General features: G+C 37.1%; 2 protein-coding genes across 2 annotated transcripts; one reads left to right on the plus strand and one right to left on the minus strand.

The window, feature by feature from the left end:
• Positions 1-694: 694 nt before the first annotated feature.
• On the minus strand, positions 695-6,103 carry LOC139710603 (dual specificity protein phosphatase 3-like). The gene is made up of 5 exons (XM_071622529.1): positions 6,054-6,103; positions 4,118-4,404; positions 2,815-2,929; positions 2,204-2,318; positions 695-1,508 (listed from the first exon to the last, which is right to left on the minus strand). Exons 2-5 carry the CDS (start codon positions 4,255-4,257, stop codon positions 1,318-1,320), a joined length of 561 nt encoding a protein of 186 aa, XP_071478630.1. The 5' UTR covers positions 4,258-4,404; positions 6,054-6,103; the 3' UTR covers positions 695-1,317.
• Positions 6,104-23,282: 17,179 nt separating this feature from the next.
• Positions 23,283-24,386, plus strand: LOC139710810 (heparan sulfate glucosamine 3-O-sulfotransferase 1-like). Its single transcript, XM_071622721.1, has one exon. It carries the CDS (start codon positions 23,283-23,285, stop codon positions 24,384-24,386), a length of 1,104 nt encoding a protein of 367 aa, XP_071478822.1.
• Positions 24,387-72,089: the final 47,703 nt, after the last annotated feature.

Below are 72,089 nucleotides of genomic sequence, written 5' to 3' on the forward strand. Positions count from 1 at the left end.
GGCAAAATAATGACTGCAATCCCATCAAAAGTTATCAATTATAATAAAAATGTTTCCTTCTTCGCTTGGTTGTTTGTTTGTTAGCAATAACCTCTTTCTTTGCATTTACGTGTAAAGATCTAAACATGACAAAGACAAACAAACAAAAGTACTGTATTAGTTGGTTGTTGAAAAAATAAGACACATTACAGATAATTCGCTATCAGTGAAAGATATGTAGATCTTACTTGCACATATTATAGTGGCTTTAAAGTAGCTGGGAGAGTAGTTACTAGCTACCTTTTCTCTTTCTTTTTTTGAAACTTTTTCACCATCACAGTATAATTGAGATGAGACAGACAAACTACTGGCAACCTACATTGTCAATGATGATGCAGGAGGTACATGTAATATCTTTTTTTCCTTTCTGCCATGTTTGGGTTTGAAAGAAAAAAATTTGTTCTGTTTTTCTGCATATTACGCACCACATAGAGGAAAACTGGCGTCACAAAAAATAATATGTGACCCGCCACATCGAAAGGATCTGAAAGTCGCTCATAGTTCAGCCCAGTCAGATCATCAAAATCGGGCAAAACCCTCATCTTTCTGTTTTTTACATAATTTCACAGTGTAATGTTTTGTCTATCATCTTCCAAAATTAAGAAGGCAAGTAACAAAGGATAGGGAAGAAAGTAACATTTTTCTGGGCCATGATTTTCCGGGTTTAAACAGAGCAGAAATGTGTCCTAAGATTTGGATATAGAGCGCAGATAGACTCTGCCTCTAGCAACGAGAGAGTGATCTTATTGATGAGTTCATGGCATCCTGGTTACTTATTGGTCGTGCGTAGACCACTGGTGCTAAGGTTGAATGAACATCACAGAGGTTGCTAGGGGCATTCCTTTTATTGTCAAGAGGTGAAAACTGTCTAATACCTCCCCTCGATCACAATTGCTTCGGAAGGAAAACTTTAAAGGTGTTTTTCTCAACCTCCCATCCTCGACCTTGATTTCCTACACCAGATGACATGCTCTCTTAAATCGTTGATATATGTGTTGTGTTATCTATGCAATTAAAGCAGAAGAGTAACAGAATAATGTCACGTCATTTTCAGAAATTCAACCTCCCCCGACTTTCGGATCATTTTGTTGTAGCGGGTCACATAATATGTTTATATACAAGTATAAATATCATTTTGAATCCATGATTATATCTGATATCAGTTAGTAACAAACACCAGTGAAAACATGAAAGGCAATCTGATCACATGACGGACGTGTGAAGTGGAAGTGTCCCTTCACGTATATCACAGAAGAATTACAGGTCGGGAGGAGAGAGCTACTTTCGGTGGAGCTTACGGTGCAGTGTGCAGAGCTGTTGGAGGAAGCCGCTGTTGGGCGAGATGTCGCGCCGCTCTCGCACCGTCCGCGTGGCATCCTGCGCAGTCATCCCGTGCCGCAACATGAGGTATGCGATGACGATGGTTGCCGACCGACTGATGCCCTGGTAACAGTGCACCAACACCCTTCCTGTCAATCAGCGAGGTTGTAGCACATAACTCATCTTAGATATATATGGGCCATTTTTATTTCATTTCTATCCTTTATGAAAATTCTGTATGAGGGCAATTACCCCCCCCCCCCCCCCCCCCTTACTGGCTAGATGTGATTAGATAGTGATAAGGGTAGAATATTAGAATAAAGATTATGGTTAGTGTTAAGTTTAGGATTAGATTTCCGGTTAGGGTTAGGACTAGGTTCAGGATTAGGATTAAGGTTAGGGTATTAAAAGGGAAGGGGGTAATTGCTCTAGACCGAAAAATTCCATTCAATATTATCAGAATCATATTTGTGTTGACCAAAACATATGTTATCATAAAAGACATATCACATACTCATTTCTGCTTGCTGTGATTGCATATCGGTTGCATGCCCCAAGAAACTATGCATCTAATAGCCCGAAACAACTTCATGATTGAACTTGAAACAATGAATTAAGTCAGTATTTTTGAATAAACTACTTTCTGCCTTAGGCTATATAAAATACCACACAAGAACAGTACAAAAACACAGACACTCACGCAGAGGTCAAAGGTCAGAAATGGGAAAAAAGGTCAGCAGGGGGTCCAATCTTCACGATGTCTCCACAAATATATATTACTGAATATCAACCCATCACAGTATTCTATTTTTGGTCAGAAATGATGAAAATGATTGTCCCCTACCCTCGCCTTTCTGGAGAGCGTCGTCCATGAACCTTGCAGCCGTCTCGAAGTGCTGCTTGATGTTGGCCATGTGGGTGTCGCAAACAGGGAGGCCCAGAAACTTAATGTTCACATCCTGTGCCATAAGGATACAAAAAATAAAATAAATAAACTGAACTGTATATATCGTGTGTGCCACTACTTGTGTGTCGGGGGCTCTCCTGATTCTGCCATGAACAAACTTGAAACTACAGTCATTAATGTACTAACTCATAATATTAACTGAGCTCTATCACTTCTGGTTCTACAGAAGAAGCCTTTTAAAGATTTCTTGATTTTGGAGGGTTCGGGCCCCCCTGGGGGCCCCCAGGAGAGGCATGGTGCCCAAATGAACAAACTGTGATTCTATCCCCCTGGGGAAGCTACCTGCCAAGTTAGTGAAAATTCGTCATGGGGTTCTCAAGAAGAAGACGAAAATGTAAAAAATTTACGCACGCCGGACGGACGCCGGACGCCGGATGGAGAGTGATCACAATAGCTCACCTGAGCCTTTAACAACCTTGATTCATATTGTCAATGGCAACCTTTCCTTTTTCTTTCATTGTTTCTTTTAATGTCCAGTATGGACGTACCTCATAATACTCCTGGTCAGTGTCAACTAGAAAGGCGTGTCCTGTACCCTGGGCACAATTAATGATGTGCGTAATTCCCAGCTGCTTCAGTCTTGCTTTGTCCTTGGCTATGAACCTGCAAGATAAAATGATGTGTTGTTTGACAGTTTGCAAAGTGATGTAATTGAAAAGGAGAAGTGTTCACTGATATAATGTGTAGATGTGACCCTGCATCACAAAAGCAACAAAAAGTCACCAAACATGGATTCTTAGTTAAGGGCAGATTCTGAAAGAGCAGACTCTAAGCTTTAAAATGATGCATAACTTAGTTCAGATGGACTCCCCAAGCCTACCTAAATACTGGAAAGAAAGCACACACTCTGGAAAAGTGTGAACTGAGGAAAAAAGGCTCTGAAGTACAGGGTGTGCGATGAAAGGGACAAAACACAGGATGTAAACCACCAGTGCACCAACAATGAAGGAATTACGGTATCAGATTAAGCTGAAATTGAGCATGTTCTATTAACACATTTTGTCCATGATTAAAGCCAACTTTCAAAGAAGTAGCCTTATCCTTTCAAAAGTTATTAGACTTGAAAGTGAAGAGTGTGCAAAGGATTACAAGAAATGAAAAGGGGACTCTCAGACATACCTGATCATTCTACTCTCCCCTCAAAAAGGGTTGTAGAAAAACTGGTGAAAACACACTTTCCCATTCATGTTATGATCCCAAACTAAAGAATACTGTAGAAGAAGGATACATGTAGCTCTTTCAGAAAATACAAAAAATTCCGGACTGACTTGGTTTGATGCATTTCACCTTTTTTATTAGTCCTTCTAAACGTAAAATCAAGAGGTGCAATTTTTTTTGGTGGTTTTGTGATGCATGGTCTCATGCATAATAGTATTAGACTCTTTATGTGCCACATTCGCATGCCTGACTAAGTCAACGGTGTGCAAAGTTGCATATTCTACTCAAACCCACAAACCCATCCAAACCGTTTGATAAATCGCCAAATGCTACCGTGCAATGAAAGTAGTTCTAGTGACACCATTCCTGTCACATTTCAGCTTGCTTTTTCTGAGGAGATAGACTATCAAGCGGCGTTCATCTGAAAGAAGACAAAACCCTAGATTTGCTATACAATGCATAATTAATTAAAGATTATATTTTTGTCTCTATCTGATGATGGCCTCACTTTAAAAACTTTGAAAATATCATTCATCTATTCTGGAATTCAAATTCTTCAAACACCTTAGTACATACTTCCTTTTGCCAAGGAAAGGTAGAATTTGACATAAGCTGAGCTACAGGGGGACTTACTCTCCACCTATGAAGATATCTTTGTAGACCATGTCCACACTGTTCAGTCTCCGGGAATACGACATTCCATTTGCCCACAAGATCTCCTCCAGCTCATGCACGGTACAGACGGGTGTGGATGATGTCATCCTATTTCCCATGGATGTCCGTTGTCGTGGTAACCACCCTCCCGGCACGAAGACACCAGAAAGAGAAGTACCTAGTCGTGGGGTCGTAATGCGCTTGAGTTTATGTTCACCTATGAGTAGTAGTAGAGCCCTCTGTTTCCTGTGAATATCAGGCAATATCTGGAATGCACAAAATTACAAAACAAACAAGGAAACAAAAAAAGAATAAATGTTAAGATGAATGATCAATGTTATTTGTTGTAGTCATCATGGATCATTCTACTCATAGCTAGTAATATGAAAATTAAACTTTAATTTTGACTCTTCATGTGCCACGTTCACACGTCCGGCGGCGTGACAACTTCACATAATTCTACTCAAACCTACAACCCCCTCAAACCGATCAATAAATCGCCAAATGCAGCAGTACATTGAAAGCTTTGGCACGCCCCCATTTGTCTCACATACGATATTAAAGTTTAATTTTCATATTACTAGCTATGATTAGAATGATAGCTACAACAAATAACATCACCTGCTAGAAATCATTCATGTAAACTTTAAATTTTAGTGCAAAAGCATAAAATTGATCCAAAGATCTGTATCAAATTCATTTTTCTTTTAGCTTTCCATCTAAGAGTTTATTTTCCACACATGCTCCTTATCATTTCCTCTCACACTTAGCCTCCCCAGAGACTCCAACCCCAAGCACCTTCTGATCTGGAGATTCTCCTGCCCGAAACCCCTAGCAAATGGGAGACTCCAATTTGAAGTGTGCGAAGTTCCTAGGATTCTAGATGTTCTCTGGTGCTATCTAAGGCTTATTTTTTCAACATACGATAGAAATAAGTAAGAAATCCTTTCCACCGGGAGACACAGAGCCAGGGCCGGAGAAATCAAATCTCAAACGGGAGAACGGGAGATTGTGCAAAAATGGGCTTTCGGCGGGAGATCTCCCGTCGAAAACAGGAGAGTTGGAGTCTCTGCCTCCCATACATCCAAATTCCTTTCCCCTTCCTTGTGCCTATCAATTATACACTTTCCACTACCTTCACATCTCACCAATCTCCATACTTCACGACTCTTTTGTTCGGTTCCCATTCACGTTTAAGTTCAGTTCATGATCACCTCATCTTTACTTTCCATTGATTGGTTCTTTCTTTGATTTTGACCACAGGTCACACTCTTTTCCTTATAGCATTTTGATTGGTTTGTGTATTCTATGATATAAATTTATATGCAAATGGAATTGGAAGACCCCAGTGGGTGGGTTCTTAACCCGTTGAGGATGAGTCCCGAGTAGAAAACTCAGGTATGTGTCTATAGGAAATGCGTGTTGTAGCAAAATCAGTCCGACCTCAACGGTTTAATAAAATAAAGGAATCAGTCTACCACTGCACTGGCACTGCCCTGGAACTCATTGAGGAACTCCTTCTTCTGCCATGCCTCTCCCTTGCTTGGCCCTTTTTGCCCTGAATGATTGTTGGACTTGGAGGTTGACTAAATGTTGCTCAGCTCTCGATTCCCTCTCTTTCTGATACTGAAACAGATAGGCCGACAAGGTCTAGTTCTAGATTATCTAGGCCGATTGCATTGCAATGCATGAAGACAGTGCAGCAGCCATGAAAACAAACATCAAATGCAAGCTATGGGACTATCGTACAGAAACCCAGTCTATTCAGTCGTTATCCTGATTTCAGGCTGAACTCAGCATTAAAAGCCGCATAAAATTTTGGTTCAATACTTTCAACAAAACGGTTTTCAAGGTAGGTGCTCTCAGATATGTTAATAGAATACAAAACATTGTCATTACGAAGCAATTCACTCACAAACTTTTGAATTCGTCCGATATATGCAACACAGTAGGATAGGTCTGACGCTGTGTAGCTGCGCTTGTTATTATGGCAAACTTATAAGAGCCCCGCCAGTTTTTGCAGTGTGCCGCATGCATGCCGTGCTTTAATATGCAGTGGCGGATTGGTGGGCGGGGTCATACTAAGTAATCGTATTGACGGAGTACTGAGTACGTAATACAAATTTGTATGAGGGATTCCATAGAGTGCGGTGGCGGTGGGAATAGGGAGGGTTTGTTTGTGGGTTTTTTTTTTTTTTTTTTTTCAAAACTGAGAGACGGAAAAAAGGAAAATAACAACCCAAAGCAAAACAAACACAACCAAAACAAACAAGAACCCAAACAAAGAGAAATGAACAAAAAACAAACAAGCAAGTTTATTCCCAAACACCTCCATAGGCCTAAATCAATGCACGTCTTCGGCCGAGTATTCGCGTCAGTCAGTATCCTCAACACTCATTGTTGTGTTTTTATATAATTATATTAACAATGTGCCATGAATAATATAACTAGTGAATGTTTAAATACCCCTCCTTTTGTCATGTTAAAGGGGTCGTATGAGTTTTGGTTGAGACCTAATTTCAGGTTTCTAACATTTTTGGTGGGATAACGAGAAACCTCTTATAATATGAAAGAGCATGACTATTGTAATTCTTTGAGGAATTCAACGTTTATTTGATGAAAATTGGTTTTGAAATGGTTGATTCTGAGTGTGTGACCCACACTTTATTACGATCTCTTAGTTTTACTTTGTTTTTGGATGTTTCGGTCATTCCAAACCCTATTTTCATCAAATAAACTTTAAATTCCTCTTAAAATGGTATGCTCTGTACCATATCATAAGTGTTTTCTTGGCATCTCGCAAAAAGTCAAAAGCGAAATTCTCATCTCCACCAATACTGTACCTTCCCTTTAAGTGTGTACTTTTGATTCGTTTATCTCTAAACCATTCACTTAATTTACTCAAAATATAACCTAAGAGATAGTCCACAGTATAAACATTTACTTGTTTTTTTTTTTGTATAATGGGGAAAGAAAATTGTTGTAAAAGGAAATAGATAGGGCCTACAAATTCTGCATAGCCAATTTGAAATAATTATCACTAAAACAATACTCAAACATTAATCCTATATAAAGCTCATGCTATTTTGACTCTTTCAAGGCCGAAGGGGGGGGGGGGGAGGGCAATATTGTACCCCCATATAACTTCGTTATTATGCAATGTTTCACAGTCATATTTGGCACATGGGTAGAGCAACTCAAACTCTAAATGAGCCTGCATCTGAACTTTTTCAAGGTCACCCATACCCATGAAGGCGCTGTTTACCAAGATATTATAAAGAAATATATAGAAATATGGTCAAAACATGACTTTTCTGTATAATTTCTGTATCCCCAATCTATATGTCTTGTTATAGACCAATCATTCTTTATATTTGCGACAAATTAATGATAAGCAAGACAAACTTCATTATTTATTATAGATGAAATTTCTCAAGGTCACCGCATGGGGTGTTATTCATTACAGTAATGAATAATACATCATGAGACCTGTGATGCATTGTTTGTGATAGTTGACATGCGATAGTTATCACATTTCACATTTCCATGATATTGGAATTTTGAATTTGCAGATTAATGATACAGGTGATAAACAAATGATACTACACCCCAGGCATAACTTGTGTGAATAATTCAAAATGACACAAAATAAAGGGGTAATCTTGGGATTATCTCTGATATATTGTTTGATGTCTATGTCACATAAAACAAAGGAAATAATAGAGAACCATTTCAGGGCCATTCACAGCCATAATTACTTCACATTTTTCTTCTTCAACAAATTACATAAGAAACCACCCATTTCATCCACTGTTATAATTATTTTAATTATATTTGAAACAGGTTGAAAAGAAAGGACGCAAAATCAGACTGACATGGCGATGGCTGTCAGTTTACTGTTTCCTAATTATGGCAACCTGCAATAGCGAAACATTGCTAAATTATATACTAAAATGTTAATTTGCAATAGGAAAAGTCACCAAATTTGGTTGAAATTTAATAATGGGCGAAGGAGTGGCTTCATAGGGTTCATAAACAGAAACAAAATGGAATGTGAAGGTCACTGGCAGCGGTGTAGTAACAAAAGACAGCAACAACAGCAATCGCAAATCTGGATAACTTAAAATTCTGTTACTGAATCATCACGTACCTAAAGGACCTGATGCTAAAGAAGAAGAAGAAGAAGAAGAAGAAGAAGAAGAAGGAGAAGAAGAAGAAGAAATGTATGCTTGAATGATTAAATTGTCAAAGACATTATAGAAGAGGAAAACTTAACTCACATATTGTGCTTTGGTCTATAGGGCCTATAATGATGATGATGATACTAACACTAAGTTAGATACATTTAAGTGTAAACTTAAAAAAAATATTTGAAGAGTTTGTTCGCAAAAACCGATAAGTCCATATTTGCCAAATGGAGATATTTGCGATTAAAGGTCAAGAAAAATAAAGAGATTAATAAGAAATTGTTTGCTTCTTTTGACAATAACTTCAAAAATGTACCTTTATAATGTAGTTACCAATATATCATTTAAAAGGTATTTTTGTTGTTGTTGTCGTTATGTTTTGTGTGGCCGCGTGTATATCTTCCTTTTCGGTCAATAATTTTCTGATGGCATACCTGGCCTTATAGTGTCTGTGCCATAAGTGTGATATATCATACAGTTTATATGTTTGCATTCTAAAATCATAATAAGTATTGTTGATAGTATCAGCATCATAGAGAAGAATTTAATATGAATATATTTTATTGGTATAATAAATTGGTGCTGTCGGGTTTTGTGTTTGTGTGTGTATGTGTGTGTGTGTGTGTGTGTGTGTGTGTTCCAGTGTTCCACGTCTTACAAGCTTGGCTTTTTAGTGGAACACTGTTTTCCATCGTTATAATCTATTATTTACTATTTTGTTGTCATGACAAAGTGCACTGTTTCTTTTTTATGACATTATTCGTGCATATATATTTTATATTGTATTTGAAAAAAAAAAGCCCTTATCAGACGAATGAAAGACAAATCGACAGCTTGTACCGCTTTGAATCAAGTTCTTTTTCTTTTCTTTTTGATGGTGGAAATAAACTATTGAATTGAATTGAATGATAATAGTAATAATAATGATACACTGTAATAATAACAATGACAATTAATAGTAATTATAATAATAATGATGATGATGATCATAATGATGATAATAATAACAATAATAATAATAATGATAATAATAATAATGATAAGAAGGTCTTATTTACCCAGGGAAGCCTCTTCAGTGTTACCACTGCTCTACCAGAGGGCCCTGCCATTATTATTACCCTAGTGTTGTCAGGTTATTTTATACACCTGCACACTAAGAAATCAGGGTTCAATTTGGGGTTGAATTTGACCCAATGCACCCTTGCGTGGACTAGGGTTGAATATTTAACTTCTATGGGTGCTATTTACTCCGAATGGGGTTCACCTTTGAGAAAGTTTAATTTTTGAACGTCTCCAAATAGAAGAGTTAGTCTGCTACAAAAACCTAGATCATAGTGTTGCGTTCAAACATGTTATGATTTGTAATGCAGTATCAGTAGTGATTTGAATTGTGGATGATGTTCATCTTTAAGATTGCAAATCAATCAATATAAAGATGTTTGTTGGTGTTTGATAAAATGAAATAGCATTTTTTGTTCGTGCCAGTTTCATAAACAGTACGTGAGCAAAGACTAACACGCCAATCCCGGAAATTAACCAATCACTCACATCAGAGAAGACGATCGAGGCATACAGCAAGCTAGCTACTGTACAGTATGTGTATACGTGTCACAAAGCAAAGCGTCGCGACAGTTCACTTCCATTTCGTTCTAGAACTCCCGTGCAATTGCATTGAAGCGGGGCTTTTCCGTTGCAAGACTTGCTGATTTATACAAGACTAAGGTGAGTAAATGATCACTTTGTAAATCATGACATATTTGGGTTGCTTCTGTACGGCTAGATCCTTCAATTCTTCGGTAATAGGCCTAATTTCAATCGTTTGTCGTGCCGTTCTTTGTTACCACGTTCACGCGTGTATTAATACACTGTACATGCAAATTGATTATGACCTATAAATGGGAAGTAATACGGGCCTCTTTACGGTTACTACTGCTTGCTACTGTACTGCCATTTAGCAGAGTTACCAAGTCTCACGCATTCTGAGTGAGACTATCGACAAGAAATAAGGCAAAACAGTTTGCATTGTTTAATGTAATGGTAGTTTAATGTATAGTGATTTGTGATACTGTTTCGTCTTCTATTGCATGTGCTTATATGAGACAGTCTACAGAGTCAGTAGGCTATTAACTGCTGCGACCTGCCCGAACTCGAAGCATTCGGGCTCCCACAGTGTACAACTGTGTATGGGACTAAGACTCGATCGCGCATTGTCACTAGTCATATCTGCATGCCCCTGATACAGTCTGCATGATAAGCTGTGTGAGAGTCGCGGTCGGCGGTGACACACATGATACGGATACCGGTGATTGAAACACTGAATGAGAGAGTGTGCATCAAACTGTACTAAGGCAGAGGAGGTACAGCTAGTAATCATCAGTGTGAAAGAAATTCCTTCTTAATTGGGTTTGGTTGCACAGTGCCGCAGTCAGTACCAAGTACCACAGTAGTGCAGACTGAGTACAGTAAAATCCTATACTGGTATAATAAAGTTTCTTGTACGGTATATAGTGGCCGACTAGCTAGACTAAAAGGTTTAGCTGTGTCAGTGTGGCAAGGGTGTGAAGCTGATGATACCGGTACTGATTATCAAAAAAAAAAATTAAAAGAGAGAGAGAAAAAAAGAAAAGATATTTCAAGTAGATCTACAGTACATGTATAAACTTTATGGCACAAACTTTATATCTATGGACATGGTGAACAACAGTCGATCATAATTATACTGATTTCGAAGTGAAAATACAAGTTGCCAGCAGCGTTGTACGTCATGTAGCAGACTAGTACATTGTATTAAGTGTGAGCAATCTATATTACTTTATAGCCTATTGACATCACCATGCGCTGTGCAGACATCATTCATCTACATATTAAAGTGGTGGGTGGTGGTAAATTTGAGGTTACAATTGGTACCCGTACCGGTACAACAAATGTACGTTACAGGGGTGTATCCAGGATTTTTTCTGGGGGGGTTGTAATAAAAATTTTTGGACCTTTGCCTTTGCGAGGGAGCGGAGCGACCGAGCGGGGGGAGGGTGTGGGAGGGGGGTGTCCCCCCTCCCACGGTAGGGAGTTTTTGAATTTTGTATCTTAAAATGGGGCCATTTGGTGCATACAAAAGTGACTTTTTCGGCATGGCAGTGCGGCTTAGAAATAAGGTAAATTATGGCATATTAAAACTAAGTTACGAAATTTACGAGGTTTTTGACAATTTGCTGGAACACCGGTCACTTTTTTCCCTGTTGTAGGCCTATATAGAGTAAAAAGCCCTCAAAAAACAAAAATGTCTTTTACAAAAAGTGGACATTTTGAAAATTTGGGGGGGTCGTACGACCCTCCCGACCCCCCCTTGCATACACCCATGCGTTACTCAGACCCTTATGCTTTGTATCGCATTGACGGCACTGTTACCTGCAGATTTGTTATAGGGCCTATTGCACATGAACAGTTCAATATAAATTCAAATTTCTGTGTTACCATTGCAAGTTTCTTTCTTTTTCCCCTTTCTTTCTTTCTTTCTTCAGGTCAAAGGTGTTTGAAGCATCCTTGTCCTTACAGCAAATGAAGGATGTTGTTTGTTTCATTATGGACTATGCTGCGCTGAACTGCATCCTACTCTCTGGGAGTATTCTCGGTATGAAACCTGATGTCAAAGCTTCTTCTCTACTTGTGACACCAAGGCAAAGGTGATTTTTCTCTGCAGGCCAGGAAAATGCACTTTTGCTCCCTTTGATATAAAAACTGTTTTCTTATGAATGTTGCAAATGCAGCATTAATTATCTGTAAGAGTTGCAAAGATCGAATGGTTAATCTTGTAAGATTAATTGCAGTATGCCATGCAGAGTCTTTGTATCACTGTTGGCGGAAGGTTTTCAAAAGTGGGGGGGGGGGGGGGGTACTTCCTAGTTTCATGAGCTAACAAGCAAAAAAAAAAAAGGCCTTGAATGCAACTTCTGGTGACACTTCCAGGTTTCAGCTTACAAGCAAAAAACAAAACAAAACAAAACAAAAAAGTATTCAGCGCAAAAACAGATCCTTATGGTGCTCACACTTCCAGGTTTTTATCTACATGTATTTCTTTCTAGTGCCACTTACACACTTTCGGGTAAAGAAAGTTGAGGGGGGGGGGATGGGGACCTGAAGTGGGGACAATTATAATGTTTTCCTTTGTATTGTGCCGAAAAATTAGGGGCCCGAGTCCCCCTGGTTCCTGTGGCCATGTATATAGCATCCAATTCTTTCTTGCACAGCTCTACATTACTGTTGTTTTTTAGTTGGATTATCAAAGATGACATACCATGTATTCGGTTTACTTTTGTACATGTGCTTAATAGATTTAACGCAGGAATCGCAACACTATAACGCCAAGGAAGAAAGAAACCTTGCCAACATTTCGCAAAGTCCGGAAAAGTCTGCTGCCATATGTCGCTGCCACCTATTCAAACCTGCAACTGACCTGTACTGGATCTGCCAAAGAACAATACTGTGAGTTGATCACGAGACTGCTGTGTCTCATTTTTTTTTTTTGCATTGTATGTTCAGATGCATTATTTATGGAACTCTTTAATGCATCAGTCTTTATACATACACACAGTGCACTCCTGTTCTGATAAATAATGTTACAACAAAATTGAAATTGACGCCATAATGTTATTGGCTCTACATTTGTTGCTTTATTGTTTACTTGTTTGGTTGCAACAAAACTTTGATAAAACGAAAGAAAACTGTAGGCCCTGAGGACCTCATTATAACAGGAGTCCAGTGTATACTGGGCCAAATACGCTGTACCGAATTGCTGATGCAGTCACTGCATCAACATAAAAGGAGGATGATCCTGGACAAGACGTTTGTCCCAGTACTAGTATACGACTGGACTGGTCATCTCTCTTCTCTCAATCAACAGTTGTTCCCAGTTCAAGGTTAATCTGCATTTTTGCATTGAATGTGAAAACTCGGTACATGATCAGTATGACCTTTTTCATGGAGAGGGTTGATGGCCCTCACAAGTAATTTTGACTTCACCTGTTCTTCATTGGCATATATTTCATCCAGATGGCAGAGCATTTTCAAATTTTCAGTGTAGAGTGTATGGTCTATTAAAGTTCTAGAATTACATTGTACATGTAGTATAACATTGTTTTGAGATTGTTACCCTACAATCAAATTTAAGCTTAAGAGGGTGTGTAGAGTGTGTTGTACTTGTGATTTGTCAGGAAAGTGCAACCCATAGAAATGTTCAATTTTGTGTTTTCCTTCCTCCCAGAAATTAATCTTCTCAATAAATGTATGATATATTGTACATTTTTGCATCACTATACAGAGGAGAGTGTAACACTTTTGTTGTTGTTGTTGTTTTCCCCCAGGTATTCTGCATGACTGAGGCACCTTCTTCAGCTGTCTTCGTGGAATGAATCGCTACAACTTCACTCAGTTCTACAGATGCATCCATGATGAAACCTTTGTCCAGGGCAATCAACTACAGTCTGAAACAGTCTTTATAAAATCAGTGTAGTATACTGGCAGGTAATATTGTATTGTGAAGAACACTTCATCGAATGATTTTAAAGAAATCACTGTAGAGTTACAACCCTGTGGCTACTTGTATCGTGATGAGTTAATACTTGTATCTGCTTTGCATTGTGTATCATCCTCTGCCTAAATGACTAAAACACTAAAAAAAAAAATGTATTGTTTTGTATGCTGACACTTTGTACAGTACTATCATCCTCGAGGTTGTTATAGAAATTCTTGCAGCTAGAGTAGTTTGGTTTTCTTGTCTTTCTTGCTTATGAATATAAGCTGCATTTTGATGTTTTGGGTGGAAGATGAATTTTAGCCTTGAGCCAGCACTGAGAATTACACTGTAGTACAGTGGTATCATTCAAACTTTCTGTATAAAGCTGGACAATTCCTGTACCTTCCTGTTTTATGCCTCTCCTATCCTGCCTATGCTATCCTACTATTATCTCTGAGTGTTCCTCTCTCTTCTATCATATCTCGTACAATGTGATTCTAGTTACAAATGCCATCCCTATATCGATGGAATAGACATATCCCCATACTTTGGGTTAATTGGATGCTGTTAGAGGAAGGGGGGGGGGGGGTCCTTTTTCCTTTTTTGCTTGTCACAATTTGCATGTGTGTGTGTATTAGTGGTGTTGATTATTTATTTTATTGCAGTTTCAGCAAACTTGGTATCCTTCTTTTCCTTCTGTTATGTAACAGGTGAGGATACTAACCTTTACAATTATAGTATGTAAACATTAGCCATGTAAAGATGTGTTCACGGAAATCCTACCAATATTTGTGTACTGTGCTTTGATAACTTGTTAATGATCCTTCTTTTTTGAAGGTCTCTAGATATTAATCTTTAATTTATGAAATATTTTCATTCATTTGCATATACATGTAGCTGGAAAGTATCGTGGCCATTTTGTTTCCTTCTATGCATGTGGAAACTAACCATGAAGGTTTTGTAATGTACATGTATACCTTTTATTCAACTGTTTTATTTTTTTACCTGAATTCACTGTGTTGTAACTGCTTGCAAATGCAACATCTGGAATTAACAGCTCTGCTTTCTTTAGATGATAAAAGTGTACTTTTTGCACAACGCACATGGATTGCAAATGTTTCATTTTTTTCTGCTGGGAGAGATTTTTATGTTTATTTTTTGTCATAAAGAAATTCTTATAGGGAATTGAAATGATGTAATGATAATATAATGACAGATGTTTGATACATTTTTTTTTTTCATCAGGGAATATTGTTTTCCCTTATTTACAAAATTTAGATATACATTGTATTCCATTACTATATGAGTATATGTTATGTACATGTATTGTATTTAACTTTCTTAATTGTACATGTATTACATTATAATGCAAAAACTTGATTTGACTTAATTCTTTGTTTTGAATGATGAAAACCTAGCCTATGAAATTAATACATGTGCATTTTAGTGTGAATGGAGAAATGCATCCATCTTGACAAATGAAAGTGACAAGTTTGTATGTACCAAATGATGAACTGTACTTAGATAATGTACGAAAATTGGGAATTTCTCTTTATTCAATTTTCCTCGTTTTTTATCATCCCAAGACTTTATTAAACAAACATGAAATGTAATCATCTGTGATGCAGATATGTTTTAATTTCTCTGTGCAAAGTGTGTGCCAAACATGAAGTATGAGCAGCATGTACAATGAATTGGTGGTGGCATTGTTAAGGAGTATGTGTTTGATTGAACAACTCTGAACACTGTGCTGTACTTTAAGCTTGAACATCTCCATTATTTCAGCAGGATATTATAATATATATACATATTGTATGTAATATTGTATATAATATATATATATATATATATATATATATATATATGGGTCAGAATTTTGAACGATGTACAATTGAGCCAAAACAAGGCAAATTTTAAAAAGTAGGAAATTCTCCAAATCATTTTCCTTACCTGAAAGAGTATAACTCAAGCTTTAATATGAACCCAATTATACTGGGATTTTCCCAGAGGAACAAGTTTTTATTCACCGAGGAAGTTAACCATGTCCAGAGCAGCGAACGTCCGTGGGGAATAGTACTGCACTTACATTTGAATACCATTTAACATAGTTTGCAACGATCTGATTCAGTTCAAAATCGTAACGAAATATCTTAAGGGACAGGTGAACGTGTTGGGAGAATATCAAGCTTGTACTCTTAACCAGTACGTAATGGTAGACAACTGATGATTCAACCAAATTCGTCATTTCTGTTGAAATATTGCTCTTCCGCTAAACACTTTCTTCACTTTACGCGCATTTTACGGAAACTCAATATTTCGACCTCTTATTTCACTATCCCATACTTTAATCCTCACTCCCAAATAATAACATACCCTTCTATCATGTATCTGATCTAGGCAGTCTCGATAACCCAACAAACATAGCATAGTTTTCATCACGGAGGTTCGCATATAGCTCACGGACGTTCGGAACAAACAAGATATTGAACAATGCAGCTCTCTTGAGTTGGAAACGCATTCTACTCACAACCAACCGCAATTTCATGTCAAGAACAAACTCCTCCGCAATATCCAGAATAGATATTACCAATTCTCAATTATAAAAGCTTGTTTATCTTCTCATACTGAGAAATCAAAGAAAACATTTTTTCCATCTCTCGTAAATGAAAGTAGAAACGTACGTGTAATCTCAGTGACGTAGTCCATCCTTGAGAACGAATATATTTATCAAAATTTCGTTATCACGAAGTAAAGATTCAGGTCCTAAATTTGTTATCTTAAGTCTACAATGCAAAATTTGCTTTTAACGAACATGGTCACAGGTAATTATGACATAAGATTAACATAGAAAAAAAAAAGAAATGTGCTCCGTTATAGAAATACGAAGTTTAGCTGGAGAGGGCAAACGAATACGTCAGGAAGAAATCCCTCTGCGTTTGCTCCTTGTGTTACACACTGTTACCGAGGAGAATTTGTGTTATTATATTAGTCAGCAATTATATTAGGTTCGATACTGCGAAGTTTCGTCATACCAAGACACAATAAGTCCATATAACTTGGATGGATGTTTGTGATTTCGATATTATACAATATGGTTTGTTATATTAAACATTTTGTTGCGCGTCATTTCGGAGGCTCGTTATTCATGCAGTTTGTCAATCCGAAAATTGATAGAGTTCGTATAATCATGAAGCTTTTTTATTCGGTAAATGATAGGAATCTCGGAAGATTAATCGAAAGGTTTATTAATTGGAACATGAACGATCAGGTTCACTTATCCCAATGTGGAGAAACAAGTTAACGAACAATTCTTCCAAATTTCCAAACCCCATGATAACCGTTTTGTACCTAAATGAATGTCAGGCCAATTCCACTTTTAGAAGAACGGACCTAAAAGTAATGAACCTTAATTCTTAATTTTCGGACTAACAAACTTTCGGAATAAGAACATTTTTAATAAGAAACCTTCTGAATTAACTACGGTTTTTTTTTTCGGAATAACAAACCTTTGGACATTCGGATTAACGGATCTTTGGAAGAGCAAACGTATCAAAGTGCAAACTTTAAACTATTCTTAATCACTGTTTTTTTAGCATGTGTTTTCAAAGTAAGCACAAAAGCACAAACAAATTTACAATCTCTCTGTTTCTTAAATGTAAAATGAAAAAAACAATCGTAGAAAGAATTAAAAATTAAGATTGATTTTCATTGATGGGTATAAAATAACACTATGTCATGATAAGCGGAGGATTTGCGTGTTTTCATCAGACAATAATTGTATACTGCATTATTTTTGTTCGCTTGTGACGGCATTTCGATGAATAAAAAAATAAACAAACGAACAAACAAAAAAACTTCTTCAGAGGAATTTGGTAAAATGGGAGTGCACTGGCAATTCTTTTCTCTGTTTGTTGTGCTCGATCCCTTCTCTGTTACTCAGTCATTTTCATTCAAATGCTTCCACGTCCTTTTGAAACTTTTCCGTTTCTTATTCAACATATGCCCATTACAGACTTCTTCCGTCATTTCATGTGATTACGTAGCACTTTTCGGATTTGTTTTGGTTTGTTTTGTTTCGTTTTTGTTTTCTGTTTGGTCGCAGCATGTTCAGGCTATTGAGGGAATGAGAGAAAAATCGTCATGAAGAGAAAAATAAGAATGAATTAAGGCATTGAATATCATGACAATTACAGCGAACGTCCGTTATGGAGACCAAAACTGGATGTGTTCTGTTTGAGACGGCAGCTACCATACTCAAAAGATAAACACTTGGAGCACCTGTCACTAAAAAGTTGCACTGATCCTCTTTCTCCTACTATGTAATCCATTGACTTATTCTACAAACGAACATCCGTGACCAAAATGTTTTCCGTTTGATATTACAGGTAAATTGAGAGCTGAACGTTATTCACTTTTAGGTATGAGAGACTCGGTGATTTGGTGATATTTTCAAGTAACATTAACTTAATGAGCAGTGATATATTTGTAATTATCAGAAATTTCCTTTCTCGGACAGAACGTCCGTGAAAGAAACTTTCAGAACTTGTAACAGTACAAATTGTCTCCAGAACCTCATTAGAAAGAAATTTAAATGCACCGAAATTACAGATTACACAAAATTCCATTTTCCTATAACTTTGTTTTCAGCGTTAAGCTGTTTTTTGTATAAACAGAGGGACAATAATCGTAAAACTGTAGGTAAATTTTCAACTGTTTGTTCATCATGATCACATAACGCCTTAAAAATTCTGAGACTACTGCTCTAAACTCATTGTTTATTTTGTAAAACTTTCCGTGTCGCTATTGGAGCCAAAAGTTTTATAGAATACAGGACATTTTCGGGACAAATTATACCTTATCGGTGGGGTTGCATACGTCACGGACGTTCGCTGAAATTGTCACGGACGTTCGTTCTACAACTAGGGTCATGTTCCAGGACGAATAACTAATCGGCAGAGAATACCTAGCATTCCTAACTTTTTCAAAATTTTGAAAAGGTATTGTCGATCCAAATTATAAGAATTTTGACATCCTTACAACATATGTATTGCTCAGAGGGGGAACAGGAGGTGAATTTTCAGAGAAAAAAAAAATAATTATTTGCTTGGTTCTCGGTGAATTGCATGGTTCAAAAACTGCGGACAAACCTCAGTCCGCTCCAAAAATGACATGCAGCTCCTCTGCAAGAGAGCCAAAGGCAAAATGTACCTCCGCCATCAAAGCAAGATGGTGTCCCACTCGAAAACGTTTTAATCATCACGGACGTTCTTTTTTTCTCGGAGGTTCGTCTAAAAATATAATTTCGGTTCCTATTGGACAAAGGATGGACAGAAACTCAAAACAAACATATTATCTTGTGGCTAGATCTTAGTTCATTACGACTCAGAACGATATCGCTAATAACGTTTAATGGGCTGCGATCTTTACCAGAAAATAGCGGAAGCACGTCCGTGACGAAAACTGAGTATAATTTTGTATAAAAGAATGTAACGGCCCATGTACAGCCAGCAGACGTACAATTTTTGCAGGATATGTTTATTAGGTGGAACACCAAATTTTTGTATACATTACAATTGGGACAACAAAGTAGAATTTGGAGCAGCGATAGAAAGAAGAGCATCACGGACGTTCGTCTGTTTAGTGCTTTGATATTTCAATTGTTCTCTGTAATTTTATACGTGCTCATAAATTTCTTATAATTTTGTGATACATACTCATGATATGTCAGATCCAGAACATGGTCAGATATTAGATGCCACGTACCATAAAACGGGCACATCATTAGTTTGAAAAACAAAAATTATTGTGAAAATAGCGTTTTTACCGTATTTTTACGCTTTAAGTCCTTGTCAAATGAAAAATATCAGGCAAAAGTCAACCAGACCATACATTTCCTGAAAGGAAATTTACCAATCTTTGAGATGACATGAAAAAATCTGGTTTCTTAGGTCATCCTGGCGTGTTCTAAGGGAAATAATGTCATAAGGTGCGAAAATTGGCAATTGTACATCGTTCAAAATTCTCACCCATATATGTCTATTTAATACATGCATGTATTCAAAATTGAACCCTTTGCGGTGCATCTTCGCTCCCTGGTTTTTATTTTTCCTCAATGGGTTACATATATACTTTATATATATATATATATATATATATATATATATATAACCCATTAAGGAGGAAAAATAAAAACCAGGGAGCGTAGATGCACCGCAAAGGGTTCAATTTTGATATCTGAAAAGTTCAAGAATTAACCCTTTTGGGTGGAAGAATGAACCTTTTTACAACCTTGAGGTTGAACAATGTATCCTTCAGAGGTTCAATTTTTAACCTGCCTGGGTGCAAAAAATAAACCTTGAGGTTCAGTTTTAAACTCAGAGGGTTCATTTTTATGATTTTCAATTTTCAATTTTCAATTTTTCAATTTTGAACCCCATAAAAAATAAACCTTGAGGTTCAGTTTTGAATTCAGAGGGTTCATTTTTATGGGGTTCAAAATTGAACCCTAGACAGGGGTTCAAATTTTGAGGGAAAAGGGGTGCTGCTATTGCATCACGCCTAGAGGTTCAATTTTGAACCCTGATTTCTTAGTGTGTGGGAGAGGGACATGGTGGGTAAAAAAACGTCTTGTTGAAGGACGTAAGCCCTGGGCGGTAATCGAACTCAGGTCCTCCGATCGGGAGTCGGGAGTCTTATCCACTATACCACAGCGTTCCCTATCTTCAGAATCAAGCAGGATATGGAACTTTACAAAATAGTCCTTTGCCTCGGGCATGCCTTTCCACATGTCAGATAAAACTTTTTGAAGTTTTCCAATTATTGAAATAATATATCAAGGGTGCAACAAACATAAAAGCATCATGTAAGTATAAAGTGAAGGGTTTGTTTGCAAAAAACCGATATGTCCATTTTTGAAGATTTTGAAGTACGATCTCTGTCATAAAATACAAAATAATACCTTTTACTAGAGTAAATGATATATTGGTCACTACATATAAAGGTACATTTTTGAAGTTATGGTCAAAAGAAGCAAACATTTTCTTATTATTCTCTTTATTTTTCTTGACCTTTAATCGCATATATCTCCATTTGGCAAATGTGGACTTATCGGTTTTTGCAAACAAACTCTTCAAGTATAGGCCAATAATTTGTGATCATGCCAACCTTTATAACCATTGTTATCAATAATGCATTATATATAATACAGTATACGACACAAATTTATGTATTCGGGGTAGCAAAAATTATGACACAGAACTATACATCAAACGATATAACGTTACATGGAAGGGAAGAGACCAGGGTTGCAACAGGAATCAAAGTGTTTCTGATAACAAACAGGGAATCTCCACCCCCTTAAACAAATAAACTTCAAGCAATGACTCTATTTCCATCAATAAATCGAAATTTTGAGAACCGCAACTGGTACACGCAATCTGAATTTACTAAAATCAAGTCTGTCTGAAATCCCGTCATGCAAATGACTTCTTTTCCTTAAGTAATGGTTGGCTGAAATAGTACATCAGATACACTAGTATAATAGAGAATTATAAAGAATGCAAGAAACAGTTACTTTTCACTATTGTAAATGGCTGAAGAGACAGAACATGATAGTGACACAATTATGCATGCCACAACAAACGTGTTGAAGCTTGACAAAAGGAACAAAAAACTGAGGCCAAGCTATAAAAAACTTCATGGTCTCAAACGAGGAAAGTGTGTAAACAGCAAGAAAGTCAAACACCTTTGTGCCAGAAGCCTGTAGTCCATTGTTCCCTGAGGTAGGAGAACAGCTCACTGCTACCTCTTGTTCTTTTTGTTTCTTTATCATTCTTCTTCTGTTTGTTTTGTATCCGTTGTCTCGTCAGTAGCAACTATGTACAAACCAGAGCAGTGTCCTATAAAGTGCGTCTCTCGCTTGCGTACAAGACACTTACCGTTGGCGATCAACGCTGAGCTATATACTACTGTAAAAGTGGTTTCTTTCGCGCTGGTTTTATTTTCGCGCTTTTCGCGCTTTGAGGTTGAACCGCGAATTTAACATCACGCGTAGCATTGTGGCTTTGCTGTGGCGTGATAAATGCTCATGCCAACAAGAAGGTTACATGGAAGGAGAGACCGATCCGGTAAACGTTGACAGTCCAGCCGTGCATTCCATGTCTTCATATTTTTATCTCGCTATTCAAGGGTCGCCATCTTGTATACGATGTGTACAGAGGTAGACTGACCAGCCTGGGTGGTGTATTGGAAGAAGTGACATTATCCTGCAACTATTAGCATCAGACTACTAGTATTGATACAGTATAGGTTCGTATTGACAATGATATGAGTTCTATTATACACAATAGTCACAAATGAGTGTGTGCGCGCGCATATAGTTTTATGTAGGCCTATACTAATATGGAAATGAGTGATATTGATATCTCTATCTTGTCTGAACATTAAATTGGTTCTGTAAGGCTTAACGGAAAACACAAATACTAGGTAGGATTTACCCATTACATGACGTTGTATCGCAATGTTTTTTTTTTCATTTTTTTATTGTTCGTTGCACCATTTACAATGTGTACTGAGTGAACCTGCCACCTAGGCTAATTTGTTGGTACACTGCAACTTTATCTAATACTTATTAAAAATCCTATGTAGATTTCTAAGACAGTGATGCATACAATGGACATGGCGTGGTAGTATTTACCTGTCCAAGGTATTATAGCATTATACTGTACTCTGGGTTTTATGTCTTTATCTAAAAATATTATTCGTTTGGAGCAGAAATATGAAAGTTATAAGGACATTTCTCACTAAATCATTACGTGCTGCCACTGGTAAATTAAACTATCCCTCGTTTAATACTTCGACTATATACTAGTAACACATGATAATAGAGTCAACTCTCTATTGCAACCTTGGAAGTTTTACGATGTTTAGGATGGCTCCATTTAATGTTTCAGAATCCTCGGGCAATGAGGATTCCAGACTTGAACTATCCAGATTCGGATTCAGCATCCTCGAAACATGAGAACAGTTTTATTTTTCTTTGCTATTTTTCTCCATTTTATTTCTAAGGAAATGTGCATGCATAGGGTAAGCAACTTGAATATCATCTTGAATATCTCAAAACCTTCAGAGATGGAAGAAATTCATCATCCAGATTCGGATCCATCACAAACGAAATGGGGTGAAATCATCAAAAATCATTTGACAGACGGTAAAACAATGTTCATTGTCTGGCATTCAGACTATAATGATTATACTCTCTTCCTTGTTTATGTTCACTAGTACCTCCTTGCTATATTCCGATGATTATATCCGATGCACTTTTATTCTATTCCTACAACCACGACAACCACTGTATGTTACCAGTACAATGTACTTCTTTTATTGCGTTTCATTTGTCATCATACTCTGCATTACAGGTTGATTTGAACGGCTCCCTTCCGACGTCACGATGTTGGTGAAGAATGAATGGTTGAGGGCGTTTGTCATCGGAGCTCTCATCGGTGGGTACGTGGTTCTTAACATCGCACGATTCCTCTTCCATTGCTCCTCCGCCGAATTCATAAGTCAATATGAGTACGCACCTTACAGCCCAGCATCGAGAGGGGAGGCCACTGCCATAATAGGTGCAAATAAAAACGAAGAAAATCAAACCTCAAAATCTGCAAATGATGTCAGAAATTTATCCAGAAATTTTCCCATTGACGTGAGGTGTCCCATAGACTGGAAAACAAATTCATCGGCAGCAGAGAAACTGGAATGTCGAAACCGATTACCAGATGTGATCGGAATCGGTGTATCGAAATGCGGGACGGGGGCGCTCTCCTTCTTTCTCGACATGCACCCGTATCTTGTACACTCGCATAAACCAAAGGAAGTCTACTTTTGGAACGACAACTTTAATCGTGGCATGGATTGGTATCGCGATATTATGCCAGTTTCGTCGAAGTATCAGCTTACAATGGAAAAGACACCGACTTACATCCGTGACAAGAGGGTTCCACTGCTTATAAAGTCCATGCTGCCCTCTACGACTAAATTCATCGTAGTAGTTCGTGATCCCGTGTTACGGTTGGTATCGAGCTATGTTCACAATATTGTCACTGGAGGCAAGCCTCTAAAAAGGGCGCTAAACCCCGCTGGCTTCAAAAAGACCTTCCTCTCTAATAAAGGTGATGTTAAAGAGACTAATACGGCTCTCCGCCACGGGCTTTACGACGAACTTTTGCGGGCATGGCTGGAGGTCTTTCCCCGTGATCGTTTCCTGGTGGTCGATGGTCACCAACTCGAAACAAACCCTCTGCCCGTCCTTCAAGAGGTCGAATACTTTCTCGCACTGCCGAAGTATTTTGACGAGTCGAAAATATACTTTGATAAAACCAAGGGGTTTTATTGCAAGCATCAATTAGATGGTGAAGATGTCTGCATGCGCGAAGGTAAAGGGCGCCCTCATCCCTTCGTAGCTGAAGATGTTGAGCGAAAATTGAAGGACTTCTATCACCCACACAATCTCATCTTTGAACGAATGGTTGGGAAAAGTTTTACTTGGGCATAGAAAACAAAATGAAGCCAACACTTAGACCCTTCTTAATCTATAAAACTATAACACTTGTAGCGAAAGTATAAAAAGATCAGGCTCCAAACTCATCGCCTTTGTAAATGGGACAACATTTTTCTTCATTACGCAATCTTTTCAGAGCGCCATTGACAAAGAAAACCAAAAGAAAATGCTCCGTTAGGACAAAATTTAAAGGATAAGTCCACCTTCATGTATACATGTGGACTGAGTGAATGCAACAACATAAGTAGAACACATCAGTGAAAGTTTGAGGAAAATCCGACAATCCATTCAAAAGTTATGAATTTTTAAAGTATCTGCGCAGTCACTGCTGGATGAGAAGACTACTACAGTGTATGATGTCATATGCGTACAACGATTTAGAGAAAATAAAAAGAGACTTTCACAAAACTTCACTTTTTGAATAAAGTGTACATTTCTTCGACTTGTTATACTGACACATGTTAAGGGTAATTTTATTCCCCCTGCCTTCTGAAGGAGAGAAATCAAGTGTTCTTTTGTTATGCAAGAATCGTGAAAATATGTTGAATTTTCTTTATTCTTTCTTTATATCGTTGTGCTCATGTGACATCACAAGCTATAGTAGTCTTTTCATCCAGCCTTGAGTGAGCAGAAACTTCAAAAATCCATAAGTTTTGAAAGGATTGTCTGATTTTCCTCAAACTCTCACTGATGTGTTCTACGAATATTGCTGCATTCACTCAACCCACACGTCTATGAAGGTGGACTTGTCCTTTAATACGGATCGCTTACGGAAAAAAAAAAGTAGCGGAAGAAACGTTTACAGAGAGTCTGCATGGATGGGCAGACGCTTCAAATCACTCTGCATTCGCTCCGTGTGTCACGCAATGTTTCTGAGAGAATTTTGGATATACGTTAATCCGAAATGAAAGAAGGTTCGTCATTAGGCCCCTACGAAACACAAAAATTCTTATTGCTTAATGTTCGTTAATTCGGCAATGAGGGCTCGTAATATTGCGAACATTGTTTCGTTATTTCCACAATGAAATAAGGTTTTAATTCCGAAGGCCTTTTCATCCGAAAATGATAGAAATCTTCATTATTCCATAATTATGTTTGTAAAAGGGAAGATGAAATAAGGTTCGTTTATCTAAGAGAGAGAGAGAGAGAGAGAGAGAGGGAGGGAGAGAGGGAGAGAGGGAGTGAGAGAGAGAAAAGGTGAGCACACTAACAAAACTTCGGAAGTACAGATTGAATAATCTTATTCGGACAAGCGAACCTTCGAAAAAAAAAAACCCGAATCATTCCCATTATTGGATTATCAAACCTGACTAGGAATCCTTTTTTATTTTCTTTGGGGTAGATTGAAAACCTTCAAATCGAGGGATCTTATCTCACTTTCGAAATTTATTACGATCTTCAAAATAACTATTGAAGAACGAAACTTCAGGATAAGAAACTTTATTTCATTTTCAGAGTAACTATCTTCGGAATACTTATAGTAACGAATCCTAGAAGGGTGAACCTTTCAAATAGGGAGCCTTCGTAATAAGGATTCTTAGGGATAACGACCTTTAGTAATAACGAACTTTGAAATTACGAACTGTAACCGAATCCTATAACCATCTCGGTAATGATGTTTCGAAACTAGGCATGAACGTGCAATCAACTTTATGCTCTGTGTTTAATGTAACATTAAATGATTTAAACCATTTTGGCAAAGCTTTCCAGTGAATGAGTGTATTATTCATTGAGTAATATACGCATGGATTGCGTTATAATTCCTTGCTTTGTTAAAACGAAATTTCCTTATAACGAAAGAGAAATGCCGGTCCCGAGGATTTCGCTATAACGGGGTGCTCTGTACCTTCATTATAGAGTAATTTACAGAAGTAACCACTGTTACATTGGACTTTGTGGTGACTGAAGCAGAGCCGAATAAACTTAATTGTCTTTGCGACAGCCAATCACACTCCGGTATTTCAAGTCATTGTTGTTTTTATGTCTGCATTGTGTGTGTTGTATTTTTTATCCGTTCCATAAAACAGCTCGTCGATACTAAAGTGTTTAAAGCATCAAGAGGTTAACCCATTGTAATCAATGACAGCAACGATACACAAATATTGCGTAAAAGCCGCCTACTCAAACGTAGCCCATAATGGCTAATACCAGAGCTATGGTAGATAAGGTGGTACTAGTACCCGCATGCAATGTTGCATGTTATTTCACATAGGTCAGTGTAAAAAAGATGGATTAAAAGGGTCGTATAGTAATTTGGTTGAGACCTAACGTCAGGTTTGTGTGTGTGTGTGTGTGTGTGTGTGTATGTTTGTGTGTGTGAGAAAAAATCAGAAACCTTTTTATGAAAGAGCATGCAATTCCAGAAGGATTCAACGTTCATTTGATGAATATTTGTTCTGGATTGGCTGAGATATCCAAAGCAGAGCAATTCTAATAAAAGGTGGGGCCCTCCTTTTATTATGCTCGCTTTGTTTTACTTCTTTTTGATGTCTCAACCATTCAAGAACCAATTTTCATGTAATAAGCTTTGAGTTCGTCGAAGAATGGTATATGCTCTACCTATAAAGCGGTTTTCTTGGTAGCTTGCAATAAGTTTAAAACACAATCCTCACCTCCACCAACACTTTACCATCCTTTTAACTGAATCAATTTTGATGGATAATGTTGGTCCACCCAATAAATTGATCTATAGTGGCACATCTAACTGTATTTTGACCCGTCATCGCTAAACTCGCTAATATTCCGTCGTTGGGCATATCGCATTTCAAAACTTGAAGCTTTTTAATGTACAAGTATATAACCTATTCCGTACTTGATATATAAATGTATGATACACCCCCCCCCCAAAAAAAAAAGTACCAATTCAAGGTTGGTTTGATAGCTGGGCCCTAGATTAAATTTGTTTTCGGAAAATCGGCTAGGACGTTACAGCCCATGGTTTATAAATTCGTAAATTTAGAATATTAATACACCATCTGCTTTTGATTTTAAACACACTGGCTGAAGCATAGATATTCTTGTCTGGGCATATAAGTCAAGTATTCAACGGGAATGTAATGACAATGGTTAATGGTTAACGCATAATGTATAATAATGCAAACAAAGACAGAAGAAATTGGTTTCTTGAGTGGTGAGGTTTTGATTTCAGACAAGAGGTAGTAAGAGAAAAGAATTCAAAGAGTCCTCCATAGAGCAATGTGGAGAAGATGGAAATTCTTCGTATAAGGTAAGGGTCATCCATTTCACGTAGATCTTTGTGAGCACAAACTTCTCTACGGAAGACTATCCGCGCAATATCTAACCCATGTTTTATCATAATATAAAGCACGTGTAAAAAGTAAATGATTATGACAAGTTCTTAATCCGTTTGTCAATACGTCTTGGATACGTGAATGAATGTTTGCATTCGTCTTCACACTCTCATAAAAATGTATGCATCAATGATACATACATAGCTACGCACACTGATTATTGATGATACATTTTTTATACGTACACTCTAACATGAATTTCATTGGCAAGGATATACAATCATATACAAGCATACATCCATACATAGATATACGCGAACTGGCAGATGGTACAATCACCGTACATACGTCATGTACGTACAGACTATACATGAATTTCATTGGTAAAGATATACAATACACACATACACCAATCCTTACATAGCTACGCACACTTATAGATGATACATACACACGTAAAGTCTTACATGAATTTCATGGGTAAGGATATACAATCATACATCCATCCATACAAAGCTACGCACAATGATACAGGTAGATCAGGGAAGTGGGAAGAGACCACCTCCCTTGACAGACGGTACATACCTACGTACAGTCTTACATGAATTCATGAGAAAGGAGTTACAATCGTTGTTATCCATCTATCCATACATCTAGTTTGATCCCTATATATTTCTCTCTCAAACTATTAATTCATTCTCAGTCGTCAAATTAAACAAAGTCCAGGGTACCGTTTCATGAAAGTTGTCAGCACTGAAACTTTCAGCACTGATATCCTACCCGTCACGCAACAGATTATCATTTGGGAAATCCTAAACTCATTATAGCTTAAAATTCAATAAGACATCATGGTCCAGATGTATGGAACTCATTGAATGATGACCTTAAATGCAGTTCTTCTTTACAACGTTTTAAATCATCCTATAAATACGTTCTTCTCGCAATATACTACTCGCTTTTGTTAGCTCCCAACTCCTGAACACTGTATTTCATCATTTTCCTTCTCTTCTCCTCTCTTCTCTCTACTCTTCCTATTCGGTCCCTTATTCTCGCTTTTTTTTTTCGTCTTTATACATTCTACCTTGTGGTGTCCTTTTTGGTCAAATGACATTTAAAATACTTTAAAGATTTACGTTATTTGTTCTACGAGTGTGTATTATCCTTTCCTTTTTTTAGTTTAAAAAAAGTTACAAGGCATATAATGTTCATAGGCCGTTGTCCAAGGCAAGCGATTTGCTTATTGATAACGTCTCCTCCACCTGTACACTTAAAGATCTGTAATGAAATTCATGTATTATTTCACGTGATTATATACTTGTAATGTGAACTCTTGTTTATAATAATATTATTTTCATGACTTGTGAATAATATGATTGATATTGTTATACTTATTTTCTGTTATGCACAAGTGGAGAAATAAAACTTACTCAAACTGGAAAACTGAAACAAGTTGTCAGTCTCTGACAATAACCATAGTAACAGTCAGTGATCAGAGCATCTCAGCCAATCAAAACCAAGGATTTTACTGAAATTGTCAGAGACTGACAACTTGTCACCGCTGACTAAATTGATGAAACACCCCCACACCATATCTACACTCAAATCCTAAAATCTGCAGCAGTTTGCGTAATACATGAATAGTATTAGCATTCGTCACTTACTTCATAATTATATACACGAAATTAGACGGCTTTTATCTACACATGTGCACACAATCATACATACGTACAAAAATACACGCATACATACAGACACACAGGCGTCTCGATGTCACGTCCGTCACTCGTCCACCTTCGTTTTTCTCCTTCAAACCATTGCTCTTACTATTCTTTTAGTTTAAAAGTCAACTTACTGGCGCCTTTATCAATATCCTTTCCTATACACTTTAAAAAACTGTTCATAAATATCATTGTTTAAAGTTCGTCACCGTGATTTCTATTCTACACTTTTCTTCTTTTTGCTGGACAAAATGAAAATTTGAACAACTCTAATTCACACTTTAAATCATGAAACGAGACAAGTGTTATAGAAATGCGATTGTTCAATCTTCAAAAGGAGTCTTTACTGCGTAAAATGCGTTTACATCGACAATCCTGTATACTACTGCATTAAGACTTAATTGTAATCATGCAATCCTTTCATCACTCAAGTGTAAACTGATCATGCCTTGATTCAATCCTTTGGATACAGAAGCAAAGTAATGTCCTGTTTTTAAAACCAGTAAACCATAATACTCGTGAGGGTTTCAAGCAAATGTTTTCGTGTCGGGGACTAAACGTCTCTTCATTCAACTGTCTTTCAGCTTTGAGAACAAGGTCTGACAATCAAATATAGGAAGATGCAAGATCCTCACTCAAAAACATAACTTTTTTTTTCTTACCTATATCAGTCCATATACAGTCGACATTACTTACGTAATTACAAATATTAGAGATATTTTGGTTTTCTGTTCATCATCTGTCCATCACCATCAACCTTACTGCTTTTAAATCTCGCATGTTTAGGTGAAAGTGTTTTTTTTTTTTTCCATGCGGTAACCCGAACTTGAGTTGCTATTAATTTGAAGAAAAAAAAAGACCAGTAAATTTATTTTGATTACAGATCACGTCAATTTCAAGCAAAGTATACCACTATGTAATTGTAGGACACAATAGTCTAATGCGTTGCATGAGTTCCATCTCTTTGTATTATCATTATGGCTATACGTATTCGGTACGTTTTAATCTTTAGATAGTTGAGGATCTCGATTAAATAAGAATCTAAGACTCTATGAACTACACTCCTCTACTCTCATATCCGTCAATAGGGGGATTTTCTTCGTCGAACGAAATGGCAAACATGTAATTATGAAACCACGATTCCAGTTTATGCTCTCCATCTATAAGAAAAATACACAAGATAATGACAGAAACAATTTGAAGGTTAGGACATTAGACAGACACATCTGAATATAGGAAAATGCCTCTATTATTTAAAGTGTTTAGATATACAAGTATAAAGCCTCAAGAGGTTAAAAATTAGGTCTATATGTTTGCATGTGATCATTACTACATCAGCAAACCGCACAAAACGCTTTGAAAAATCGCATTGAAATAGAAAGCTCAGTTATTCTTGGTTATTGTTATGAGGGAATCATTTCACCGTTGTCTCAAAATAGTGTTGCTACTCTACACTTTGATAGAAACCGGTCACGGAGGATGAGTTCAAGACGGAGAAGTATTTCTCTCATTCACGGGTAGAGTCGGTATTAAATAAAGCTTTCAAATTGTAAAACCTGCCACCCTTAACTCTCCTTTGCAATTACTTCCATGCATCTTATGACTGGCAATAAGGGAACTTTAAAAACAAAGCTAAATACCAAAGATCTTAAGGAGAAGAAGAGGCAGATACCAACGATGAATACAAATGAATTGAATAGTCAAGAAAAGAGCGGGACCAGAAGAATATTGAGGCAAAGAGGTAAAAGAGTTAAAAGATTTTCGAACAAGTCCAGGGGGTGAAGGAGGCAGGGTAGAAAAAGAGAAAGAAAAAGTACCGGTAAGGAAAAAAAAATGAGAGGAAGAAAATGTAGTAGAAAAGGAAAAAAAGGAAGTCTATAGTACCTCTTCAGAGGATGATAATTTTTCTTCTTTTCATCACCACGATTACATAGGTCACCATCGACAAGAACAACGCTGTGAAGAGCAAGGCGTACGTGGTAGACGACTTCTGAAGAGCTCCGCGATGTAGACAAGCAATGGTCCCTGCATGGCCAAACCAAAATAATGACCACTGATGTTTTGACAAAGCAGAATCAACGGGATAATCGAAGGTAAATGGACAAGGCCCAGACCATTTTGTACACACGTCTTTTCATATGCTTTATCTACGTCGTACATTGTCATTTCAACAACATATCATAACCATATTCAAAACAAGAGTGAAAAATGACATAAAGTCTCAAAAGTATATTGAATTAGTTTGATTAAATTCTTTAGGTATGAATTTGAATATGATAGGAATATTGAAGAAATGTATCATCTAGCGTGTAGGGATGAAGGTGAGAGTCAAACACTAGACAAAATTGGAGCTATCATCCACAATAATTATGTAGTATTTCACATTACACAATTTTACGCTTGCTCTATCAAATTCCAGAGGCGAATGAAATCATTCCATCAAAAGTAGATTAACCTCTCTTCAAGCAGTACTCGAGACTGGTGTAGGTCCAACCAATCCCGTTCGTCCCCGAGCACGTGACATTTATGCACCTGATGTGTGGGCGTGGTCTGAAGAGAGCCGAGGCGATGCTGGACGAGGAGAGCGTGGTGTTGTCGACTGCGATGGTGTAATAGTGAAGGTTTGGGGCGGGCTGGTCCTCGGGACTAATGTGACACGTGATAACGAGAATGACCTGGTTTTCTTCCCCATTGATCTCCTGGGTCTCGATGGAGAGGATGTTACTCGCTGGAGGCGCGTGACCTAAGAATTACAAAAACACATACACATAATCTGTTTGTTTCGTTATTGATGGTGGTTTTTGTTGTTGTTTGTTTTTTGTTTTTTTAACTGTGTCTGTATTTGTCAGGTACTTCGCATTCTCCCCAAATCATGAACATCCTTGATGCACAAAATCAAGGGGTCAAAGGTTAACAAAGTCCATTGAACGGTTGAAAGAGAATCCTCATTGTATTCCATTAACGGGTCAGACACTGACGAGTTTGATTGACGATGCTCATAGAATTATTATGTTTACAAAATTTGCATTGCTTATCCAAAAACATGTAATTAACACCTTAACACTCCCGGGAAACATTTGAATCTTAAAATTTAAACCTTCCTTGTATAAAAATCAAGTACAACAACCTACTCTACAACCATGGCCCTTGTGTTCACGTGAACAAATTTGCTACTGTCAATTGAAAACAGACTAGTTCGGGGTATGAAGAAAGATATTAATATAAAAATCTTATAGTGATAAGACCCATAAGCCTACTTGCCTGGATTTCTTTAATCATAGTCATTAGCACTTGCATGAATGGACACAAGTAATGTACAGACTACTAGTATATAATACTAGAGGATCAATGTGCAATTACCAGCAATAAAGCTAGTACTAACGAGTTTGGTATATTGTCAATCCTTACATTAAAAAAAAAATGGCTTCATGTCAATTGCATTTGGAGAGAAAAACGTATAATAATGAAGTGAAATTGAATTTTCCTTGTACTAATCACAAAAGCTTTGGGATTTAAAAATTACGATATCATGGAACGTTTTATTGTCTTACGGTTGCGTCTTGGACAGTAAATCTTTGTAGCGTTCGTCCTTCCGATGTCGTTGATACCGGTGCAGGAGATTTCAACGCATTCACTCGGAATGGACTCAAGGATCAAGGAAGGGGAGCTTGAAGCTGACTCGATGACGTCATTCACTGCAATCTCGTATATTCCCACTGGTGGAAATGGTTGGTCACGTGGGTCGACGTCACATGTGATCCTGAGGCCATTAATTTCTTGTCCGTCCTCGTTGTCAACGATCTTGATCAAGATGATATTGTCTGCTGGACGGTCTGTCGAGACGACGAGAGTTAGAGGTAGACGGATGATAAAATTCATCCTCATATTTCATTCAACGATGTTGATAGAATTCAGTACATTGAATAATCAAAAAGTATGATCCAATGTTATCTGCTTTTTAAAGTTAATCCTGAAATTATCCATTAAATTGTCATCGGCAAGTATTGATATAGCTTTTAAAGCATGTACGTAAAATCTGCTCATCATAGGGTGCGTTTATCAACTCCTTTTCTCGGCAGAAACAGGTTTTCCAAACAGCTTTCAAGGAATTTTTACGGGCTGATAAACGCAAAGCTGTTTTGAAAGCCCTTTCGGAAAGCTTTTTCGAAAGGGTGCGTTTATCAACTCTCTTTTTCTCGGCAGAAACAGGTTTTCCAAACAGCTTTCAAGGATTTTTTACGAGCTGATAAACGCAAAGCTGTTTTGAAAGCCCTTTCGGAAATCCTTTTCGAAAGGGTGCGTTTATCAACTCTCCTTTTCTCGGCAGAAACAGGTTTTCCAAACAGCTTTCAAGGAATTTTTACGAGTTGATAAACGCAAAGCTGTTTTGAAAGCCCTTTCGGAAAGCCTTTTCGAAAGCCGCAAATTTGTGGCTTTCCAAACAGGTTTCCTAAACAGGTTTTCAGAAACCTGTTTGTAAAAGCCTTTTGAAGTTGATAAACGCAAAGGTGTTTTGAAACGGCTTTGTAGTATTGTACTGCAGTTACGAACGATGCGCGCCTTATGTGACCTCTTCTCCTCGGGTCGAATTGCGCAATGCAGCTGTGCAGTGACATTCCAGTTATCGTGTTCGCGAAGAGAGTTGATAAACGAAACTATTTTGGAAGCCGTTTCTAAAGGGCTTTGGAAAGGGCTTTGGAAAGGGCTTTGGAAAGAGCTTTTGAAAGCCGTTTAAACAGGGGAAAGTTCATAAACGCAGCCATAGACACGAACAATCATTTCCCAAAAATCGACAAAGCTTCCATGCATGTTGCCTAACGAACAGGTAATATAATTTTGGCGCCTCGTGTGTCCTGCACTAAATTGCAGCAAGTTCGTTCTGAACACCAACAATCTTTAATTTTACATCATAAAAATAACCATAGGTATTTTTTTTTTTTTTGGGGGGGGGGGGGGAGAGGGCTTGCTACTTAACATTTCTGGGATCAAGGACATTCTTAATAATTGCATCATATGCATATTATTATCTTCTCAGGAAAGTTATGTAATGTCATAATCATCGCATGCCTGGCAAACCTGCATAGCTTTCAACAATACTCCGAGAGAACCGAACAAACATGATATCATTTGGACTTCCGCGCAGATCCTAGTAGATCAGATATTGAATTAAATTAAATTACTTACGCTGAACTTCCAAGGTTCGGGACCGTTCACTGCCGATGAGATGACACTGAAGTATGCCCCCATTGTCAGCTGCGGTTGGAGCGAACGTCAGTTCGCTACGAACGTTGTAATATGTAACACGATTGATACGGTAGGCGAGACCAGAACTAGCAGACTCGTTGACAGCATTATCGCTTCCTTTAATACATGAGGAACAGAGTGGGAAAGAAACCAACAAACCGAAAAGAATTTTAATAACATTGGAAGATTTACTTTGTATTTGTACATAGATAATCGTCAGAAGGTTTGTCAATGCCTATTATCGAGCTTTCGATTAAGGACGAAAGAGAAAGAGGAAGGGAAGCATGGCGTGAAATCATTTTCCGCATTTGCAAAACCAAACATTTCTCAATCCTGTTGATTTTTAGGACGGTTTTCGGTGGAAATAGCTTCCGGTCGGAATAATAGAACAGCGCAGCTACCCGCCACACGTTTAGGTTTACAGCAAGTGCACGTGTATGACAGCTACGCATTCAATATGTTCGCATTAATTCTCGCCGGATAGTTTAGTTGGTTGTTTTATTGTTCTTTTAGTGATGAACAAATTTTACAATGACACATGCTTCAAGCAAAACAGGTCGAATTTCTGAGGTTCATGCCGTTGAGAAAGCATCACCACGTACGTCGTGAAAGAACAAGTTGTCTTAACACACTCGTATGAGCCAGGGTAGCTTGGTTTCAAAATGTTATGTACTGGTAGTCGTATTCTGAAAACATTCTTGGTAAGATTTTCTCCCTATTCTAAAATCAGGAATTTTTCCAAAAAAAAGTACACCGTATTCTGAAAATATGTCTTACTTTATTCCTAACCTTTTTCATAACTTTTATTTCCTATCAAATTTGCCTACAGATAGGAAGAAATGGGAAAATATTCTAATGAGTATGATATCTAGGAAGAAAATAATTTCTGACCTTGGAGGAAATTGTTATATTCTAGAATGCACTTAATTGGAAATGATTTAAGAAAAGCTATTAGGAGAGCCTTTACCCTGTCCTAAATTCCGTTAATATACTAATTAAAGGAACAGCGAATAAATAAAGGCAAAACATCATGCCAGACCTTTGATTTCGCCGAATAACAAGTTAACGTATTATTCAGTTTTGCTCTCTGGTTATTTCAAATATAAAAACTATTATCTACGTTCATATAAATAAACTGTACAGGTGAATCATCGTTTAAAAGTGTTCCTGTTTATTATTCAATTCATTTTGGTTATTCATTCATTTTTTGTTCAAATGTTCTTGTCATATGATTGTTTGCCACGAAAGTTTTTTCTTTTTCTTTTTCTACTGACAAAACAAATACATGTAGTTACGTATTCGGTTGTGTAGACCGGCAGGTCCCATTCAGTGAATTTGTGTTTAAATGGTGTTAATGCGTTGGCCAACATGTTTCATGGAGTTTGGTTTTTTTTAATAATTATTCTCAGGCTGCTCAAAATGCATGAACTGAGCTTTGATAAATGCAAGGCAAACAACTCTTTGCCAATGTGTTCTCTAAATCTTAAATGTACAGATCCTTCTTTTTTTTTATATACATTACTTGATAGGTATACATGAATGTATGCCTAAACCAAGTATTGATGCGTGTACATATTCTCTGAAAGAATTATCCGCGTAGGTTCAATAGCGTTCGCTTGTTACTGTACATACGCACAGCAAACAGGCGTAGATGGTAGCGCTGGCCGCCACGCTGCCTTCGGGCGCCGGCCCGCTGGTCGATCGTGTAGCTATTAAACTGGATGTATCCAGCCGGCGCGCCAGCTGCCGGCCACATACCGTTAATGTACCACACGCGTGTAGCTTATGTATAATACACTGACTAATTTATTTTTGTTTAAAAAACCCCAACAACAACAACACTCCACAATTTCTGCGATTCTCTTTTAATATTTCTTTCTTTGTAAGTAGTACATTTTCAAAACTGTATCACGGGTGAATACAAACATGTGTTTTTAACCAGACGTCATAATTTCGTAAGGATGTTATCGCACTGGTTAATTTTGCATAATACCAAACAAAATTTGTAATTTTATTTGCTTTAATATTAGAAAATGCAGTGGGCGGGAATAAGGATGTCCTAATTTTTTCCAGGGAACAATTTCAGAATACCAATTCTGTCTTTCATAGGCACTTCTGAACTGTCTGACTTAGAATTATGGAAAAAAAAGAGAAGATTTTCAGAATAGTTTAGGTCCTACTATACCCTAGGACTCGTGCCCGACATCGCGCTGGGCCGGGCGATCATTCTTTTACTTGTAAGTAGGACAAGTTGTAGTTTCGTATCGCCTCGTATTGTGATATTTATACGTTACAAACTCGCCCTCAATATTTCACAACCTAAAACAGATTGTCTGAATTTCGTCAAAGTCTGGTAAAAGTTGAATATTTACTGTTAAGACACTTTTACCCATTTCGAAATAATTCGATGGTTTGAATCGGAACTCTGCGCTGCACTCGAACAATTGGCCGCGGTATGGTAGTGTACACGTACACGGCAGCGTAGTACAGTCATTTCTAAATGAGTCTAAAAGTGAAAAAATTAACAACAAATATTCAACTTTTACCAGACTTTGTAGACTCAGTTGTAGGGACTTTGGTTTCAAATTTGTGTGGCGATGCAAACCACACTACACAATCACTGTGCCTCCCGCTAGATTGTGCATTGATTTAGACGACAAGCTTGTACATACAACACTGTATGAATTGGCTTAAGATAAAGAGAGAGAGAGAGAGAGAGAGAGAGGGAGAGAGATGAAGAAAGAAACAAAACTCGATCGAGAGACTTCTTTAATTCAATTTTAAATCATTTTTTTTTTCATCTTAGATTTTTATATTATTATTTTCATTTCTGTAACTTGGCCTGAGTTACTCAGTAGCCTACATTATGAAATGCGTGAATTAATGAATCAAACTTACGGTCTCCTTCACACCTCACTCCGGCGTCTTTACTGTGAGTACAGTATGAGGTATGACATCCCCATGGATAACGAAGACAATGAACCAGAGAGTTTTCCGTTCCATCACAGCCAGCCCAGTCAACCCAGAATGGTCCAGATCCCTGCCCAAAGTGCGCTGACCCATAACTAGCTGAGGCCGATGAGTAGCCGAGATCTCTGCACACCACGTGCGCGTCTCTCATATCCCAGCCAATGTCACACACCGTGCCCCACTGCCCGTTACACGATATCTCAACTCGGCCTTCATTTGGGGTTGATCCACCAACCAGCCTCACTGTAATAAACATGAGATAAAAAGATAAATAGATAGATAAATGGTAATGTGAAAATGACATGATTGACAACCAAAAGGTTGAATTATACTATGAGTTAAATAAGTCATTGCATGACATGGTTTGATACACACAGCTATTTGTAAATAACTACAAAAATGAACACAACACTCGAAACTGAACAAAACCATTCACACACACAGAACTTAGACCCTATATAATTTTACAGCAATCCAATGCAGGCTTATCATATTCATTCATATTCACAGACAATAATCTGAGGTTTGGTGTTGTGAGTGTGTCGTGTGTCTTCAGGTCGATGTTTAGCAGTGACATCTCATAGATCACAAACGACGCCTCTGACACGAACAAACAGAGAGGTCTTCTTGAAAGTACGGCAACACGTCAAAACTCCATGATGTTAACATTAACATTCTGACACCGTCCTGAAATGAGAATGAATAACGTTAGACATTTAAATTGAAATAACAAATTGAAATAGTAATCTCTTAATTGTTCTCTTCTCTATAAAACTAACTTGTTACAGACCCAATGTCGTATGAATGAGTGTGAGAACTTACCGGTAGGCGGTAGATCTACATTACAATTAAAAGTTTCCTTTACGCCCACGATAAACCCAATAACAATAAATCCTACAAAGGTAATGTTACTGTCTAAAATAATAGTCAAACCACATCCCTTGCAGTAAAGCATAATTTTCGTTTTTGTTTCATTTCGCTTTGATCAAGACACAATGAAATCAACTGAACGTAGTGTTTTGTAACTTGCACATGCTGAGCCTGTAAACAACATAGGGCCTAACGTGTTAGGCCTACTAGAGAACTATTTACGCTATAGGCCCAAAACCACTATTTCGGCGCAATTGGTCAAAAATCGTGTCGCTTATGTTCCTACTCACCTAGAAGAGATAAAAAGCTCTTTCAAAATGCCCCTGTCATTTTATGTGATGCCAAGGGACATATAAACAAAAACTGAAATCATTTCGAAGGCAAAATTGTACCACTAAGCCATTGGTGGAGGGTTAAGTTCGGCCAACAGGCTTAAAAGTGCATGTCGCCAACGATGATTTTTAATGTTTTCTCAACTTTGTGGGAAAATATGAGCCGAAAGAGGAAGCTTACTCATGGTTTCAGAAAAGTGGCATAAGGTTCTATGAAAACCTAACACAACTTTTTAAACTAACCATTATTTATCAACAAAATAACTGATGGAAATGTGTCGCCAGATCCGCTCAGAAACATAGGTTCGTTATCAACAAAATAACTTGTGTCGCCAGATCCGCTGAAACATACGTTACCATCTTTGTACTGCCAACTTGGTTATGCTATTACAATGAGTACTACACAATTGTATTGTTTTTCTGACCAAAAGGGGTGTAAGTTTATGTTAAAAGATATTTCATCACTCGGCTTCAAAAGACATGCGACTGCTAATCTCGCAAATATAGATTTTAAAAAGGTAGATTTAAGAGAAGTAACATACGTTACCATCTTTGTAAAAAGTATGAAGGTGCATAGCTCTGAATGATTGTTCTAGAGTTGAGACTAATGGAGTAGATTGTCGTCATACCCATGGGTGGCAAAAGATTCATTATTATGTTGCTAACTTATACGATTCAATCCACAAGTGTAACATACGTGATGTAACTTACGTTACCACCAAATGACAGAAAGCTTAATTACACCATTAATTACCGCCTAAATGTACATTTCTCGAATCTGTGCCGTCGATTTGAGGTCATGGGATAGCTCAGCAACTTCTTTCAATGACATCTTGAGCATTGGCAGCGCGCAAAATACCTTTACATTATGTGTTGAAAAACTGAGTAAGTATTTGCTTGTTGGAAATGTGTTGTTGTTTTTCATAGAATCATGCTTTACTTCTGTTTATTGTGTGTTTATTAAGTCAGTAGATTCCACCGTAAAAATCCAGTTATTACTTTGCTGTACAGGTTTATTCTTTTGAAATAAATCACTCAATTTATTACGTAACGTATGTTTCAAATTTTGGTAACGTAAGTTTCAAGATGTTGTCATGTTGATAACAGACAATCCACAGAAAAGCCCATTTAATTTGAGACAATTTAATTGTTGCAGTTATGATGTTGATGAGTTTCTCCGTCAAAACATATCAAATTCATTTACAGCTGTATGTTCTTGTTTGTTAGGAGGATGCAGTAAAAGGGGACATAATCATAGTATCTTTGAAAAAAAATCGTTTGGTGGGCGTTGATGTTCAACTTGGCTTTAATGATGTCATATACCAGGTATAAACAATGAATTTAACATTGTTTCAAGAAAATTCAATGAATACCTAATAAACTTAGGGATTACGCAGACCTCTACTTCAAAACTATTGGATCAGGTCCCTGCATTAATATAGTAACGTAAGTTTCTAGTTTGGGTAACGTAAGTTTCATCAATTCATGTCATTGAAAAAGGATATTTTAGAGAATGTGCGTGGATAAAAACAACATTTAATTGTTCTAGAACTATAGTTGAAGGAATTCCATGGGGAAACAAATCTTTTCAATTATATTTATCTTCGGTTATCATAAATCAATATGGTGACTTACTACTACCTGACTATTTTTAAAGGAGAAAATTAACTCAAATTTGTGTCGTTATATCGTTGATGATCTCAAAGTGAAGAAAAACACACTTTGAATGAAGAAAAGGTAACAAAAATACATGTGCATTAAAGACATGTAATTTTAACTATTACTGAGTATACCATCATAGATCAGGCCTACATGATAATAATAATGCTAATAATGATTATAGTGATGTATGTTTCAGTATTACCGGATGTTTAAGACATCAACATTTCTTGTTCTTCCTTCTCGTTAAAGTTAATGCAGTTTCAATGGGAAGAGCAGTGCTGAGATTAAAACCCCATATAATCACGTATATAGGGAACATATATAAGCTGCAATCAGATTGGCGAAAAATCATATATCTAAGCAAAGATTCAAGAAAAGAAAAGACATGTACCCGTCGCGTAGTTGACAAAAAAAGAAGAAGCAAAGTCACGCATCTTTTTTTTTTTAAATTTACCCTATACCAGGGTAACTATAGGGGAGGGGGTTCGAGGTCCCCCGCCCCTTTGCCAGCAGTCAAAATATAAACAAAAGGAAATAAAAAGAAAAAGATGAATCGCAGAATTCTCCTCCCCAGTTTGAAATAAACAAATAAAAAAACATGAAATTGGGCTTGTACTGGCAGCATAGAATTAAGCTGAAGCCTTTCTTTATATTTCTTCAATTTTCTTTTCTTTCTTTTTTTTTCTTGCTTGTCAGTCGATGAAACCCGGTAAAAGAAATGAAACAAAAGAAAAAAATGGCACGGGAGCTTTTATTTTTCTCCCTGTCAGGTGATTAAAACTGAAAGTAGTCGACTTTTTCTAACTCTGACCCCATCCCCCACCCCATGAAAATCCTACTTACGGGCCTGCCTGTAATCATTATCAGTACCTTTGTTGTGCATGTATAGCAACTTGTCCTTTCACTTTTCTTTTGAAAGATTAAAAAACATTTTTCCATGCAGGAGACAATTTCCAGATACGGCAAGAATTATTAATGCAAGACTTGTTATTCTTGTTATCCTTGTGGATTATACTGTCTTATAAATGCATACATAACAAGGACAATCAAGTACATCATTTCACTAATGACAATTTCATTCATCCTACCCAGTATTGTGCTAATGCAACTATGTAATTTGACGTTATTTCATCGACCTAAATTGCCATAGTCAACATAGTAAAGTGGTCATTTATTCAATTAACAAAGAACATTTCTTGGTTCCTTCTGTCCCTATCTCTTGTTTACCGAGTTCAGAAATTTCAAATACAAGCAATACGGCGTTATTGTTCATTATGAAGCACTTTAATAGAGTAACCATCTTGTTTCTGCCGTTTCTTATTGTTTCATTCAAGTGTTAAAAATTTTGTGAATACTATTGTATTGCATCTGCTATTTTCAAACTGTTCCTGCATAGAATAACTGTTGCGACAGCAAAGTTATGGAGTCTGTAAAGTTATGGATTCGAAACATATCTTTCAACAGCATGAAGTGACAGCTGAAGATAACAAGTTACAAGACATCAATATGAAGATAACACGTTACAAGACGTCAAGCATACGAAAACTTCCATTATGATAAGATTGAAGTGAAACCTACGTTACCCACCACTCGTTTTATATTACACGTACATCATGACAATATTTTCGTCCGTGAAGGCACGTGAAAGCATGTTCCCAACTCTTGTCATTTCAATGCCATAAATTCATAAGTATGAAGCCAATTGTCTTCAAAATATCAACAGTAACGGATTAATGTTCTACTCCAGAATTTATACGCGGACATGTTATAAAGTCTTGCAGTTTTACAACTATTTCAATTGTAATTTTTGAGAATTGTATCACCATGATATTGCGACATCTTGTTATAATATACGTTCACTTAGAGTTGACGAGAAATTAATGTAAGAATATATACCAAAACCAAAAAGAAAAAGTACCAAAATCAGTTGCACATGTAGTAGTATTACCTTTGTAACTTACGTTACATTAACGTGAAACATACGTTACGTGGAATCTGACGAATATATTTTTGCGCACATAGATTCACATGTTTCATCGATGATACTCAAGAATTGGCTGGCAATTTGGGACTAATAAATGTTGAAAATATTTTCTGAAGAAAGTCTGACATCAAATTATCGAGAAAACAAATGAACATTACATGAAATAAGATTTAACACAATAGGACATGCTGTGTTCAGTATAGCATACAGGTCATTTGCCATCCTTCCCATCTGCAGGCAGCATTTACAAACATGGCAGCCGATGGTATACTTCACATCTGACGCATAATTATCTCAATCATAGACTGTAGTCACCAATCTTAAAGCATTTGAAATAGAATGACATTGGTAACGTATGTTACATGATGAAATCTACGCCCTATGAAAGAAATTATCACACCACAAAAATAAAGCAAGATTGTGTGTTCATATTTTTGAACTACAAACTTGAATATTTGTGTCATGGATTGGTATAAAAATGAAACCTATTCTAAAAACTTTAATTTTCGCGTTTTGCGATTGTCCAATTGTGCCGAAATAGTGGTTTTGGGCCTATAGATTCTAGTGTACTGGCAACCCCTTACCAAGCAATAATCAACCTTTTAATACACTATCAACAAGGGCTTACTTTACAATCCCCTTATTAGATTTACACGTTTATTTTCTCACGCCTACACCCTCATGATCACGACAGCATTTCAATGAACCTTATACCTTCAATCCCAATAGTTTACACGTTCACTAAACCTCATTATTTTTTCCAAACCTGCCATCAACTTTGGTCTACATTATCCCACCGAATTTCTTTCGCCCAAGCGTCTTGCAGCCGACATACATACACTACGCGCACAAAACTATGCAACATACGGTATTGTTGGGTGTTCATAATACCGGACACCTAACGTTTTTCTATCAATAGAAACGTGAAAAATCTCACAATTTGCCTGAAATTTTACTCACGTGTGGAGAAAATACTCCGGATTCACAAGCGCGCACTGAAAATGCGATCTGAGGTACGCGCTCTTAGATGGCGGCTTCGAACGCGTGGGGTGTCATTTTTTCCGCACTCAGTTGCCCTGCTCATTTCAACCGGCCACCCTGACAATACGTATAAAGGGCACTTAAATGCGTTTTTTCGACAGGCCGCTGTTTTTTTCTAGCCGTCATTTTTTCCCCAATAATATTTGAATATATTTAGAATCCTTCGATATTACTTTTGAAGGACTGTTTGATGAATTTGACTTGATTTACATTCGGAAACTTTTCATCGTAATTGAAATAAATTAGATGAGTCGGTTTGTTTTTTCACATTCATTTCTCGTTTCTGCATCCAGTACGGTCGTAGCGCGCGGGCGACAAAATGTTTATGTCATGTGTATGTGTACGTACGTGTAACGTGTGTGCACGATCGTACAAGCGGCGGTGACAATTTTGCGGTCAAAATCGTCAAATTTATTACGGAAGGATACTCTACATCTAACAACGAGTCAGCAAAGGTAGGCCACTGCCGGCCTAGTTATATGTAGTTACACGATAAACCTTATTCGATTTTGCTAAATTTCGGTAATTTAGAGGGAATACTTAGTTGTTTTCGCCACATTTTACTCGGTAGCGTAGCCCAGTGAAGAATCGAACACCGTTGCGCGTAGTCCCATGCGTACATTTTCTTTCTGTACGCGCAATGCCATTATAATGCGCGGTCGGTCGTTATGGACCCGGTCGGTGGGTTGAACACCTACCATACACACACTGCGCGACGTGTCACTGTGGATGAAATACACTAGGCCTAGTGGAAATGCAACTACAATCCCACTGTAGGACCCTAGCTGCAGCAGGAGCCGGCAACTGACAGCTAAAATCATATCCTAAAAATAAGCATTGCTTAGCATCATCGCCCTCAAACATTATACAATGAACATACACTGGTAATAAAAATCTTAATTGCCATTATAATACCCCGAAATACAGCTTTAAATATCACTTTACAATAGGCTCGACTCACCATCCTGCTAGGATCTGGGCTTAGCTAGCAGCAGCTTCTCTGGCTAGTCTAGCTTCTCATCATCAATGATCATCGTACACTCCATGATCCATAAGATGGCCAACTCTCGGTCGAAAAGTGAAACGCTGGGAGGAGTGCGCCAACTAGCGTTCAGCGGGGATATACTTCAGCGGGTGAAGTTTTCAGGCCATGTACTATGCAGGTGCCTGTATGAGCATGCACTTTCGCGATATGTTTGTATGAGACCAAAGACAGGCTATTGAAGAAAATAAAGAAAGAATTTTCTGTAGATCTAGAGAATCATGAATAAATATAGGAATTGGTATAGCTACACCAAACCATCAACAGGTTCATCATTATTTCGATTTACAAGTTTCCAAGTTGGGTTGTATGTATATAGGTTCCTATACTATATTATACAATAATATTTAGTAGCCTATATATAGTAGCACCGACGTAGCCAGGTTAGGGGGAGGGTATTGGAGGAGGATGTCCCCCCCCCCCCCAACACACACACACACACACACACACACACACACACACACACACACACACACACACACACACACAGAGTGAGAACTTTTTTACACTTTGATGTTGTAAACGGTGCAATTTGATGCATTTTTGCGTGTTTATCAATTTAAGACGGTCCCACTGGTTTAAGAAGGTAGCAGTATTTTGATATAGATTAGGCCTATTATTGAACAATTTGCCCCCAAAATGTTATCATAAATAAATTTCTTGTATTTAGATGAATATCACGTTCAACCAAAAAAAAAAAAAAAAATGAAAACGAGGTTGTAAGAGAGGGGAATATCTTCTCCAACAGGAGGATGATTTTGCATTTTCAGACCTGAAATTCAGCGATCTGGTGCAAATTATAAACCTTTGATGAAATACTTACAATTTTTCCCGAAAAAAAAATTAATAAATGATGCAAGTAAATTAGGTTTTTTTCAAGGAAGTGTTAAAAGCTAAATCACGAAATTTGGCTTTTATTCCGCGTGTGCATCATCACTGTGTATGTTAAGGTCTAGATGGGGGAGGGTGTGGGAAGGGGATTTTGCGTTTTAAGAATTGAAATAAAGTGATCTGGGCACATTTTTTTTTTTGTGTGTGAAAAATTTGGAAATTCCCATGAAGGGGACCAAGCAATGAGTAGGTGGCAAGATACGTCTCCCATATTCGAGGGAGCTTTTTAATTTGAACTGAAAATCAACGATCTGGCGCACACTTTTGCTGGAATATCTTGAATTGTCAATTAGAGAAGTGTAGCAAGTAGGCCTATGTGGAAGGAGACAAAGGAGGAGGATGTGGGAGGGGATAAGCCTTATTCCACTTCCTATCAACACGAGGGAGACTAATTGCAGTTAAACGTTCTGGTGCACACATTTTGTTGCATTTGGAAAAATCTCAATGTTCAAAGTGTGGTCATAGAGTGGAGGGGGGGGGGGGGGGATGATTTATGATAGTCACCATCACATACAATCACGATTACAAGCCCATAACCGGACTGGCGCAATTATAGTTGGGGTGAGGGCTTGGGGAGCTTGGTGGGGAGCTGCCCCCCTTTTTTTTCAGAAGACAAAGGGATTGAATGTTTGCATCCCCGACATTTTTTTTTTTTTTTGATGGAACATAAGATGGGAGGGTTATCAGCCGACCTTCGGCCGAAAATTGCACGTCAAAAATATCAACACCTTTTTGTTGCTGTTTCGCTTTTCTTTTGTTTTCGTTTTGAAAAACGATTTTGACACCCTCACTTTTTAAAACATAGCCTCGCCCTGCAAAATGCAAAAATGAAATCAATGAAATAGTAATATGGATTTATGTAATAATTTCCTTATACCTCCTGCGTTTCTGAATTTTCTTCATTTAAGTCAATTAAAGTAATCATTCCCAGGGGCATCGTTCAGTTTAATTGATGGGAGTGGACAAAAACATGTTAAAAAATCGGCGCGAGAGAGCGGAGTGACCGAGAGGGCGAAGGGAATGGAAGGGACAAGGGAGTCGATCCGTTTTCACGATTGGGGGAGGGGAACTTGGAGTTCTCTACGAGGGTGTGGGAGAGGGGCCTCCCACGCTAGGAAGATTTTGGATTTTTAGACCTGAAATTCAGCGATCTGATGTACACTTTTGGTGAAATTTTGGATTTTTTCTATGAAAAGGAAGAAAAAGAAATATTCACAGATAATTGAATGACTTAATTGTGGTATCTCGTATCTCGTATCTATACCGGCCTACTAATGATACGTGGAAGTTGTCAGGGGAAAGGGGACGATGTGGGAATTAAGGGGCAACCCCCTCCCTAACGGAACATTTGCATTTTACGATTGACATAGAATGATGCGCACTTTTTTTGAATCATTCGGAAAATAATTGTCAATCCCCAAAGTGCTCACAGAGTCTAAATCAATGCATAACCGACAGCGAACGAGCGGGGGAATGGTAAATCAAACGAGGATTAGGGAACTTATATATTTGATAGAATTGAAGACATGGATCTGATGCAAACTTCAATGAAACATTTTGGAATCTGTCAATGTAAATGTGCCAGGAAACGGACCGAATTGTAGCGGGGGAGGATGTGAGAGGGGGATACCCCTCCCACGCGGGAGAGATTTTGCTATTTAGAATTGAAATTTAACGATCTGGTGCACACTTTGAGTGAAAACTATAATCTTAATAAGAGGTTGAAAGGGAGCGGCTTATTATATTCATGCACACATGCTTACAGTGGTAGGGCCCTATACACGCAATTTTTCACCCCCCCCCCCCCGCCTTTCAAATCCCCGGTCCAAATCTTTAGGGGGGGGGGGGGGGGGGCAACTGCCTCCATCCCCCCCCCCCCCCCCCCCCTTGGCTACGCCGGTGCTTAGTAGTCAAATAATTCACTCTACTTGTCAAGTATTCAGTTGAATAAAGAACCTAGGAATGTAAAACTCTGAATTAATATTGTGTATTGCCATAATTTCATTGTGGTTGTTTCAATCAAGAAAATCCAAATAAGCGGAATTCCATTTTATATCTAACCCATCTCTCTGTTCTGTAAATGCAGTGTTGAATAGCAGTCACTGTTGTGCATATGTAGCCTGAATGATCCGGGAAAGTTGTGAAAGCTCTCTTGAGAACTTTTGATTGAATACAAATATAAAATTATAGTCATGATGACAAGCTGTGATATTATTAGCTGCTAAAGGTCTGTTTATTTTGTTCCTATATATAAATATTTTTCCTTTAAAGAAAATGGCGAAAAATAAAAGTGAACGTGTAATGTGTCTGAGAAACTTTTGTAACTGAATTCGAAATTTTAACCTACAAGAGGTACCCGTAAAAATATGTTTTAAACCCTTTTCTGTCAACTCAAACCTTTATTTTTATTTGCTTAAAAACAAAATATGATAAGCCTTATAAGAATTGTAGCATGATTTTCAAGCGAGGTTATATAGCCATGCTTACTACAAAAATCAAACATTTCAGCGAACATGTCAAGTTGACGGAAATTCTTGCCATTTTCCTAAGGAGAAAAAATACCCTCATAGTTTTAGAGAAAATATGATATAACAGTGGATTCTTTGACTAGTTTTCACTCCAGAAATGTATATTTTCATTCACATAAAGAGGTAATAATTTGAAAGTAAGGGCGCTGAAAAGGCCTATAATTTAAAAATTCCTAGGTTTACACAAGCCCGCCAGACGTCTAGTCTGACCACTAGATGGATTTCAGTGCTTCCGACCCAGGTTCGATTATCCCCGCTCACCGCTAGAGGGCGGCAGCCACTTGCGTCTCATCAGCGACTGCGTAAAATCGGGAGAGCAGAGCTGACCATCTTTATGAGTGTACGATCTTTGCTTCTATACTCTGTGCATGCCGCTTGCTGCTAGCTAGCTACTAGCTAGCTAGCTACTACTAGTAGTATATAGCGAGCATACTAGCATCCGATGCATGCAGAGGGTGATACTAGTAACCCCTTCCCCACATTATCTTACAGACCTTCATACAATCATAATACTACAATGTAGTATCAAGTCCCAAGTCCATCACACTCCATCACATTCGAAGGGGAAAAAAAAAAAAAACAAGTCACATGCTAATATTCTTATTTATTTTTCAAATGTACTGTGAATATCATCCAAATACACAACTAGTACAGAAATGTTTGTTCGCAAAAACAGATAAGTCCATTTTTGAAACTTTTGAAGTACGGCCTCTGTCATAAAGGACAAAATAATACCTTTTAAATGATATATTGGTCACTTCATATAAAGGTACATTTTTGAAGTTATGGTCAAAAGAAGCAAACATTTTCTTATTATTATCTTTATTTTTCTTGACTTTTAATCGTAAATATCTCCATTTGGCAAATATGGACTTAGCAGTTTTTGCAAACAAACTCTTCATTTGTAATACAAATCAAAAAAGTATACAGAATTAAATTCTGCAAATCTTGCATGATTATTACAAGTTTATCATTACACGTAACAAGTACATGGTTTTCGAAGATGATTGACCACATTATGGCTTGGGTCGTTCTCAAATTCAGGGTTTCATGATGTTGTTGATAACCACAATGGGAAGACTTGATAGTTGAAATATTATGGAAAAAAGACAAATACGCCTTTATGCTACCAATTCAAAATACATAATACACGCATTACATTAATGGAACATTTATTTTACATAATACATAAATATTACATACTTTATGCAAAGATGATTGTCCTACAGAGCATAGGCCTATAGAAGTATGGTATAGCATTAACAGGTTCATTTGCAAAACCGTTACGACTTAGACATGTCGAGACCCTTTTTCATTTCATGAAAACCCTTTACTCACTCTTCACTTGCAACTCTGATAACTTTTGAAAGGATAGTGCTACTGTATTTAAAGTTGTAGTATATGCATCCATGAATAGAATGTGATTAAAAGATGTAACAGGAAAATCACACAAATATGTCTCCCGTATTTCAAAGCATCTCCCAACATGATAAAAACACTTCTAACCAATGATCAAAACATTACAGTAAAGTCCCCTCAATGCCCCTATTCATTACTTTCAACAAATAATTGGCCTATACTATGTCAGCAAACTGTGGGTATAAAGGTATTAGGTAGAATACTTCATCATTGCTAACAACAGAGGACCTTGGTCCTTCATGTGTTAATTGGCGGGGAAAGGCTCATCGTGATAACGGCTCTCTTTAGGGAGAAGAAAAAAGTAAAAGTGAACAAAGTAAACCAAAGTAAGATCAAACAAAACGTTGTCAGGGTAGCAACGTAATCCGTGAACTGAATATCAACATAAAGAGCTTGTTAGCAAAAACCGATAAGTCCATTTAAAAAAAAAAATAATGAAAATCGATGTATAACTGTGAGTTAAGTAATTGCATGTGGGACCGATCTGAATAAAAAAATAATTTTGTATCAAAATCGTAATTTCTGTCTATAATCAGTGTTTGGTTGTAAAAACTGATACATTCCATTCCCGTTTAGTTGGAAAAGCCGATAAGTCCACTTTAACCAATCAACACGTCACATCATTGTGATTTCAAGCGAGCTTAATTGCATAGAACTGAAATTTAACGATCTGCAGCATACTCTAAACTGCTCAGGCCATTCAGACATGTATAGGTCTAATTATATAAATCGTGATATTTCTGTGTGTGAGTCTTTTCACTGTCTACTAATAGTTTATGGCGGTGGAACTAGCGGGGAAGGTGTGGGATGGAGTTCTTCCTCGTTCACGTGGTAGTTTTTGATTTTGTAGAATTGAAATTCAACGATCTGGTGCACTCTTTTGGAGGAATTTTGAGAAAGTTTTCAATCAAAAGAGTGAGCGAAATAAATACTGAGTGATACGGTAACAGAACGGTTGAGTATTAAAATCATACAGTGCTGTTAAAATCGCAAGCGCTTACGCGCCCTCAAAAAAAAAAAAAAATGACAAAGGCGCTCTCTTATACTGTATATTAAAGTGTGCTATAGTTCCAAGATTACAAGACAACAAATCCATTGTGGACGGGCTGATTTTGCTACAACGCGGATTTCCCGTAGACACTTGCCCGAGTATACTCGAGAGTACAAATTATAATACAAATTATAATGATAACAATAGCAGTAATTTAAGAGTTACGTATTTACCCTATTTAACAAGTTGTATAATAATAATACGTCTCTTGATAAACATTTAGTCACACCGTCCCATCAGAGGCAGAAGAAAATCTTTTTTTAGGGATCAAAAATATGGAAAGAAGGTGATATTGACGAAGATTATGATAATAATAATAAGATAATGATAATAATAATTATAATACTACTAATAATAACAATAACACTAATAATAATAATGATGAGAAGAAGAAGAAGAAGAGTGGTAATCATAATAAACGAAAAAAAAGAATGCCAGTTACCAATGAAAAAAAAAAATACCCGAAAGGTGGGGGAAGGGGGAATGATTATACATGTCATCCCCAACCTTGTGAGCTGCATGGGGGATGCGCTAATTAGGTGAATATGCTATATCTAAGCGTTTTACTGTAATTGCCCTATAGGTTGCCAAGGTGACAACAAAGTTTGATATTATTTAGTGCCCATCTACAATGTAAGACATAAAGCAAAAAACAAAAACCACACACTGTAATTTACAACTTTTCGGGTCAAATACATGGTTTTTGGTGTCATCTATTCATTCAATGCAATTCATTTATTTTTCATACTTCTCATTTATGAACATTACAACAGAAATCAAACAAGTTCTTTTACCGTGCGCAATGTGCAGAAAACAAACAATATACATGGTGATAACACAGTAATTACATGTAATGATATAACTGGTCAAAATCGAAATCGAAATGGGGTTGATCAAAGAGAAGTATGACGGGACCTACATGAAAGCTAGCTTGTTTGGCTGTAAACCCCGAGTAATCAGTGTTTGTAAAAAAGAAACGGAGAACAGATAGAAGATAAGACCAGATGATGTAATGGTGCCAAATAAGAAAAGCGGGGTATGCCTATGTGATAAAGAAGAAAAAGAAGAAGAAGAAGAAGAGGAGGAAAGAAAAAAAAAAGGAAGAAGAAAAATATATATACTAAAATGTGAATCTAGTGCAATCTATTATTGTACATATTTATGCAAATTAGCTCATTACGCTAAGTATGCTACTCTAGACACTTGTCTTGCAACATTTGGAATTGTAAACAGGTGTTATAGATAGATTCCTAAGGTTGGAAAAAAATCTTGAAAAGTCGTGTTATCTCTGTTTTCAGTCTTCCTGTATTAAAATTAGCAATTACATTGCACATAATGCTGATGACAGTGATTATGCTAATTATAGGCTAAGAAAAAAAAAATTGGCAAAGATAATTGTGAAGGTGGCAACCAAACTAAAATACCCTTCTAGAACACGAATTGATAACCTTAAACAACTTTTCCAGGTCATGTACATGCTCTATGCGTCGTCTATTAGACTACGTTCGTAAGTGTACTGGTGTCGTTTGTATTTTGGAACACATCCAACTAATATAGTACTTAAACCGCATGTACTCACCCGCATATCCGGGACACGGATTTCCACATTTGTTACCGCAGTCTCTAGCACAGAGTGGTCGTTATGCTCTAGAGTTCATACGTCTCACAGCACGTACTGCCTTTGGCTATACAAAGTTAGCAATTGACAGAAAATTTCACACCCTCAGGAAATATTACAACCCGGATAAGATCGATAAAGAATCAACACGGTGCTCTATAGCTTTCACAGATTGCCTACTTTAACCGGTGTTAAAATTCTATACCCTTCCCAACTTGCATCACAGTTGGTAAAAGTTGACATCCGATCTCAAACTCCATTACTTTAACGTTTTGTCATCTGTGTTGAATCTCTTTGTCATTAAGCATGTTTCTACGTGTTAAAACTGTTATTGCCTTCTAAATAGTTTCCATAGAAAATCCATGATATATATATTACACACATTTTTCCTTCTAGTCTAGGATTATGTGAGTGTGTGTCTGTGTGTCGGTGTAGAAATCAAATTTGACGTATAGAGACGATGCGTTTGCACGGGGACAAGAATTCTAATTATAACCCTTACAACCACAAGGCAGAAACCTTATGTCTTTTTTCAAGAGTAATTTCCATTTTATATTCGATCTGGTGTGTCCTTAAAGGCATAGCCAGTTTTCGATAGTTATATGCATTAAGGACATACCTGCCACAGGCTCTTTTGTATCTTAATTTGATTTGACTATTTTTAGCGGTCAGCCTAGTAAAGTTAGAGGGTCCGTTATGAAAGCCTCCAAGTCTGCCATTTGCCTCTCTTGGAAATATTTACCACCGTGCCTCCAAAATATCAAATTTATGAAGATACTCTGTTGAAGTTTGAAAAAGTGGACTGCAGTTCTGCATTGTGATACTTTGAGGGACAGGCTGCTGAGTTAAGTCAACAAAATAGTGTTCGTAACGATGAAAAAACGGCTGGTTTCTGTGTCCTGACTTGATTGTCGGTGAAAGGTCACATCCGATCGAGCTGCTCATAAGGTAGCGAACTCTTTTTTAGTGTTATATGTGGACAGATTGATGAGGAGTGGACATGAACAATAAATGTTCATAGATTTAGAGCGGCATTTATATTGTCATATACTTTTAGAAGCATTTTATATATTGATTAGCAACAACTACCGACAACTTTTAAAGAATGAACTATTCTTTAAGAGACGCGTTGTAAGTGTTTATTCAAGAATGAAGAGAAAAAGAGAAAAAGTCTCCTGTGAGTTTTAAAGCTGCAAATTGTTTATCAACACTCTATTATGATATAAGAAACTTCACAAGTCGGCAAACCAAGCTCACTGGGCCATTTCAGTCGGCAATTTATTGCCTGGTTTTGACTCGGCAGAATATCTTTTGTTATCTGTTTCTAAGAAAAGACGAAAACGTCTGCTCATTTTAACATGGTTTTGGAGCTATTTCTTGGCACCCAGTATAACTATCATCTTTATAATGGCCCCAAACGATTTGATGACCGTTTCTCACGCACTTTCTTGCAGAAAAGCTAAATGACTGAGGGTATAAGTTTATGTGACCTTTCTATTCAGAAAAGGTGCACCAATCATCAATTCGGCTGACTTCGCTGGTGGTGGTGAAGCCTTCTGTGATTTGGATGCCATTCAAAAACCAGGTCAGAGCAGCCGAGCCGTGGATGCTACTTCCGGAGCACACTGCCGTGACTTCACGGCCAGCCCGGAGAGGCGAGGGTATCTCGAGGTTCATTGTCATTGCAACTGAAAAAAAAAAAATAGAAATAATAACAGAAACAAGGGGATTCGATTCTGAGATCTGATTATAGCGTAATGGGCACACTTTATACACACGCAAATGTATATGCAGGAAATGACAGATGATGGCTCCAGAGTACTCAAGAATCAGTGCACAACAAAAGTTGTGAAAATATGTTCACGCTCAGTCTTGAATCATTACATCTCCTTTGCATCAAAAGCCACAACCTGTCTCTTCGTTGTCTATAAAGATTTATATCAGTGTATATCGAAAATGAATGATGTCATCATGTAAAATAATAACACGATTACAACGGTGGTACTCCTTACCACTGTGGTGAATATTCAAGAGAAGAGTCCCGACATAAACCAACACTCGGCTGTCAATCATTTTGATGAGATTCCTGGATTACGTGAGAATGATGGATAAAGTAAAAGAAGACAAAATTTAATAGACCTGTAAGCTTCCACCATACCACGATACACCGTATTGAGAAAAGCATACTTACATAGAATATTAGTAAAATTGTGAATAATCTCAATAGCATAACAAAATGTTTTCAGGACACACAACCTCACTGTACTCAACGTTTATAGCATAAGTTAAGAAACCAGAGGAAATGAAATTCAACATTCTCAGTCTTGTAAACGTGTTGCTACTCACAATGTCACTATATGAAAATCATCAGAAGAAATTTGTATTCAGACTTCCGGAGATGCTTGTCTATGTCCTTTGATTGAAAGTTGGTTTCAATCCTAATTTACCATCTGGCCTCCAAACTTCCTTGTTTTTATTGAGTCACGGGTATAGGTATATGTGTATGTTAACTTGACAACTCACTTGATTTCAAGGAGAAATTCTTCCGCGCAACAAAATGAGTTATCTGCATGTTCTGTCGCTATTCAATCTCACACGATGTCCATAATACACACCATGCTTGATTCCTTTGATTTTACTACACTGTAAAAACATCGGTGTTAGATATAGCACCACGGGTGTTAAATCTAACACCGATCAAACTTCAATAAAGGACCACACCCACAGGTGTTAAAAATGCACTGTGATGGTGTTGAAAAGTGTTCACCTGACACTTCGTGGTGTTAATTTGACACTGTACCTGGTGTTATTTTGACACTGTACTGGTGTTAATTCAAAAATGACACCACATGGTGTTGATTTGATATTTGTTGGTGTTAATATCAATGGTTTAACACCCGTCCAGCTTCAATAAGAGACCACACCAGCTGGTGTTACTTTGGTGTAAATTTATTTTCACATTTTTTCAAAAATCTAGTATTTTAATGTAAAATTCTTGATCGTCTTGTTCAAATTAAAAATCAACAAGAAGTGCAGTTACTAAGAAACTCTTCAAAAAACAGTTTAAAATTTGGAAATGACACTCGGAGGTGTTAATTTAACACCAGCTCGATGTTCACTATTCAACACCGGACTTTTTGCAGTGTATAGAGTTCTGTGTTTAATGCTTCTTCATTTTATACCTCTCCTGAGGTATATGTTTTGTTCTCATTTTGTGATTTGACCACACAAATGTCAAGTATGAACCATATGCTTTGCGTTCAAAAAATATGGGAACAAAATAACTACCTCTTCTTTAATTCCGTTCATCAATCTTGTTGCTCACAGAGCTTACTAACTTTTAATGCGTATTCTGCTAGCTTTATAATTATCTCCTTTGTCGTTCGAAGAGTAATAAATAGTTTCAAGTAATTTGGCAATGGTGGCATAATCACCGTAACTATTTTTAGTATAATATATATGTGACATAATCTGTCATATCGACTAATGTAGTTCTTATAATTTTTATCAAAATAATTTGAAGGTGTTCAGTGTTGATAACTCGTAGACAAGCAAAAATGTAAGCTTGATACAAGCATTTAATGAATTTGACATGAATTCTATTTTGATAGAGGTACTATAATAAAATCATCCCGAGATAAATTCAACAAATGTGACTTATTCTATTCGAGGGAAGTGCAACAGCTGTTTGCATAGACCGCTTTCACATATAAACGTATAAAGAAAGTTGATATGAGATTTTTAATCAGAAGCAGCATACATTCTTTATGTAGCAAATTAAGATATTACAAACAAATGGAAAAAAGATCAGTGATGACCAGAAGAAAAAAAAAAAGGAATATTATTTTGTTGTGCGTTATACGAGAATTCAGATTAAATCATTACGAGAATGGACGATTAATATCACAATTCAGACATCATTAAGACTACACTACGTCGAAGAAGATTTGAAATATGACGCTGATTTAACTAGGGGACCTATCAGTACTGGTTTGTCTGGCATCAGTATACTGAACCTAAACCCCTGTTATTCGATATTCATCATCGTCATATCGCTATATTCAGATTCTCACTTCCCGTTGTTCTTGTTTTCACTGCCTGACAGACTATGGCAACTTTGTTGATTTTTGTAATCCTACATCCTCAATGAAAATAGTCTTGATGTACTTCCTCTATCAACATTTCGAGGTACTTTGTGAATAGAATGGCACACCCATGGAGTATGTGCGTACATTATGTGCTTTGAATTTCACAGTGAGTTATAGCAATCATACACGCATATACAATACTTTGTATGGTGCGTTTGTCAATACACTCACACACACACACACACACACACACAACACGCACTGCGCAGTTAGAAGCCTGTAATAATTGCGAGTAGAAACAAAACGATTTTTATTAAGAACTTTCAATTCGTCGTTACAATCTAAATCACCGTCAGATGCCATATTAATCAGTGTTTTAACTCACTCTCATTGAAACCGGCCAATAAGACACTAGAAAATTTTGCTGATAAAAAGTTAGGCAAACAAAATTTCTACTTTGTGTAGTGACTTGATAACAGTATTTGTTTAATTTTACTGGTGAAGTTTAAGATAATCAATATATCCGAATTGACACCTGAAAATGAAATCGTATGAAACATTACATCCTATACAATCTCAAAGCATTATAAGGAAACAAGGTAGATTTCTTCACCTTGATGTACGTGTCATGCCCTCTGAAGGCACATTTTAACATTAAAATATCGTTTCTTGATGTAAAAAAAAAAGAATGAAGAGGTTTCGAAGATAATGATATGTCATTTTGTCATTTTGTGTAAAAGTACTTCCTTTGACATCGGTCGAGATAATAGGCCCATCTAGTCATGAAGTAAACTTTAACCAGGTTTCCAAGCGGTGTGATGTACTTTCATTATGTGAAACAAGCAAGCAAACAAACAAAGAGATTAACATTGCCGAAAATGACAGCAGTCTTAACTCTCTCAACGAAAACATGTTTCTTTGAAGTTACGTTTATTCTGTGAAGTTACGTTTACTTTGTCCTTAAACAGCATCGACTACTAAACCAATTTATTACATCTTCACAATGACTCCACCATGTTTGAAATACTCATAATAATCATCGTCCTTTGTAACATGTTCAATAACACATTAAATATAAATATATATATACATATATATATATATATATTTATATATATAAAGAGAGAGAGAGAGAGAGAGAGAGAGAGAGAGAAATAAAAACTGCGCAGCCTTAATGACCCTTCAAAGAATCCATTAGAATGTTATTCAACGTCATAGTGAGGTGTGTATCAAACTTTTGACTCACCCTCCCCCAAAACTGTCAACAGGATGCTACAAATCTTGCAAATTAAAACTTTAGTAAACAGATATTTCGGGTTTTTTTTTAAACTTGAAGGTAGGTGTATATGGCATCAGTGTTCGTGTTTACAAAATCATCTTAACATCTTAAGATGGAATATTTTGAAAACCTGCATCAGATTCCATGAGGTCTTAAGTCGACAAAGTTGATATCTTCACGCGATTAATTTATAATAATAATAATAATAATTAGACAAATTTGTATAGCGCAACTACTATGTAAATATACTCTACTGCGCTGTGATGTAACAGAGCTCCTGTCACTGATTAGACACACGAAAAATAAATAACAAATTAATCAAAGGCTTCTGAAAAAAGATATGTCTTCAATAAAGATTTGAACACAACAAGTGATGATGCCTTTCTCAGTTTCTCAGGTAATTTATTCCAAAGTTTTGGAGCAGCACAGCTGAAGGCACAATCCCCTAAAATTACTTTCGTTTTTAAGTGAGCTTGCTTTAGAAGCAACTTATCCTGTGTACTTTGTAAATTATGAGAATATGAGTGTGATTTCATTGATATCAATTCTGATAAATAACCAGGTGCTTGACCATGCAATACTTTATAAACGAGTATCAAAATTTTAAATACAATTCTCTGTCTTACTGGCAACCAATGTAACTTCTTCAAAACAGGTGTAATATGTAAAAATTTTGACGAACTGGACACAAGTCTCGCACATGCATTCTGCACACGCTGAAGCTTGGTTATCTGTGAATCTGGTAAACCAAACAATAGCCCATTACAATAATCAAGCCTATTGCTAATGAATGCGTGAACAAGAGTTTCAGCGTCTTCCTGGCTCAAATATCTACGAATGTGACGCAAGTTATCAATCAATCAATCAATCAATCAATCAATCAATCAATCAATCAATCAATCAATCAATCAATCAATCAACATATAAAAAGCAGACTTGCATGTGGTTGATATATGCTTCTCCATGTTTAAACGAAAATCAAGCCATACACCCAGGTTTTTCACAGAGCTCGGTGGTTTAACTTCCAAATCTCCAACTGATATCTTACTAATATCCAGCTTTGCTACTTGTCTTGGTGTCCCCACAACAAGAAACTCAGTCTTTCCATCATTAAACATTAACTTATGTTTGGACATCCAAGAACGGACATAACATATACAGGATTCTAAGTTTGAAATACTATCAATGTGTTGTTCACCATCAGGATTGAAGGAAATATACAACTGTGTATCGTCAGCATAACAATGACAAGAAATATTTGAGAAACAACATTGAATACCCTTGATCAGATTACTTGTATAAAGTGTAAAAAGAAGGGGCCCAAGGCGTGACCCCTGAGGCACCCCGTATGGAACATCAAAATTCTTTGACATTACATCCTCTATCATAATCTTTTGCTGTCTGTTAAAAAGATAAGACTCAATCCATGCAAGGACAGACTCATCCTCATGCCAAAAGATGAATGTAATATATTCACTATTATTCCATGATCGATAGTATCAAATGCAGCACTTAGATCGAGCAATACCAAACATGTTACCTTTTTATCATCCATTGCCAATAAAATATCATTCTTGATCTTAACTAAAGGCCTGTATGCGGACTGCATACATGGAAACAATTCATTACCCTGTAGGTGTTCTAAATTGTGCTGATTTATGTGCCTGTCCTTTGTTCAAGACAGACGTTAACGTTGGAATTCTATTTATATTTTAATTGCACACTTTGTGTCAGTGAGAGTAAAAACGAGATGATATTATTATCGCTGCCTCGGTAAGACAACAACCATCCCGGCTTTAAACACAGTTGATCATAATATTGTGCATCACCTTCTCCAAGACAATAGACTGAATTAAACAATAACCCTCAACTTCAGAAATCATAGTTTTCTTTCTTTCTACACCAAGGTCAAGCTTAGCATTTTCCTCTTATCATATTTGTTGCTATTTCAGAGAACATTGTCGGGAATAACCCTTATTATGTCTTAGCTCTATATAGGTCTACAATATGCCATATTTTCTTCACCTTTCCTTCGCTATTATGTGACATTCAAGAATTTTCACACACGTTATTGTACTTAGACTCCTTCGACCACTATACACTTGTACCACATGACTATTGATAATTCTACCACAAATATAACGCTAGAAGATGTTTATGCTGTTATAAACGTTATTGATGTAATGATCTATTATCTACCACTGTCTCAACTTACACGGAAACACTATGTTATTTATTATTCAGATTCAGATTTAGTTTTCAGTTAATTGTCAACTATAGGAAATATTTTCTGTTGGCATTTATGCAAACATGGATATCTGCATGCATTATATTAGATACATATACATACAAAAGCACGTCGTATTCGTACATTTCTTCTTTAACGAGTTCCTTAGATTCTTTTACCAAATCCATTATACAATGTACTACTATACCACTATTGAAATGGTATATTACCAATACAGGGCCGTCGGAACCGGGCAACATACCAAGGAATGTGTCACTACTTTTACTTGTTGGCTCATGAAACCAGGAAGTGCCCCCCCCCCCACCCCCCACTATCGGAAACGCTCCTCCGGCGGTGAATACCACCAGTGAAAGTTCTGTAAGACCTTAAAGCTATTAGACTGCATGCATTGTAGGGTGACTTCCGTCTGCCTCCTCAGACACGATTTTGCTGAAGAACAAGTCGTTGAGGGCGTTTGTAACTGGAACTAATCTCACTCGTTGTGGGTACGTGGTTCTTATAGAGGAGCCAAACAAGTTTAGACGATTCCTGTTTAATTGATCTTTGAGTTAAACAGCAAAATGAATATCGGCACTTATTTTTGACCCCTTGCTGATGATAGGAGCCTGATATCATGAAAGGTAGCAATTATCAAAATAAAATGATTTAGATTTCGAAGTCTGCAAATGATTTTGGAAATTTACACAGAATTCTTCTTATTCATAAAAAAAAAAATCACCGACGTCGTTGAAATAAATCCTCAGAGAAAGAAAGAGAAAGAGAGAGAGAGAGAGAGAGAGAGAGAGGATACCAAGCGCGTAGTGCATTAACCAAAAGTAGACAAACTTGTAACTACACACCTTATGTCAGTGACATTGAGAGAAAATGGTATTGCTGCTATCTCGGTAGGACAACAGCACCCCCCCCCCCCCCCCCCGTGTAGTGAAAACTCAGGCGCGCGAGCTATAAAATTTATAGATCAATTTTGATACGCGATTCTTCGCATGCTCAAACTGGTCCCTCCCCCCCCCCCCAACATCCCCGTGGCGAAAAACTAAAGCTCCATATTTTTTTTTTTTTTGAGGGGGAATAAACCTAAATATGTCTTATCTTTATTTACACACAATCATTATATTTCTTCATTTTTCATTCGTTTTTTACATTCAAGAATTTTCACAGACGTTATTGTCCTTAGATTCCTTCGACCACTACACCTACACCACTATAATGACAACTCTATCGCAAGTAACGCTTTAATGCAGCTACAAGATGTTTATGCTGTTATCAACATGATCAACGCTATCAATGTAATAATAATAATTTTTATTATCTACCATTGTCTCAACTACAACAAGCATGGGAACACATGTACCTATAGCGCAACCTGTCAATATAATTATTTCGTCTTATGTGTCCCTCAGATTATTTTACTAAATCCTTTATACCACTAATGGTATTTTACCAATACCACCAGTGAAAGTTCTGTAAGACACTAAACGTATTACTCTCTAAAAAAAATCGAGTGAAAATTTTCACTCTTTCATTCAGTCATTCATTTCATTTATTTCATTTCCAACAACATTTTCATACACAAAATAACACAACATCAATGCAATGTAGTAACAAAGAAAAATACGTGAAGTTGACAATACTACGCATCACAAAAGCAAAGTAAACAATGAAAATTGAATTGAAACTAAAGTTGCAGGAAATGGAGGAGACATGCTAAAAAGCTAAGCTTGTATTTTGCAGTCTCCTCGTGGACAAAAAGACTAAATAACATCAAAAAGCAATCAGCTAGACATAATTATATCGGTTTACAACACAACAGACCTATACATACAAACAAACAAACAAACAAACAGACGGACAAGCAAACACAAGCAACCTCTCTTGTAAAGAGAGGTTGGAAGAGCTCATTGGAAGAGGTTAAAGGAGTGAATACAAAAGAAGAGTGAATTTAGAGTGAAATTGGAGTGAATTTTGAGTGAAAATGTTCATTTTCACTCGTTTTAGAGTGACGTCAGGGATCACTCCAAAATCTTCGAGTGATCCCTGAGGTCACTCCAAAATGAGTGAATATGAACATTTTCACTCGAAATTCACTCCAATTTCACTCTAAATTCACTCTTTTTTTGTATTCACTCCTTTAAGAGTGAATATTTTCACTCGACTTTTTTTAGAGAGTAGACATCATGCATTGTAGGGTGACTTCCGTCTGCCTCCTCAGACACAATTTTGCTGAAGAACAAGTCGTTGAGGGCGTTTGTCACTAGCGCTCATCTCACTCGTTGTGGGTAACGTTCTTGTTGAGTAGCCAAACAAGTTAGTTTGGACGATTCCTGTTTAATTGCTCTTTAAATAACAGCAAAATGAATATCGACATTTATTTTTTACCCTTGCTGATGATAGGACCCTGATATCATGAAAAGTAGCAATAATTATTTTTTTAAAAAGAGAGAAAATGAAGACTTCGAAGTCTACAAATGATTTGGGAAATTTCTAATGAATTCTTCCACAAGACTTCAGAAAAAAAAAAAAAAAAAACCTCACCGGCGTCATTGAAATAAATCCTTAGAAAAAAAGAAAGGAAGAAAGAGAGGGAGAGTGAGAGAGAGATAGAGAGTGAAAGAGAGAGAGAGAGAGAGAGAGAGAGAAAGAAGATGGCGAGTGCGTACGCGCTTAATCACATTATAAAGTATTCTACTTTTGAAACTAAATCTTCAATCGTATTTTGATTGTTTCCGGAATCATCAAAGTATCAGCTCATAATACAAAAGTGGATACATTAGGGATAATAAATTAACAACAACAACAACAACAACACACACACAAACACACCCACACACCCACACACACACACACAATCACACAAACACACACATTTTGGTGAAAATTATAACTCGCATGGAAAGGAAATTTGACATTTCTGGATGTTTTCAATGGTGAGTCTGGTGCGTTCACACTGAACATGCTCAACCACATTAATGACAAGCTTTCAACAGACCTCAATATCAGATACATTTAGGTTTACCAGCCTATCAGTTCGGTGCAGCAGCTGCCCACTGCAGGGCCTACAGGGGATCCGTCGATTTGGCTGGTTTTGACCTACGCCCATGAGATTGTTCACAAACGACAGCCTCTCAAGAGGGCGCTATAACTCGCTGGCTCTTCTCAGAGAAAAAGAAAAAAATAAAAGAAGTAGAAGAAAGAAAAAGCTTTATATGACAGAGACAAATCGGCTCTCTGTCATGTTAATTATGACAAGCGATTGTTGGTATGGCTGGAAATACTTCCCCGTAATATATTTTACTCAAAATTTAACCTGAGCCTGTAATTCAAGAGATGGAATCTTCTTTTGCACTGCCCCAAGACTCTATGACGAATCTGAAGAAAAAGCAAAAACTAAAAGCAGAAACAAAAACAAAACAATAAAAAACAAAACAAGGGGTTTTATGCAAGTATCAAAGTGGCTAAGATGTCTGCACGCGCAAAGTGAAAGGGCGCCCTCACCCTGTCGTCACCAAAAATGTTGAGCAAATACCGCAGGATCTCCCAGATCAGAATATTTGTCTATCTGTTTGTTTGTTTGCTTTCGGTTGGGCACAGAAAAAGGAAAAATAACAGTACACTAAGAAGCCCGATGTGACAGATGCTTCAATTGTCATTTACTATAGTTTACTATAGATATAATTCATTGATACTTTCATCAGTCACCTAAACTGTCACATTGTGATGACTGAAGAATTAGATAAACTTAACTGTCTACACGACAGCCAATCATGCTTCGTTATTTCGACTTGTTCTTTTTATGTCTGCATCCTTCTGTATTCTTTCTATCTTTTGCTTAAAATCAACATCTCGTCGACACTATAGTGTTTAATATAGCATCAAGAGGTTTAAACATTGTAATCATTGACAGCGACAATCTACGTACTGCGTGAAAGACGCCTACTCAAACAGAGTCCTTTATGGCTAATAACAAAGCTCTGGCAGTTAAATGGTACTCGCTTGAATTGTTTCTATTTTATTTCAGCATAGTGTTAAATAAGATGGATTAAAATGAATTTTGATAGATAATGTTGGTCCACCAAGAATTATAAATTGATCTATAGTGGCATAACATGTGAAGAGTTTGTTCGCAAAAACCGAGAAGTCCATTTTTGAAGATTTTGAAGTACGGTCTCTGTCATAAAGTACAAAATAATACCTTTTAAATGATACATTGGTCACTACATAAAAAGGTACATTTTTAAAGTTATGGTCAAAAGAAGCATTCTTTTAATTATCATTCTCTTTATCTTTCTTGACCTTTCATCGCAAATATCTCCATTTGGCAAATATGGACTTATCGGTTTTTGCGAACAAACTCTTCATGTATTTGACCCGTCATCGCAAAACTCGCTGATATTCTTTCGTTGGTATTATTGCATTTTCAAACTTGAAGCTTTTTAATTTACAAGTGTATAACTTATTCTATGCTTAATACTTGTTCTATGATACACCTTCCCCCCCCAAAAAAAAAATAATAATAATGAAAAAAAAAATGAAATAAAAGTACCACAAATCAAGGTTGATTTAGTAACTGGCCCTAGATTAAATTGTTTTCTTGACCTCGGTTAGGACGTTAAGGCGCATTGTTAATAAATTATCTGCTTTTGATTTTAAACACACTGGCTGAAGTAGATAGTCTTGTCTGGGCGTATAAGTTAAGTATTTAACGAATTTGTAATGACAATCGTTAATCGCACATTATTCCAACGAGAGACAAAAGAAATTGGCTTCTTGAATGGTAAGGGTTTGATTTCAGACGAAAGGTAATAAGAGAAGAGTCTTTGATAGAGTAATATGAAGAAGATGAAAATTTTTCATAAGGTCAGGTTCATCAACTTCATATCTTTTTGAGCACAAACTACTCTACGGGAGACTATTCGCAAATATCTAACCATGTTTTATTATAATACCTACAACATACCTGCAACATTTTGCCTTACACATGAATAGTATTAGTCACCTACTTCATGATTATACTCGAAATTGCACGGTTTACACCTACACATGTGCACACAATCATACATACGTACATTATACACGCATACATACATACAAACACACAAGCGTCTCGATGTAACGTCCGTCACTCGCCCACCTTCGTTTTTCTCCTTCAAATCATTGTTCTATTCTTTTAGTTTAAAAATCAACTTACAGGCGCCTTTATCAATATCCTTCCCATACACTCAAATAAACTGTTCATAAATGGTATAAAATTCGTCACCGTGATTTCTGTTCTACCCTTTTCTCTTCTTTATTGGACAAATTGAGACTTTGAACAATTTTGATACACACTATGAATCATGAAACGAGACAAGTTTTATAGAAATGTGATTATTCAATCTTCAAAAGAAGTCTTTACTGCGTAAAATGCGTTCACAATGACAATCCGTTATACTACTGCATTAAGACTTAATTGTAATCATGCAATCCTTTCATCACTCAAGTGTAAACTGATCATGCCTTGATTCAATCCTTTGGATACAGAAGCAAAGTAATGTCCTGTTTTTAAAACCAGTAAACTATAATACTCGTGAGGGTTTCAAGCAAATGTTTTCGTGTCGGGGACTAAACTTCTCTTCATTCAACTGTCTTTCAGCTTTGAGAACAAGGTCTGACAATCAAATATAGGAAGATGCAAGATCCTCACTCAAAAACATAACTTTTTTTTTTCTTACCTATATCAGTCCATATACAGTCGACATTACTTACGTAATTACAAATATTAGAGATATTTTGGTTTTCTGTTCATCATCTGTCCATCACCATCAACCTTACTGCTTTTAAATCTCGCATGTTGAGGTGAAAGTGTTTTTTTTTTTTCCATGCGGTAACCCGAACTTGAGTTGCTATTAATTTGAAAAAAAAAAAGACCAGTAACTTTATTTTGATTACAGATCACGTCAATTTCAAGCAAAGTATACCACTATGTAATTGTAGGACACAATAGTCTAATGCGTTGCATGAGTTCCATCTCTTTGTATTATCATTATGGCTATACGTATTCGGTACGTTTTAATCTTTAGATAGTTGAGGATCTCGATTAAATAAGAATCTAAGACTCTATGAACTACACTCCTCTACTCTCATATCCGTCAATAGGGGGATTTTCTTGGTCGAACGAAATGGCAAACATGTAATTATGAAACCACGATTCCAGTTTATGCTCTCCATCTATAAGAAAAATACACAAGATAATGACAGAAACAATTTGAAGGTTAGGACATTAGACAGACACATCTGAATATTGGAAAATGCCTCTATTATTTAAAGTGTTTAGATATACAAGTATAAAGCCTCAAGAGGTTAAAAATTAGGTCTATATGTTTGCATGTGATCATTACTACATCAGCAAACCGCACAAAACGCTTTGAAAAATCGCATTGAAATAGAAAGCTCAGTTATTCTTGGTTATTGTTATGAGGGAATCATTTCGCCGTTGTCTCAAAATAGTGTTGCTACTCTACACTTTGATAGAAACCGGTCACGGAGGATGAGTTCAAGATGGAGAAGTATTTCTCTCATTCACGGGTAGAGTCGGTATTAAATAAAGCTTTCAAATTGTAAAACCTGCCACCCTTAACTCTCCTTTGCAATTACTTCCATGCATCTTATGACTGGCAATAAGGGAACTTAAACAAAGCTAAATACCAAAGATCTTAAGGAGAAGAAGAGGCAGATGCCAACGATGAATACAAATGAATTGAATAGTCAAGAAAAGAGCGGGACCAGAAGAATATTGAGGCAAAGAGGTAAAAGAGTTAAAAGATTTTCGAACAAGTCCAGGGGGTGAAGGAGGCAGGATAGAAAAAGAGAAAGAAAAAGTACCGGTAAGGAAAAAAAATGAGAGGAAGAAAATGTAGTAGAAAAGGAAGAAAAGGAAGTCTATAGTACCTCTTCAGAGGATGATAATTTTTCTTCGTTTCATCACCACGATTACATAGGTCACCATCGACAAGAACAACGCTGTGAAGAGCAAGGCGTACGTGGTAGACGACTTCTGAAGAGCTCCGCGATGTAGACAAGCAATGGTCCCTGCATGGCCAAACCAAAATAATGACCACTGATGTTTTGACAAAGGAGAATCAACGGGATAATCGAAGGTAAATGGACAAGGCCCAGACCATTTTGTACACACGTCTTTTCATAATTATGCTTTATCTATGTCGTACATTGTCATTTCAACAACATATCATAACCATATTCAAAACAAGAGTGAAAAATGACATAAAGTCTCAAAAGTATATTGAATTAGTTTGATTAAATTCTTTAGGTATGAATTTGAATATGATAGGAATATTGAAGAAATGTAGGGATGAAGGTGAGAGTCAAACACTAGACAAAATTGGAGCTATCATCCACAATAATTATGTAGTATTTCACATTACACAATTTTACGCTTGCTCTATCAAATTCCAGAGGCGAATGAAATCATTCCATCAAAAGTAGACTAACCTCTCTTCAAGCAGTACTCGAGACTGGTGTAGGTCCAACCAATCCCGTTCGTCCCCGAGCACGTGACATTTATGCACCTGCTGTGTGGGCGTGGTCTGAAGAGAGCCGAGGCGATGCTGGACGAGGAGAGCGTGGTGTTGTCGACTGCGATGGTGTAATAGTGAAGGTTTGGGGCGGGCTGGTCCTCGGGACTAATGTGACACGTGATAACGAGAATGACCTGGTTTTCTTCCCCATTGATCTCCTGGGTCTCGATGGAGAGGATGTTACTCGCTGGAGGCGCGTGACCTAAGAATTACAAAAACACACACATACACATAATATGTTTGTTTCGTTATTGATGGTGGTTTTTGTTGTTGTTGTTGTTGTTTTTTTACTGTGTCTGTATTTGTCAGGTACTTCGCATTCTCCCCAAATCATGAACATCCTTGATGAACAAAATCAAGGGGTCAAAGGTTAACAAAGTCCATTGAACGGTTGAAAGAGAATCCTCATTGTATTCCATTAACGGGTCAGACACTGACGAGTTTGATTGACGATGCTCATAGAATTATTATGTTTACAAAATTTGCATTGTTTATCCAAAAACATGTAATTAACACCTTAACACTCCCGGGAAACATTTGAATCTTAAAATCTAAACCTTCCTTGTATAAAAATCAAGTACAACAACCTACTCTACAACCATGGCCCTTGTGTTCACGTGAACAAATTTGCTACTGTCAATTGAAAACAGACTAGTTCGGGGTATGAAGAAAGATATTAATATAAAAATCTTATAGTGATAAGACCCATAAGCCTACTTGCCTGGATTTCTTTAATCATAGTCATTAGCACTTGCATGAATGGACACAAGTAATGTACAGACTACTAGTATATAATACTAGCGGATCAACGTGCAATTACCAGCAATAAAGCTAGTACTAACGAGTTTGGTATATTGTCAATCCTTACATTAAAAAAAAAAAATGGCTTCATGTCAATTGCATTTGGAGAGAAAAACGTATAATAATGAAGTGAAATTGATTTTTCCTTGTACTAATCACAAAAGCTTTGGGATTTAAAAATTACGATATCATGGAACGTTTTATTGTCTTACGGTTGCGTCTTGGACAGTAAATCTTTGTAGCGTTCGTCCTTCCGATGTCGTTGATACCGGTGCAGGAGATTTCAACGCATTCACTCGGAATGGACTCAAGGATCAAGGAAGGGGAGCTTGAAGCTGACTCGATGACGTCATTCACTGCAATCTCGTATATTCCCACTGGTGGAAATGGTTGGTCACGTGGGTCGACGTCACATGTGATCCTGAGGCCATTAATTTCTTGTCCGTCCTCGTTGTCAACGATCTTGATCAAGATGATATTGTCCGCTGGACGGTCTGTCGAGACGACGAGAGTTAGAGGTAGACGGATGATAAAATTCATCCTCATATTTCATTCAACGATGTTGATAGAATTCAGTACATTGAATAATCAAAAAGTATGATCCAATGTTATCTGCTTTTTAAAGTTAATCCTGAAATTATCCATTAAATTGTCATCGGCAAGTATTGATATAGCTTTTAAAGCATGTACGTAAAATCTGCTCATCATAGGGTGCGTTTATCAACTCCTTTTCTCGGCAGAAACAGGTTTTCCAAACAGCTTTCAAGGAATTTTTACGGGCTGATAAACGCAAAGCTGTTTTGAAAGCCCTTTCGGAAAGCCTTTTCGAAAGGGTGCGTTTATCAACTCTCTTTTTCTCGGCAGAAACAGGTTTTCCAAACAGCTTTCAAGGATTTTTTACGAGCTGATAAACGCAAAGCTGTTTTGAAAGCCCTTTCGGAAATCCTTTTCGAAAGGGTGCGTTTATCAACTCTCCTTTTCTCGGCAGAAACAGGTTTTCCAAACAGCTTTCAAGGAATTTTTACGAGTTGATAAACGCAAAGCTGTTTTGAAAGCCCTTTCGGAAAGCCTTTTCGAAAGCCGCAAATTTGTGGCTTTCCAAACAGGTTTCCTAAACAGGTTTTCAGAAACCTGTTTGTAAAAGCCTTTTGAAGTTGATAAACGCAAAGGTGTTTTGAAACGGCTTTGTAGTATTGTACTGCAGTTACGAACGATGCGCGCCTTATGTGACCTCTTCTCCTCGGGTCGAATTGCGCAATGCAGCTGTGCAGTGACATTCCAGTTATCGTGTTCGCGAAGAGAGTTGATAAACGAAACTATTTTGGAAGCCGTTTCTAAAGGGCTTTGGAAAGGGCTTTGGAAAGGGTTTTGGAAAGAGCTTTTGAAAGCCGTTTAAACAGGAGAAAGTTGATAAACGCAGCCAAAGTCTCATGCCGCCACTAAGAAATGTTTGAAGTATGTGCTAAACTGGAGCTGCCTCACAGATAGGAAGACAATTGATTCATGTGGCATTGCATCATGACTCGTCACTCTCAAAGGAAGATATGTCTTTATGATGGTACATGTAATTGCTTTTCGCCGTCCCTTCTTAGAAAGCAAGCGTCACATTAATAGTGTAATTGTACAGGGCTTTGGAAAGGGCTTTGGAAAGGGCTTTGGAAAGGGCTATGGAAAGGGCTTTTGAAAGCCGTCTAAACAGGGGAAAGTTCATAAACGCAGCCATAGACACGAACAATCATTTCCCAAAAATCGACAAAGCTTCCATGCATGTTGCCTAACGAACAGGTAATATAATTTTGGCGCCTCGTGTGTCCTGCACTAAATTGCAGCAAGTTCGTTCTGAACACCAACAATCTTTAATTTTACATCATAAAAATAACCATAGGTATTTTTTTTTTTGGGGGGGGGGGGGGAGGGCTTGCTACTTAACATTTCTGGGATCAAGGACATTCTTAATAATTGCATCATATGCATATTATTATCTTCTCAGGAAAGTTATGTAATGTCATAATCATCGCATGCCTGGCAAACCTGCATAGCTTTCAACAATACTCCGAGAGAACCGAAAAAACATGATATCATTTGGACTTCCGCGCAGATCCTAGTACAATGTAGATCAGATATTGAATTAAATTAAATTACTTACGCTGAACTTCCAAGGTTCGGGACCGTTCACTGCCGATGAGATGACACTGAAGTATGCCCCCATTGTCAGCTGCGGTTGGAGCGAACGTCAGTTCGCTACGAACGTTGTAATATGTAAAACGATTGATACGGTAGGCGAGACCAGAACTAGCAGACTCGTTGACAGCATTATCGCTTCCTTTAATACATGAGGAACAGAGTGGGAAAGAAACCAACAAACTGAAAAGAATTTTAATAACATTGGAAGATTTACTTTGTATTTGTACATAGATAATCGTCAGAAGGTTTGTCAATGCCTATTATCGAGCTTTCGATTAAGGACGAAAGAGAAAGAGGAAGGGAAGCATGGCGTGAAATCATTTTCCGCATTTGCAAAACCAAACATTTCTCAATCCTGTTGATTTTTAGGACGGTTTTCGGTGGAAATAGCTTCCGGTCGGAATAATAGAACAGCGCAGCTACCCGCCACACGTTTAGGTTTACAGCAAGTGCGCGTGTATGACAGCTACGCATTCAATATCTTCGCATTAATTCTCGCCGGATAGTTTAGTTGGTTGTTTTATTGTTCTTTTAGTGATGAACAAATTTTACAATGACACATGCTTCAAGCAAAACAGGTCGAATTTCTGAGGTTCATGCCGTTGAGAAAGCATCACCACGTACGTCGTGAAAGAACAAGTTGTCTTAACACACTCGTATGAGCCAGGGTAGCTTGGTTTCAAAATGTTATGTACTGGTAGTCGTATTCTGAAAACATTCTTGGTAAGATTTTCTCCCTATTCTAAAATCAGGAATTTTTCCAAAAAAAAGTACACCGTATTCTGAAAATCTGTCTTACTTTATTCCTAACCTTTTTCATAACTTTTATTTCCTATCAAATTTGCCTACAGATAGGAAGAAATGGGAAAATATTCTAATGAGTATGATATCTAGGAAGAAAATAATTTCTGACCTTGGAGGAAATTGTTATATTCTAGAATGCACTTAATTGGAAATGATTTAAGAAAAGCTATTAGGAGAGCCTTTACCCTGTCCTAAATTCCGTTAATATACTAATTAAAGGAACAGCGAATAAATAAAGGCAAAACATCATGCCAGACCTTTGATTTCGCCGAATAACAAGTTAACGTATTATTCAGTTTTGCTCTCTGGTTATTTCAAATATAAAAACTATTAACTACGTTCATATGAATAAACTGTACAGGTGAATCATCGTTTAAAAGTATTCCTGTTTATCATTCAATTCATTTTGGTTATTTTTCATTCATTTTTTGTTCAAATGTTCTTGTCATATGATTGTTTGCCACGAAAGTTTTTTTTTTTCTTTTTCTTTTTCTACTGACAAAACAAATACATGTAGTTACGTATTCGGTTGTGTAGACCGGCAGGTCCCATTCCGTGAATTTGTGTTTAAATGGTGTTAATGTGTTGGCCAACATGTTTTATGGAGTTTGGTTTTTTTTTTAATAATTATTCTCAGGCTGCTCAAACTGCATGAACTGAGTTTTGATAAGTGCAAGGCAAACAACTCTTTGCCAATGTGTTCTCTAAATCTTAAATGTACAGATCCTTCTTTTTTTTATATATACATTACTTGATAGCTATACATGAATGTATGCCTAAACTCAGTATTGATGTGTGTACATATTCTCTGAAAGAATTATCCGCGTAGGTTCAATAGCGTTCGCTTGTTACTGTACATATACGCACAGCAAACAGGCGTAGATGGTAGCGCTAGCCGCCACGCTGCCTTCGGGCGCCAGCCCGCTGGTCGATCGTGTAGCTAACTGGATGTATCCAGCCGGCGCGCCAGCTGCCGGCCACATACCGTTAATGTACCACACGCGTGTAGCTTATGTATTCTCATGGTCGGACATCCGGGTATTTTGCGTGACACGGGGTCATGGATAGCGGTGGAGTGAAAACAAACCATAGTCTACAGTC

The sequence above is a fragment of the Diadema antillarum genome, unplaced genomic scaffold (assembly GCF_040938485.1).
Source record: "Diadema antillarum isolate AM-2024a unplaced genomic scaffold, OU_Dant_1.0 scf00000039, whole genome shotgun sequence".
NCBI classification, from domain to species: Eukaryota; Metazoa; Echinodermata; class Echinoidea; order Diadematoida; family Diadematidae; genus Diadema; species Diadema antillarum.

Bases quoted from the DNA above. Each gene is read 5' to 3' on its own strand.
- LOC139710603 (XM_071622529.1), bottom strand. From the start codon at position 4,257: ATGGGAAATAGGATGACATCATCCACACCCGTCTGTACCGTGCATGAG. The intron at 2,930-4,117 runs GTAAGTCCCCCT...TTTATCTTGCAG, and splicing joins GATATCTTCATAGGTGGAGA to GTTCATAGCCAAGGACAAAG. The intron at 1,509-2,203 runs GTAGGGGACAAT...GCTGATTGACAG, and splicing joins CGCTCTCCAGAAAGGCGAGG to GAAGGGTGTTGGTGCACTGT.
- LOC139710810 (XM_071622721.1), top strand. From the start codon at position 23,283: ATGTTGGTGAAGAATGAATGGTTGAGGGCGTTTGTCATCGGAGCTCTC.